Source organism: Haliotis rufescens, unplaced genomic scaffold (genome assembly GCF_023055435.1).
Source record: "Haliotis rufescens isolate VD_foot unplaced genomic scaffold, xgHalRufe1.0.p SCAF_8, whole genome shotgun sequence".
Lineage (NCBI taxonomy): Eukaryota > Metazoa > Mollusca > Gastropoda > Lepetellida > Haliotidae > Haliotis > Haliotis rufescens.
In genome coordinates, this window is record NW_025964372.1 from 50,081,575 (window position 1) to 50,153,663 (window position 72,089).

The window sequence follows — 72,089 nt, forward strand, 5'->3', positions numbered from 1 at the left end:
GGAGAAATCACATGGATCTAATTGAGTGAGTGAGTGAGTTGGGTTTTAACACAGCTTTTAACAGTATTCCAGTTATATCACGGCGTGTCAGCTTAATGTGGGAGGAAAGCCTAAAGTGATGCAGGTCTCAGACGTTTACCACTTCTGTGAAACCCACGAGCACTGGTATGGTGCTGAAAAACCTAGAAACATAGTCGGGGCGAACCTAGATTCGAACCCACAATCATAGGTTTCTGGTGTGCCCAAGGGAAGCAACCCTGCCCAGCGAATCGCGGGGCCTCAGACGACTGGGGCACCCGTGCCCCACACACGAACATAAACCAAACACACACGTTGAAGACAACAGTACATATGGCATCCTATATCACTTCCAGATAAAACAAAAGGATAAAATAAGAAAAATAATCAAAACACAAAATAAACAATCAATGCTACATTTAACCGATTTCGAGAATACATTTCATTACAAGTCCAGAAATGTTTTTGAAGTGAGCAATATATGAAATGAAGTCTTCATAAAATATCTTTGAATGATAAATCAGGTCAACACGTCATGTCAGAAGGCAGATAAGTGATGACTCACATTTAGACTATTCTAAAACTGTAACTCAGGCCTGGCTTTGCTGACACTTACACAACAAATGTTGACACTGGTTCTGCAAAGTTAAAGCACTGATATGTCTACAAAATATTGCAAAGCAATGCACCTATAGAAGACTACAGACACGTTGTCATTATATGTATACCACTTCACATTTAGAATAACCGAATAAAAATAATCTTGTTTGAAGCAATACACATAATATCACATGAAAGTTAATTTCAAATCGTTTCAAGTATATTTACATAAGCAATTTGTTACAAGAAAGAAAGAGTTTGGAAATCAGCTACACATAAAATGAGCCTTGATAAAATATCTTGAAATCAGTGATTACTCATGAAGACACAAAGATAGCAGGAAAACAGTGATAACTCTCATTTTGACTTTTCCAAGAGTAAACCTATTCAGGTCTGGTCTTTTTCTATACTATCATGTGGTCATTTCATATCTTTTCCAGTACCATCAATGTTAAACTGGTCAACGAACAACGGCAGTTATAATAACATAGCTGCCTGTCTACAAACTCCCTATCTTTGCCGATAATACTCGTGTATAATTCATTCTAATACAAATGAGGACATTGTTAAATACTGATATGTCTACAGGAATCAAATGTTCACTCAAAAAGAACAAAAGTCGCAAAATACTTTCTCCCAACTAACCAGCATGGTCTGCCTGTAATTTCGGAAGTCAGGTGCATGTTGGGGGCACCTGCTTCCTGTACACTCTAAAACTGCACTCGCTGAAGTGTTTGTGTGGGTATGTCATAGTCAGACGGAACTGTTATCATATATTTTCTTGGCTAGTAAATGGTAAATACTTCTACAGTCGTACATGTATTCGGAGTTGCTAACATTGGTACCTTATTTAAAAACGTTGATTAAAGTATGTCAGAATTTGAAATTTATTTACTTCATAGACAGAATCAATATAATAATTGTAAATGTATCAGTGAAAACATTTTTGCAGATATTCCACCGAAGTAAAAGCGCGTCCCCACTTAGTTCCACTGCAGTAACACCGCGTCCCCACTTCGTTCCACCGCAGGAACAGCGCGTCCCCACTTCGTTCCACCGCAGCAACAGCGCGTCTCCACTTCGTTTCACCGCAGCAACAGCGCGTCCCCACTTCGTTCCACTGCAGTAACACCGCGTCCCCATTTCGTTCCACCGCAGTAACAGCGCGTCCCCATTTCGTTCCACCGCAGTAACAGCGCGTCCCCACTTCGTTCCACAGCAGTAACAGCGCGTCCCCACTTCGTTCAACCGCAGCAACAGCGCGTCCCCACTTCGTTCCACCGCAGTAACACAACGTCCCCACTTCGTTCCGACGCAGTAACAGCGCGTCCCCACTTCGTTCCACCGCAGTAACAGCGCGTCCCCACTTCGTTCCACCGCAGTAACAGCGTGTCCCAACTTCGTTCCACCACAGTAACAGCAAGTCCCAACTTCGTTCCACCGCAGTAACAGCGCGTCCAATCTTCGTTCCACCGCAGTACCAGCGCGTCCCCACTTCGTTCCACCACAGTACCAGCGCGTCCCCACTTCGTTCCACCGCAGTAACAGCGCGTCCCAACTTTGTTCCACCACAGTAACAGCGCGTCCCCACTTCGTTCCATCGCAGTACCAGCGCGTCCCCAATTCGTTCCACCGCAGTAACAGCACGTCCCCACTTCGTTCCACCGCAGTAACAGCGCGTCCCCACTTCGTTCCACCGCAGTAACACCGCGTCCCCACTTCGTTCCACTGCAGTAACAGCGCGTCGCAACTTTGTTCCACCGCAGTAACAGCGCGTCCCAACTTCGTTCCACCGCAGTAACAGCGCGTCCCCACTTCGTTCCACCGCAGTAACAGCGCGTCCCCACTTCGTTCCACCGCAGCAACAGCGCGTCCCCACTTCGTTCCACCGCAGTAACACAACGTCCCCACTTCGTTCCGACGCAGTAACAGCGCGTCCCCACTTCGTTCCACCGCAGTAACAGCGCGTCCCCACTTCGTTCCACCGCAGTAACAGCGTGTCCCAACTTCGTTCCACCACAGTAACAGCAAGTCCCAACTTCGTTCCACCGCAGTAACAGCGCGTCCAATCTTCGTTCCACCGCAGTACCAGCGCGTCCCCACTTCGTTCCACCACAGTACCAGCGCGTCCCCACTTCGTTCCACCGCAGTAACAGCGCGTCCCAACTTTGTTCCACCACAGTAACAGCGCGTCCCCACTTCGTTCCATCGCAGTACCAGCGCGTCCCCAATTCGTTCCACCGCAGTAACAGCACGTCCCCACTTCGTTCCACCGCAGTAACAGCGCGTCCCCACTTCGTTCCACCGCAGTAACACCGCGTCCCCACTTCGTTCCACTGCAGTAACAGCGCGTCGCAACTTTGTTCCACCGCAGTAACAGCGCGTCCCAACTTCGTTCCACCGCAGTAACAGCGCGTCCCCACTTCGTTCCACCGCAGTAACAGCGCGTCCCCACTTCGTTCCACCGCAGTAACAGCGCGTCCCCACTTCGTTCCACCGCAGTAACAGCGGATGTGACCATGCTTAGCGAATAGATAACACTGCCAACGTTCAATATGTGCTACACCTGTAACAACATGCATCACTGCGCCAAATAATCGACTCTGGACAGGGTAAACCAGAGTTTTACACCACGACAATCGATATCGATCCACAAAATTATGATAGCAATACATGAAATCCCCCATTTATAAGCAACGCCCCACGCCATCGGGACGACCACCCGATCTATATGGCCGCCTCTTGAGACAAGCTCGACACTTAGTCCAACCCGGAATTTATGAGGTTTTTCTCTATTTACAAATGTAGGTATACTGGTGCAAATTTCATGACGTGTCTTAGGCTAAGGGGGTCCATGCTTATTTTTTGTGAAGCATTCATCTCATTAAACACACTATATACGTCAGGGAGAGTTAGCACTTTTATTGTTCAACCACACGAGAGAGTGAGTGAATGTTATTCATACTTGTTAAAATAGAGTCCACGTTAGATACCGTAGTTATTATGGGGCGGTCGGGTAGCCTAGTGGTTAAAGCGTTGGCTCGTCACGCCGAAGACCCGGGTTCGTTTCCCGGCATGGGTACAGTGTGTGAAGCCCATATCTGTTGTCCCCCGCCGCGATATTGCTGGAATATCGCTAAAAGCGGCGTAAAACCTTTCGCTCTCCCCCTCCCTCCGCTGTGATTGTAGCGAGTATTTCAAAACGGATCTAACGAGTGCGACCACATTTACTCTATTCTAAATGTATATACTACCGACACAAATTTAGGGAACTACTGATTGGAATGTCGCTATTGTTTGGGTGTACATTTATAATACCGGCAGTTCGCCTGAAAGCAAGGCGTCCTGTGAAGAGTGTGACCCAAAGAGCTTATCATAGGCAGCACAGATTAGTGAGTGAGTGAGTATGGTTTTACGCCGCTTTTAGCAATATTCCAGCAATATCACGGCGGGGGGCACCAGAAATGGGCTTTACACATTGTACCCATATCGGGAATCGAACCCGGGTCTTCGGCGTGATGAGCGAACGCTTTAACCACTAGGCTACCCGACCGCCCCCAGCACAGATTAAGTGAGCTAGGCACATACAGGAATGGCTGTGCGTGATGTATACAGACGAATCAAGGCTTTGCCTCAGATTCACAGATGGCAGAATGCGCTTTTGGCGACGTAGTGGTATGCCCCAGTAAACAACATGGGGCGTATAGTGTCATAACACTTGACAGGCGAACTGATTTGGCCATTGTAACCAAACATTTCACTGGCCAATGATACGTTGGCGAAATTTTGCGTCCTTTCGTTGTTCCATTCGCTGGAATCATCGGCAGAAATTTTGAACTGCAAGATGACAATGACAGACCACATCGTGCCCAACTAGTCAGCGATGTTCTCCGACGAGAAGGTATACGGACATTGGACTGGTCCGCTAAGTCCCCTTACATGTTCCCAATAGAGCACCTGTCGGGTTTGGGGGGCACGGGTGGCCCAGTCGTCTAAGGCGCCGCGATTCGCTATGCAGAGTTGCGTCCCTTGGGCACGCCAGAAACCTATGATTGTGGTTCGAATCCAGGTTCGCCCCGATTATGTTTCTAGGTTTGTCAGCACCATACCCGTGCTCGTGGGTTTCACCGACGTGGTAAACGTCTGAGACCTGCATCACTTCGGGCTTTCCTCCCACATTAAGCTGACACGCCGCGATATAACTGGAATATTGTTCAAAGCGGCGTTAAACCAAACTCACTCACTCACTCACTCACTCACTCACTCACTCACCTGTCGGGTGTTCTCGGGCGGAGAATGTACGCCAGAGACCTGGCACCAACCCACATGGTCCACATTGGGTAGCTCTTCAGGGAAATGGCGGGCAATACCACGGGCAGCCATACGAAAGTTAATCAACACTAGGTGGCGTCGCCTAACGGGGTGGACACACCAAGTATTGATCTACACACCCGATATTAATGGTACAGACATTAATCATCATTACACATTCAATATCATATCCTCAGCTACCTAATTATTTGTCGCTAGTTTATTTGTTCGCCAAACCTGCAATAGATCACTGGCAAGTAAATAATACAATGTTTAGTAGTGTGCCCATGCTTCTCTGATGTTTTTGGACAATTTGTAGTGTATATCGGGATTAGATCATGTAGACGTTGCAGAGAAAAATTGAACAGTGTAACTATAAATAAAAAGTATATGAACCTGGCCTGCCTCGTGTGATCTGCTAGCTGTTGATGGTAACCTTGATAACATGGAGATAAATGTAGGTAGCCTAGTGGTTAAAGCGTTCGCTCGTCACACCGAAGACCCGGGTTCGATTCCCGACATTGGTACAATGTGTGGAGCCCATTTCTGGTGCCCCCCGCCGTGATATTGCTGGAATATTGCTAAAAGCGGCGTAAAACAATACTCACTCACAAAACCTGGACAAGATATAGTGCACGACTACTGGTAGCATATTGTTTCTTCAACGAATTGTTGCACTTGTAACACATAAACCCCTTGGCGGTTCCAGGTTAGGATTACTCCCCTGCAACATGTGCATCTCGTGAAAGTAAGAGGCGATCCAGTTGATCGGACTCGGTGTCTCGGTTAAGGTGTGTCGTACTCGGCATTGGGAATAACGCGCCTTATTAATCACTGGTAAATCCATTGCTAAAACTATACTTTTATGATACTGTACATTTTAAAAATGATAGTAAGAGGTAAAAGTATACGATCATAAGCATTTTGAACTTCCAAGTATGGGGTGTACTGGTACTTGGGAATCAGGGCCTCAAAGTCGAGAAATCGTCATGAATATACGTTATTTATCTTTAGTATACATCTATTCTTATTGAATTTAATATGAAGCACAGTTATTTTCTTCTGACCATATAGATGATGCCAATCCTGATGGAGGATGTATCACAGAGCCTCATTTACAGGATATGGCATATACTCTTAATCAACAAAAGACGCGCATCTCGGCAACACAAACAATTGCAAATAAGAAATATATAGCTAGATATCTTTATTATTTGTCTTTAAGAAATACATATCCCAAAATCATGATCATAACAATGAAAAACAAGACAAAAATGAGCAGGTTTCACTTCCTAATTCCCCCGACTATACTACAACATATTTCAAAGTTCAAAACATGAAAGTTCTCAGAAAATATACTTATGAAATCCAAATTTTGCACTGCACTTCTCCATATTGGTATAGAAATGTACCCTAAATTGGAAAAGAATCCATGAAGTAGTTAAGGTCGCAAATATTTCTTTCAGAAAATACACATATCAAAAACAAACCTTGCAATGTACCTCTTCTACTAGAAGGGAAACTGTTCCCTAAATTTGAAAAGAATCCACTAAGTAGTTTTCAAGTTAAAGGTCGCACAAACAATTCATAGTAAAAAAATAAAAAGAGCTGTATTTTTTCAGAAAACCCAAATATTGAAAATAAACTTCGACCTGCAACTCTCCCATAGGTATAAAAAAGTTTTCATAAAATTTAAAAAGAATCTGTATAGTTATTTACAAGTTATAGGTTGCACCAAAATGTTTGCTTTAAGGCTGGGGTATATTATAAGGAGATCAGAAAGAACTCTTTCTCCTCCTAAATGTGTCCATTTTTTAACCCGATAAGGATATATTCAGTAATTACAGTACAGATTACATAAAACCCTAAAACCCTTATACAAACCCTCATAAACCTTTCACTTTATCATCTAAATGAATTAAACAGTGTCCCGTTGGCTCAATCCTTCAGTTAAAATATTAATGATTCAAAAGATTGTAATATCATCAATCATCTGATACGGTGGAAAAAGAGTCCTGGGCTGAAGGTTAGACCACTAATAATGTTGGTGACACTTTATTTGTACAAACTTTTTTTATGGAAATAAGGGGTAAAGCAACGTCCTTGCAACATGTATTAACATTTCATTCATAAACATAAAATATAAGTAATTAGATATGTGACTATGAAGAATGTGAGAAAGACACCGATTAGTTTTATCATCAAAAAGCAGAAATTCCACAATCAGAATTGATACACACTTTGATTAATAACAACTGAAAAGAAATTACCGACTGTAAACATCCCTTAAAACAGCAACAAAAAGTATGAAACATTGTATATACATTTACATATGGAACTGACAAAGAAGACATAACACACAAAATACACCAATCTAAATCTGAAGAATTAGAACCAAAAGAATGATTTCAAAAGTAGTCTATATTAAATTCTTTTGCAATGATAAAATAAATTTGGATGTATTGAAATATAATAGAAATAATACAGAATACAATCTCCAATGAACAGAGGAGAAATCACATGGATCTAATTGAGTGAGTGATTGAGTTGGGTTTTAACACAGCTTTTAACTGTATTCGAGTTATATCGCGGCCTGTCAGCTTAATGTGGGAGGAAAGCCTGAAGTGATGCAGGTCTCAGACGTTTACCACGTCGGTGAAACCCACGAGCACGGGTATGGTGCTGACAAACCTAGAAACATAATCGGGGCGAACCTGGATTCGAACCCACAATCATAGGTTTCTGGCGTGCCCAAGGGAAGCAACCCTGCCGAGCGAATCGCGGCGCCTCAGACGACTGGGGCACCCGTGCCCCCCACACGAACATAAACCAAACACACGTTGAAGACAACAGTACATATGGCATCCTATATCACTCCAGATAAAACAAAGATAAAATAAGAAAAATAATCAAAACACAAAATAAACCATCAATGCTACATTTAACCGATTTCGAGAATACATTTCATTACAAGTCCAGAAATGTTTTTGAAGTGAGCTATATATGAAATGAAGTCTTCATAAAATATCTTTGAATGATAAATCAGGTCAACACGTCATGTCAGAAGGCAGATCAGTGATGACTCACATTTTGACTATTCTAAAACTATTACTCAGGCCTGGCTTTGCTGACACTTACACTACGAATGTTGACACTGGTTCTGCACAGTTAAAGCACTGATATGTCTTCAAAAATATTGCAAAGCAATGCACCTATAGAAGACTACATACACGTTGTCATTATATGTATACCACTTCACATTTAGAATAACCGAATATAATAATCTTGTTTGAAGCAATACACATAATATCACATGAAAGTTAATTTCAAATCATTTCAAGTATATTTACATAAGCAATTTGTTACAAGAAAGAAAGAGTTTGGAAATCAGCTACACATAAAATGAAGCCCTGATAAAATATCTTGAAATCAGTGATTACTCATGAAGACACAAAGATAGCAGGAAAACAGTGATAACTCTCATTTTGACTTTTCCAAAAGTAAACCTATTCAGGTCTGGTCTTTTTCAATACTATCATGTGGTCATTTCATATCTTTTCCAGTACCATAAATGTTAAACTGGTCAACGAACAACGGCAGTTATAATAACATAGCTGCCTGTCTACAAACTCCCTATCTTTGCCGATAATACTCGTGTATAATTCATTCTAATACAAATGAGGACATTGTTAAATACTGATATGTCTACAGGAATCAAATGTTCACTCAAAAAGAACAAAAGTCGCAAAATACTTTCTCCCAACAAACCAGCATGGTCTGCCTGTAATTTCGGAAGTCAGGTGCATGTTGGGGGCACCTGCTTCCTGTACACTCTAAAACTGCACTCGCTGAAGTGTTTGTGTGGGTATGTCATAGTCAGACGGAATTGTTATCATATATTTTCTTGGCTAGTAAATGGTAAATACTTCTACAGTCGTACATGTATTCGGAGTTGCTAACATTGGTACCTTATTTAAAAACGTTGATTAAAGTATGTCAGAATTTTAAATATATTTACTTCATAGACAGAATCAATATAATAATTGTAAATGTATCAGTGAAAACATTTTTGCAGATATTCAGGCTACATATATACATATTAAATGGCATGCAAGAAAAATATATTTTACAAATCTTTAACAATGATCATTTACTGATGAAAGGCAAAAAAAACGTTACTTCACTAGGCTATAATGATATACAGAATATCACGTTTCAAAGATATATTGTTTTACACTAGATTTGTGCTTGTTTATCAGTGTATACATATAGTGATATAATGGTTCATAAACGTATAAGTATTCATAAACCTGTAGCGATTAATAAACACATGTTTATGCTTGGAATCATACTGTGGATTAAGGGTTGTCATAAGAAGCCTGCTTTATTATATTTGCAATATCCGGAAAGGGTAATATATAAATACATTTTTAGTGAATATGGTGAAAACATATAAAATTGCAACATCTTTTTACACAACACACACGCTCATTCAATTGCTGCTGGGGTACTATGACAATTGTCTTTTGGAGAAAGGTTTTTAATATAAGCATAATATTTTATCTATTAAATTCTAGGTTAAAATATGAAATGGCGATAAGAAGCGTGATTGCACTGGGAGGAGACGTTGACCTGTGACACCAAAGCCAAGTGATTCCGTTTCCCTTGGTGACAAGAAATAACTACTTTTGAGTAGCAGGAAGTTACCCAGACCTGGTCTTGTAATCTAAGTGCCAAAGAGCAAAGGAACCGATGGAATAAATGGTTAGTCAAGTACTGATTGATTTGAGTACTGATTAAGGGTCTTCTGGCGCCTTCCAGTCTGACATAGTATTTGTTCTCCATCCTATGTTCGATTAATTGCTGCATTTAGGAAGTTAAACGGGTATTTTAGATAAGAAGTGATGTTAGCGTGAACTGAATCCACCACTAGAGGGTATGGAAATTATGTATTATTGGGATTAGCATTATGACTCATTCCGTAAGACGTTAAACATTATTTCAGTAGGAGGAGCTCAAATTACAATTGAGCATATTTTGTCAGTTGTCTGAGAGAGGAGCAGGGATTTGGAGACTAACTCCGACCAGAGAACTTCTCTCTGTATATTGGAAGTCTAGACCAGAAAAAGTGAGAGAAAACACATCTGAGGACATATTGTTTGTAATATTCAAGACTTCCATCTACAATATATGGACTTGAGTGAGCTACATCATCCCTGGAACCAAGTGGAAAGACTATGTTGCTTAGGTAGAAGGTAATCACATTCCCGACATCTACGGTCACAGTACGATGACAACCAAAGTCACCGACATAGTCATCCATGCTGACACATTGTCACAGAAGTAGATGTTTTACACAAAGTCATCGGTAGTTTACACAAAAGAATATATCTCAGGCCATGGAAACACAAAGATGGACACACTACACATTGAAACCAGTCGATCATACTTTACATGGCTTACATATAAGTCACTCACATGTCCACATCAGGCATTTACTGTTGTCTTCCTTCGTGACATATCAGCTCCCTCCGATGCGAGAATATGTTTCACAATAGACATGTGTCCTTTCTAACAAGCCAGCAAGTCATTATTGTATTATTGTCAGAAAGTGACAAATCAGCCCCCCTCCAAGACAAGAAGGTTATACACATCATTACACCCCCTCGTATTGCCATCATGGCTGGTGCCTGCATGAAGGGATGTCTTTTTCTAATATGTTTTCAGGGATAGGACATCTTTCTTCCAGACAGCACTGTTCTCTTAATCCGTGAGTGACAGGTCAGCCCCCTCTGAGACAAGAAGGTTATACACATCATAATGTCCCCCTTCTGCAGCCAGCATGACTGGTGTCTGCATACCACTGCCTCCTTTTCGATTGATGTCAAATGTTTTCAGTGATAGCAGATGTTTCACAATAGACATCTTCCCTTCCTTGCATGCCAACATCAGACAGTCACTGTTGCCTTCATCAGTAAGTGACAGGTCAGCCCCCTCTGATACAAGAAGGTTATACACATCATAATGTCCTTCATCCACTGCCATCATGACTGGTGTCAGTTTACACTTGCCCCCTTTCCGATTGATGTCAAATGTTTTGAGTGATAGGAGATGTTTCACAATAGACATGTTTCTTCCCTTGCATGCCAACATCAGACAGTCACTGTTCTCTTCATCCGTGAGTGACAGATCAGCCCCCTCTGATACAAGAAGGTTATACATATAATAATGTCCCCCTTCTGCTGCCGTCATGACTGGTGTCTGCATACCACTGACTCCTTTTCTATTGATGTCAAATGTTTTAAGTGATAGCAGATGTTTCACAATAGACATGTTTCTTCCCTTGCATGCCAACATCAGACAGTCACTGTTGCCTTCATCAGTAAGTGACAGGTCAGCCCCCTCTGATACAAGAAGGTAAAACACATCATAATGTCCCTTTTTCACTGCCATCATGACTGGTGTCTGCATATCGCTGCCTCCTTTTCGATTGATGTCAAATGTTTTGAGTGACAGGAGATGTTTCACAATAGACATGTTTCCTCCCAAGCATGCCCACATCAGACAGTCACTGTTGCCTTCATCAGTAAGTGACAGGTCAGCCCCCTCTGATACAAGAAGGTTATACACATCATAATGTCCCTTTTCCACTGCCATCATGACTGGTGTCTGCATGAAGAAACCTCCTTTTCTATTGATGTCAAATGTTTTGAGTGATAGGAGATGTTTCACAATAGACATGTTTCCTCCCTCGCATGCCAACCTCAGACAGTCACTGTTGTCGTCATCAGTAAGTGACAGGTCAGCCCCCTCTGAGACAAGAAGGTTAAACACATCCTTATGTCCCCAAGCTGCTGCCATCATGACTGGTGTCTGCATATCACTGCCTCCTTTTCGATTGATGTCAAATGTTTTGAGTGATAGGAGATGTTTCACAATATACATGTTTCCTCCCTTAAATGCCAACATGAGGCAGTCACAGTTGTATTTGTCAGTAAGTGACAGATCAGCCCCCTCTGATACAAGAAGGTTATACAAATCATAATGTCCCCCAGCTGCTGCCATCATGACTGGTGTCTGTATGAAAGAGCCTCCTTTTCTATTGATGTCAAATGTTTTCATGGATAGGAAATGTTTCACAATAGACATGTTTCCTCCGAGACATGCCCACATTAAACAGTCACTGTTGTATTTATCAGTAAGAGACAGATCAGCCCCCTCTGATACAAGAAGGTTATACACATCATAATGTCCTCCAGCTGCTGCCATCATGACTGGTGTCTGCATTAAAGAGCCTCCTTTTCTATTGATGTCAAATGTTTTCAGTGATAGGAAATGTTTCACAATAGACATGTTTCCTCCGAGACATGCCCACATTAAACAGTCACTGTTGTATTTATCAGTAAGTGACAGATCAGCCCCCTCTGATACAAGAAAGTTATACACATCATAATGTCCTCCAGCTGCTGCCATCATGACTGGTGTCTGCACGAAAGAGCCTCCTTTTCTATTGACGTCAAATGTTTTCAGTGATAATAGATGTTTCACAATAAACATGTTTCCTCCCTGACATGCTAGCATCAGACATTCACTGTTGTATTTGTCAGTAAGTGACAGATCAGCCCCCTCTGAGACAAGAAGGTTATACACATCATGATGTCCTCCAGCTGCTGCCATCATGACTGGTGTCTGCACGAAAGAGCCTCCTTTTCTATTGATATCAAATATTTTCAGTGATAATAGATGTTTCACAATAGACATATTTCCCCCCAGACATGCCCACATCAGGCAGTCACCATTGCATTGGTCAGTAAGTGACAGATCAGCCCCCTCTGATACAAGAAGGTTATACACATCATAATGTCGTCCAGCTGCTGCATTCATGACTGGTGTCTGCATGAAAGAGCCTCCTTTTCTAGTCATGTCGAATGATTTCAGTGATATAAGATGTTTTACAATAGACATGTTTCCTCCCAGACATGCCAGCATCAGACAGTCATCGTTGTCTTTATCAGTAACTGATTGATCAGCCCCCTCTGATAAAAGAAGGTTATACACACCATAATGTCCTCCAGCTGCTGCCACCATGACTGGTGTCTTCATGAAAGAGCCTCCTTTTCTATTAATATCAAATGTTTTCAGTGATAGGAGATGTTTCACAATAGACATGTTTCCTCCCTGACATGCCAGCATCAGACAGTCATCGTTGTCTTCATCAGTAAGTGACAGATCAGCCCCCTCTGATACAAGAAGGTTATACACATTATAATGTCCTCCAGCTGCTGCCATCATGACTGGTGTCTGCACGAAAGAGCCTCCTTTTCTATTGATGTCAAATGTTTTCAGTGATAGGAGATGTTTCACAATAGACATGTTTCCTCCCTGACATGCCAGCATCAGACAGTCATCGTTGTCTTTATCAGTAACTGATTGATCAGCCCCCTCTGATACAAGAAGGAAATACACACCATACTGTCCTCTAGCTGCTGCCACCATGACTGGTGTCTGCATGAAAGAGCCTCCTTTTCTATTGATGTCGAATGTTTTCAGTGATAGGAGATGTTTCACAATAGACATGTTTCCTCCGAGACATGCCCACATTAAACAGTCACGGTTGTATTGGTCAGTAAGTGACAGATCAGCCCCCTCTGATACAAGAAGGTTATACACATCATAATGTCCTCTAGCTGCTGCCACCATGACTGGTGTCTGCATGAAAGAGCCTCCTTTTCTATTGATGTCGAATGTTTTCAGTGATAGGAGATGTTTCACAATAGACATGTTTCCTCCCTGACATGCCCACATTAAACAGTCACGGTTGTATTTGTCAGTAAGTGACAGAGCAGCCCCCTCTGATACAAGAAGGTTATACACATCATAATGTCCCCCAGCTGCTGCCATCATGACTGGTGTCTGTATGAAAGAGCCTCCTTTTCTATTGATGTCAAATGTTTTCAGTGATAGCAGATGTTTCACAATAGACATGTTTCCTTCACTGCATGCCAGCATCAGACAATCATCATTGTCTTCATCCGTAAGTGACAGATCAGCACCCTCTGATACAAGAAGGTTATACACACCATAATGTCCTCTAGCTGCTGCCACCATGACTGGTGTCTGCATGAAAGAGCCTCCTTTTCTATTGATGTCGAATGTTTTCAGTGACAGGAGATGTTTCACAATAGACATGTTTCCTCCGAGACATGCCCACATTAAACAGTCACGGTTGTATTGGTCAGTAAGTGACAGATCAGCCCCCTCTGATACAAGAAGGTTATACACATCATAATGTCCTCTAGCTGCTGCCACCATGACTGGTGTCTGCATGAAAGAGCCTCCTCTTCTATTGATGTCGAATGTTTTCAGTGATAGGAGATGTTTCACAATAGACATGTTTCCTCCGAGACATGCCCACATTAAACAGTCACGGTTGTAATGGTCAGTAAGAGACAGATCAGCCCCCTCTGATACAAGAAGGTTATACACATCATAATGTCCCCCAGCTGCTGCCACCATGACTGGTGTCTGCACGAAAAAGCCTCCTTTTCTATTGATGTCGAATGTTTTCAGTGATATAAGATGTTTCACAACAGACATGTTTCCTCCCTGACATGCCAGCATCAGACAGTCATCGTTGTTTTTATCAGTAACTGATTGATCAGCCCCCTCTGATACAAGAAGGTTATACACATCATAATGTCCTCCAGCTGCTGCCATCATGACTGGTGTCTGCATGAAAAAGCCTCCTTTTCTATTGATGTCGAATGTTTTCAGTGACAGGAGATGTTTCACAACAGACATGTTTCCTCCCTGACATGCCAGCATCAGACAGTTACTGTTGTCTTAATCAGTAAGTGACAGATCAGCCCCCTCTGATACAAGAAGGTTATACACATCATAATGTCCCCTTCCTGCTGCCATCATGACTGGTGTCTGCATGAAAGAGCCTCCTCTTCTATTGATGTCGAATGATTTCAGTGATAGGAAATGTTTCACAATAGACATGTTTCCTCCGAGACATGCCCACATTAAACAGTCACGGTTGTATTTGTCAGTAAGAGACAGATCAGCCCCCTCTGATACAAGAAGGTTATACACATCATAATGTCCCCCAGCTGCTGCCACCATGACTGGTGTCTGCACGAAAAAGCCTCCTTTTCTATTGATGTCGAATGTTTTCAGTGATATAAGATGTTTCACAACAGACATGTTTCCTCCCTGACATGCCAGCATCAGACAGTCATCGTTGTTTTTATCAGTAACTGATTGATCAGCCCCCTCTGATACAAGAAGGTTATACACATCATAATGTCCTCCAGCTGCTGCCATCATGACTGGTGTCTGCATGAAAGAGCCTCCTTTTCTATTCATGTCGAATGTTTTCAGTGACAGGAGATGTTTCACAACAGACATGTTTCCTCCCTGACATGCTAGCATCAGACAGTTACTGTTGTCTTTATCAGTAAGTGACAGATCAGCCCCCTCTGATACAAGAAGGTTATACACATCATAATGTCCACTTCCTGCTGCCATCATGACTGGTGTCTGTATGAAAGAGCCTCCTTTTCTATTGATGTCAAATGTTTTCAGTGATAGCAGATGTTTCACAATAGACATGTTTCCTTCACTGCATGCCAGCATCAGACAGTCATCGTTGTCTTCATCCGTAAGTGACAGATCAGCCCCCTCTGATACAAGAAGGTTATACACATCATAATGTCCCCTTCCTGCTGCCATCATGACTGGTGTCTGCATGAAAGAGCCTCCTTTTCTATTGATGTCGAATGCTTTCAGTGATAGGAGATGTTTCACAACAGACATGTTTCCTCCCTGACATGCTAGCATCAGACAGTTACTGTTGTCTTTATCAGTAAGTGACAGATCAGCCCCCTCTGATACAAGAAGGTTATACACATTATAATGCCCCCTTCCTGCTGCCATCATGACAGGTGTCTGCAAGAAAGAGCATCCTTTTCTATTGATGTCAAATGTTTTCAGTGATATCAGATGTTTCACAACAGACATGTTTCCTCCCTGACATGCCAGCATCAGACAGTCACTGTTGTCTTTATCAGTAAGTGACAGATCAGCCCCCTCTGATACAAGAAGGTTATACACATTATAATGCCCCCTTCCTGCTGCCATCATGACAGGTGTCTGCAAGAAAGAGCCTCCTTTTCTATTCATGTCAAATGTTTTCAGTGATATCAGATGTTTCACAACAGACATGTTTCCTCCCTGACATGCCAGCATCAGACAGTCACTGTTGTCTTTATCAGTAAGTGACAGATCAGCCCCCTCTGATACAAGAAGGTTATACACATTATAATGTCCCCTTCCTGCTGCCATCATGACTGGTGTCTTTCCAGACTTGCCTCCTTTTCTATTGATGTCGAATGCTTTCAGTGATAATAGATGTTTCACAACAGATATGTTTCCTCCTTGACATGCCAGCATCAGACAGTCACTGTCGTCTTTATCAGTAAGTGACAGATCAGCCCCCTCTGATACAATAAGGTTATACACACCATAATGTCCCCTTCCTGCTGCCATCATGACTGATGTTTGCAAGGAGCCTCCTTTTCTATTGATGTCAAATGTTTTCAGTGATAGCAGATGTTTCACAATAGACATGTTTCCTCCCTGACATGCCAGCATCAGACAGTCACTGTTGTCTTTATCAGTAAGTGACAGATCAGACCCCTCTGATACCAGAAGGTTGTACACATCATGATGTCCTTTTCGCAATGTCATCATGACTGGTGTCTGCAAGAAAGAGCCTCCTTTTCTATTCATGTCGAATGTTTTCAGTGATATCAGATGTTTCACAACAGACATGTTTCCTCCCTGACATGCCAGCATCAGACAGTCACTGTTGTCTTTATCAGTAAGTGACAGATCAGCCCCCTCTGATAGAAGAAGGTTATACACATTATAATGTCCCCTTCCTGCTGCCACCATGACTGGTGTCTTTCCAGACTTGCCCCCTTTTCTATTGATGTCGAATGCTTTCAGTGATAATAGATGTTTAACAATATACATGTTTCCCCCCCCCCACATGCTAACATCAGACAGTCACTGTTGTCTTTATCAGTAAGTGACAGATCAGCCCCCTCTGATAGAAGAAGGTTATACACATTATAATGTCCCCTTCCTGCTGCCATCATGACTGGTGTCTTTTCAAACTGGTCTCCTTTTCTATTGATGTCGAATGTTTTCAATGATAGCAGATGTTTCACAATAGACATGTTTCCACCCTGACATGCAAGCATCAGGCAGTCACTGTTGTCTTTATCAGTAAGTGATAGGTCAGCCCCCTCTGATACAAGAAGGTTATACACATCATAATGTCCTTTTCGCACTGTCATCATGACTGGTGTCTGCATGAAAGAGCCTCCTTTTCTATTGATGTCAAATGTTTTCAGAGATATAAGATGTTTCACAATAGACATGTTTCCTCTCTGACATGCCAGCATCAGACAGTCACTGTTGTCTTTATCAGTAAGTGACAGATCAGCCCCCTCTGATACAAGAAGGTTATACACACCACAATGTCCCCTTCCTGCTGCCATCATGACTGGTGTCTTTCCAGACTTGTCTCCTTTTCTATTGATGTCGAATGTTTTCAGTGATATAAGATGTTTCACAATAGACATGTTTCCTCCCTGACATGCCAGCATCAGACAGTCACTGTCGTCTTTATCAGTAAGTGACAGATCAGCCCCCTCTGATACAAGAACGTTATACACATTATAATGTCCCCTTCCTGCTGCCATCATGACTGGTGTCTGCATGAAAGAGCCTCCTTTTCTATTGATGTCAAATGTTTTCAGTGATATCAGATGTTTCACAATAGACATGTTTCGTCCCTGACATGCCAGCATCAGACAGTCACTGTCGTCTCTATTAGTAAGTGACAGATCAGCCCCCTCTGATACAAGAAGGTTATACACACCATAATGTCCCCTTCCTGCTGCCATCATGACTGATGTTTGCAAGGAGCCTCCTTTTCTATTGATGTCAAATGTTTTCAGTGATATAAGATGTTTCACAATAGACATGTTTCCTCCCTGACATGCCAGCATCAGACAGTCACTGTTGTCTTTATCAGTAAGTGACAGATCAGCCCCCTCTGATACAAGAAGGTTATACACACCATAATGTCCTTTTCGCATTGCCATCATGACTGATGTCTGGATGAAGGAGCCTCCTTTTCGATTGATCTCAAATGTTTTCAGTGATAGGAGATGTTTCACAATAGACATGTTTCCTCCGAGACATGCCAGCATCAGACAGTCACTGTTGTCTTTATCAGTAAGTGACAGATCAGCCCCCTCTGATACAAGAAGGTTATACACATCATAATGCCCCCTTCGTGCAGCCATCATGACTAGTGTGTGCAAGAAAAAGCCTCCTTTTCTATTCATGTCAAATGATTTGAGTGATAATAGATGTTTCACAATAGACATGTTTCCTCCCTGACACGCCAGCATCAGACAGTCACTGTTGTCTTTATCAGTAAGTGACAGATCAGCCCCCTCTGATACAAGAAGGTTATACACACCATAATGTCCCCTTCCTGCTGCCATCATGACTGGTGTCTTCATGAAAGAGCCTCCTTTTCTATTGATGTCGAATGTTTTCAGTGATAGGAGATGTTTCACTATAGACATGTTTCCTCCCTCACATGCCAGCATCAGACAGTCATCGGTATCTTCATCTGTGAGTGACAGATCAGTCCCCTCTGATACAAGAAGGTTATACACATTATAATGTCCTCCAGCTGCTGCCACCATGACTGGTGTCTGCATTAAAGAGCCTCCTTTTCTATTGATGTCAAATGTTTTCAGTGATAGCAGATGTTTCACAATAGAGATGTTTCCTTCACTGCATGCTAGCATCAGACAGTCATCGTTGTCTTCATCCGTAAGTGATAGATCAGCCCCCTCTGATACAAGAAGGTTATACACATTATAATGTCCCCTTCCTGCTGCCATCATGACAGGTGTCTTTCCAGACTTGCCTCCTTTTCTATTGATGTCGAATGTTTTGAGTGATATAAGATGTGTCACAACAGACACGTTTCCTCCCTGACATGCCAGCATCAGACAGTCACTGTCGTCTTTGTCAGTAAGTGACAGATCAGCCCCCTCTGATACAAGAAGGTTATACACATTATAATGTCCCCTTCCTGCTGCCATCATGACTGGTGTCTGCATGAAAGAGCCTCCTTTTCTATTGACGTCAAATATTTTCAGTGATAATAGATGTTTCACAACAGACACGTTTCCTCCCCAACATGCTAACATCAGACAGTCACTGTCGTCTTTATCAGTAAGTGACAGATCAGCCTCCTCTGATACAAGAAGGTTATACACATTATAATGTCCCCTTCCTGCTGCCATCATGACAGGTGTCTTTTCAAACTTGTCACCTTTTCTATTGATGTCAAATGTTTTCAGTGATAGCAGATGTTTCCCAATAGACACGTTTCCTCCCTGACATGCCAGCATCAGACAGTCACTGTTGTCTTTATCAGTAAGTGACAGATCAGCCCCCTCTGATACAAGAAGGTTATACACATTATAATGTCCTCTTCCTGCTGCCATCATGACTGGTGTCTGCATGAAAGAGCCTCCTTTTCTATTGACGTCAAATATTTTGAGTGACAGGAGATGTTTCACAACAGACACGTTTCCTCCCCAACATGCTAACATCAGGCAGTCACGGTTGTCTTTATCAGTAAATGACAGATCAGCCTCCTCTGATACAAGAAGGTTATACACATTATAATGTCCCCTTCCTGCTGCCATCATGACTGGTGTCTTTTCAAACTTCTCACCTTTTCTGTTGATGTCAAATGTTTTCAGTGATAGGAGATGTTTCACAATAGACATGTTTCCTCCCTGACATGCAAGCATCAGACAGTCACTGTTGTCTTTATCAGTAAGTGACAGATCAGCCCCCTCTGATACAAGAAGGTTATACACATTATAATGTCCCCTTCCTGCTGCCATCATGACTGGTGTCTTCATGAAAGAGCCTCCTTTTCTATTGACGTCAAATAGTTTCAGTGACAGGAGATGTTTCACAACAGACATGTTTCCTCCCTGACATGCTAACATCAGACAGTCACTGTTGTCTTTATCAGTAAGTGATAGATCAGCCCCCTCTGATACAAGAAGGTTATACACACCATAATGTCCCCTTCCTGCTGCCATCATGACTGATGTTTGCAAGGAGCCTCCTTTTCTATTGATGTCAAATGTTTTCAGTGATAGGAGATGTTTCACAATAGACATGTTTCCTCCCTGACATGCCAGCATCAGACAGTCATCGTTGTCTTTATCAGTAAGTGACAGATCAGCCCCCTCTGATACAAGAAGGTTATACACACCATAATGTCCCCAACCTGCTGCCATTATGACTGATGTTTGCAAGGAGCCTCCTTTTCTATTGATTTCAAATGTTTTCAGTGATATCAGATGTTTCACAATAGACATGTTTCCTCCCTGACATGCCAGCATCAGACAGTCACTATTGTCTTTATCAGTAAGTGACAGATCAGCCTCCTCTGATACAAGAAGATTATACACATCATAATGTCCCCTTCGTGTAGCCATCATGACTAGTGTGTGCATGAAAGAGCCTCCTTTTCTATTGATGTCAAATGTTTTGAGTGATAATAGATGTTTCACAATAGACATGTTTCCTCCCTGACATGCCAGCATCAGACAGTCACTGTTGTCTTTATCAGTAAGTGACAAATCAGCCCCCTCTGATACAAGAAGGTTATACACATTATAATGTCCCCTTCCTGCTGCCATCATGACTGGTGTCTGCACGAAAGAGCCTCCTTTTCTATTGACGTCAAATATTTTGAGTGACAGGAGATGTTTCACAACAGACACGTTTCCTCCCCAACATGCTAACATCAGACAGTCACTGTTGTCTTTATCAGTAAGTGACAGATCAGCCTCCTCTGATACAAGAAGGTTATACACATTATAATGTCCCCTTCCTGCTGCCATCATGACTGGTGTCTTTTCAAACTTGTCACCTTTTCTATTGATGTCAAATGTTTTCAGTGATAATAGATGTTTCCCAATAGACACGTTTCCTCCCTGACATGCCAGCATCAGACAGTCACTGTTGTCTTTATCAGTAAGTGACAGATCAGCCCCCTCTGATACAAGAAGGTTATACACATTATAATGTCCTCTTCCTGCTGCCATCATGACTGGTGTCTGCATGAAAGAGCCTCCTTTTCTATTGACGTCAAATATTTTGAGTGACAGGAGATGTTTCACAACAGACACGTTTCCTCCCCAACATGCTAACATCAGGCAGTCACGGTTGTCTTTATCAGTAAATGACAGATCAGCCTCCTCTGATACAAGAAGGTTATACACATTATAATGTCCCCTTCCTGCTGCCATCATGACTGGTGTCTTTTCAAACTTGTCACCTTTTCTATTGATGTCAAATGTTTTCAGTGATATAAGATGTTTCACAATAGACATGTTTCCTCCCTGACATGCAAGCATCAGACAGTCACTGTTGTCTGTATCAGTAAGTGACAGATCAGCCCCCTCTGATACAAGAAGGTTATACACATTATAATGTCCCCTTCCTGCTGCCATCATGACTGGTGTCTTCATGAAAGAGCCTCCTTTTCTATTGACGTCAAATAGTTTCAGTGACAGGAGATGTTTCACAACAGACATGTTTCCTCCCTGACATGCAAGCATCAGACAGTCACTGTTGTCTGTATCAGTAAGTGACAGATCAGCCCCCTCTGATACAAGAAGGTTATACACACCATAATGTCCCCTTCCTGCTGCCATCATGACTGATGTTTGCAAGGAGCCTCCTTTTCTATTGATGTCAAATGTTTTGAGTGATATAAGATGTTTCACAATAGACATGTTTCCTCCCTGACATGCCAGCATCAGACAGTCACTATTGTCTTTATCAGTAAGTGACAGATCAGCCCCCTCTGATACAAGAAGATTATACACATCATAATGTCCCCTTCGTGTAGCCATCATGACTTGTGTGTGCATGAAAGAGCCTCCTTTTTTATTGATGTCAAATGTTTTGAGTGATAATAGATGTTTCACAATAGACATGTTTCCTCCCTGACATGCCAGCATCAGACAGTCACTGTTGTCTTTATCAGTAAGTGACAGATCAGCCCCCTCTGATACAAGAAGGTTATACACATTATAATGTCCCCTTCCTGCTGCCATCATGACTGGTGTCTGCATGAAAGAGCCTCCTTTTCTATTGACGTCAAATATTTTGAGTGACAGGAGATGTTTCACAACAGACACGTTTCCTCCCCAACATGCTAACATCAGACAGTCACTGTTGTCTTTATCAGTAAGTGACAGATCAGTCCCCTCTGATACAAGAAGGTTATAAACACCATAATGCCCTCTTCGCACTGCCAGCATGACTGATGTCTGCATGAAGGAGCCTCCTTTTCTATTGATGTCAAATGTTTTCAGTGATAGCAGATGTTTCACAATAGACATGTTTCCTCCCTGACATGCAAGCATCAGACAGTCACTGTTGTCTTTATCAGTAAGTGACAGATCAGCCCCCTCTGATACAAGAAGGTTATACACATTATAATGTCCCCTTCCTGCTGCCATCATGACTGGTGTCTTCATGAAAGAGCCTCCTTTTCTATTGACGCCAAATAGTTTCAGTGACAGGAGATGTTTCACAACAGACACGTTTCCTCCCCAACATGCTAACATCAGACAGTCACTGTTGTCTTTATCAGTAAGTGACAGATCAGCCCCCTCTGATACAAGAAGGTTATACACATTATAATGTCCCCTTCCTGCTGCCATCATGACTGATGTTTGCAAGGAGCCTCCTTTTCTATTGATGTCAAATGTTTTGAGTGATATAAGATGTTTCACAATAGACATGTTTCCTCCCTGACATGCCAGCATCAGACAGTCATCGTTGTCTTTATCAGTAAGTGACAGATCAGCCCCCTCTGATACAAGAAGGTTATACACACCATAATGTCCCCTTCCTGCTGCCATTATGACTGATGTTTGCAAGGAGCCTCCTTTTCTATTGATTTCAAATGTTTTCAGTGATATCAGATGTTTCACAATAGACATGTTTCCTCCCTGACATGCCAGCATCAGACAGTCACTGTTGTCTTTATCAGTAAATGACAGATCAGCCCCCTCTGATACAAGAAGGTTATACACATCATAATGCCCTCTTCGCACTGCCATCATGACTGATGTCTGCATGAAGGAGCCTCCTTTTCTATTCATGTCAAATGTTTTCAGTGATATCAGATGTTTCACAATAGACATGTTTCCTCCCTGACATGCAAGCATCAGACAGTCACTGTCGTCTTTATCAGTTAGTGACAGATCAGCCCCCTCTGATACAAGAAGGTTATACACATTATAATGTCCCCTTCCTGCTGCCATCATGACTGATGTTTGCAAGGAGCCTCCTTTTCTATTGATTTCAAATGTTTTCAGTGAGATCAGATGTTTCACAATAGACATGTTTCCTCCCTGACATGCCAGCATCAGACAGTCACTGTTGTCTTTATCAGTAAGTGACAGATCAGCCCCCTCTGATATAAGAAGGTTATACATCTCATAATGTCCCCTTCCTGCTGCCAGCATGACTGGTGTCTTCATGAAAGAGCCTCCTTTTCTATTGATGTCGAATGTTTTCAGTGATAGGAGATGTTTCACAATAGACATGTTTCCTCCCTCACATGCCAGCATCAGACAGTCATCGGTATCTTGATCTGTGAGTGACAGATCAGCCCCCTCTGATACAAGAAGGTTATACACATTATAATGTCCTCCAGCTGCTGCCACCATGACTGGTGTCTGCATTAAAGAGCCTCCTTTTCTATTGATGTCAAATGTTTTCTGTGATAGCAGATGTTTCACAATAGACATGTTTCCTTCACTGCATGCCAGCATCAGACAGTCATCGTTGTCTTCATCCGTAAGTGATAGATCAGCCCCGTCTGATACAAGAAGGTTATACACATTATAATGTCCTCCAGCTGCTGCCATCATGACTGGTGTCTGCATGATAGAGCCTCCTTTTCTATTGATGTCAAATGTTTTCAGTGATATCAGATGTTTCACAATAGACATGTTTCCTCCCTGACATGCTAGCATCAGACAGTCACTGTCGTCTTTATCAGTAAGTGACAGATCAGCCCCCTCTGATACAAGAAGGTTATACACATCATAATGTCCCCTTCCTGCTGCCATCATGACTGATGTTTGCAAGGAGCCTCCTTTTCTATTGATGTCAAATGATTTGAGTGATATAAGATGTTTCACAATAGACATGTTTCCTCCCTGACATGCCAGCATCAGACAGTCATCGTTGTCTTTATCAGTAAGTGACAGATCAGCCCCCTCTGATACAAGAAGGTTATACACACCACAATGTCCCCTTCCTGCTGCCATTATCACTGAAGTTTGCAAGGAGCCTCCTTTTCTATTGATTTCAAATGTTTTGAGTGATAATAGATGTTTCACAATAGACATGTTTCCTCCCTGACATGCCAGCATCAGACAGTCACTGTTGTCTTTATCAGTAAGTGACAGATCAGCCCCCTCTGATACAAGAAGGTTATACATCTCATGATGTCCCCTTCCTGCTGCCATCATGACTGGTGTCTGCATGAAGGAGCCTCCTTTTCTATTGACGTCAAATATTTTGAGTGATAGGAGATGTTTCACAACAGACATGTTTCCTCCCTGACATGCAAGCACCAGGCAGTCACTGTTGTCTTTATCAGTAAGTGACAGATCAGCCCCCTCTGATACAAGAAGGTTATACACATTATAATGTCCCCTTCCTGCTGCCATCATGACTGGTGTCTTTCCAGACGTGTCACCTTTTCTATTGATGTCGAATGTTTTCAGTGACAGGAGATGTTTCACAATAGACATGTTTCCTCCCTCACATGCCAGCATCAGACAGTCATCGGTATCTTGATCTGTGAGTGACAGATCAGTCCCTTCTGATACAAGAAGGTTATACACATTATAATGTCCTCCAGCTGCTGCCACCATGACTGGTGTCTGCATTAAAGAGCCTCCTTTTCTATTGATGTCAAATGTTTTCTGTGATAGCAGATGTTTCACAATAGACATGTTTCCTTCACTGCATGCCAGCATCAGACAGTCATCGTTGTCTTCATCCGTAAGTGATAGATCAGCCCCGTCTGATACAAGAAGGTTATACACATTATAATGTCCTCCAGCTGCTGCCATCATGACTGGTGTCTGCATAAAAGAGCCTCCTTTTCTATTGATGTTAAATGTTTTCAGTGACAGGAGATGTTTCACAATAGACATGTTTCCTCCCTGACATGCCAGCATCAGACAGTCACTGCTGTCTTCATCCGTGAGTGACAGATCAGCCCCCTCTGATACAAGAAGGTTATACAAATCATAATGTCCCCTTCCTGCTGCCATCATGACTGGTGTCTGCATTAAAGAGCCTCCTTTTCTATTGACGTCAAATGTTTTGACTGATAGTATATGTTTCACAACAGACACGTTTCCTCCCTGTCATGCCAGCATCAGGCAGTCATCGTTGTCTTCATCCGTAAGTGACAGATCAGCCCCCTCTGATACAAGAAGGTTATACACATCATAATGTCCCCCAGCTGCTGTCACCATGACTGGTGTCTGCATGAGAGAGCCTCCTTTTCTATTGACGTCAAATGTTTTCAGTGATAGGAGATGTTTCACAATAGACATGTTTCCTCCCTGACATGCCAGCACCAGGTAGTCACTGTTGTCTTTGTCAGTAAGTGACAGATCAGCCCCCTCTGATACAAGAAGGTTACACACATCATAATGTCCTCCAGCTGCTGACATCATGACTGGTGTCTGCATGAAAGAGCCTCCTTTTCTATTGATGTCAAATGTTTTGAGTGATAGGAGATGTTTCACAATAGACATGTTTCCTTCACTACAGGCAAGCATCAGACAGTCATCGTTGTCTTTATCCGTCAGTGACAGATCAGCCTCCTCTGATACAAGAAGGTTATACACATCATAATGTCCTCCAGCTGCTGCCATCATGACTGGTGTCTGCATGAAGGAGCCTCCTTTTCTATTGACGTCAAATGTTTTCAGTGATAGGAGATGTTTCACAATAGACATGTTTCCTCCCTGACATGCCAGCATCAGACAGTCACTGTTGTATTTGTCAGTAAGTGACAGATCAGCCCCCTCTGATAAAAGAAGGTTATACACATCATAATGTCCCCTTTCTGCTGCCATCATGACTGGTGTCTGCATTAAAGAGCCTCCTTTTCTATTGATGTCGAATGTTTTCAGTGATAGGATATCTTTCACAATAGACATGTTTCCTCCCTGACATGCCAGCAACAAACAGTCATGATTGTCTTGATCTGTGAGTGATAGATTAGCCCCCTCTGATACAAGAAGGTTATACACATTATAATGTCCTCCAGCTGCTGCCATCATGACTGGTGTCTGCATGATAGAGCCTCCTTTTCTATTGATGTCAAATGTTTTCAGTGATAGGAGATGTTTCACAATATACATGTTTCCTCCCAGACATGCCAGCATCAGACAGTCATCGTTGTCTTGATCTGTGAGTGACAGATCAGTCCCCTCTGATACAAGAAGGTTATACACATCATAATGTCCCAATGCTGCTGTCATCATGACTGGTGTCTGCATGAAAGATCCTTCTTTTCTATTGATGTTAAATGTTTTCAGTGATAATAGATGTTTCACAATAGACATGTTTCCTCCGAGACATGCCAGCATCAGACAGTCATCGTTGTCTTTATCAGTAAGTGACAGATCAGCCCCCTCTGATACAAGAAGGTTATACACATCATAATGCCCTCCAGCTGCTGCCATCATGACTGGTGTCTGCATGAAAGAGCCTCCTTTTCTATTGATGTCAAATGTTTTCAGTGATAGGAGATGTTTCACAACAGACATGTTTCCTCCCTGACATGCCAGCATCAGACAATCACTCTTGTCTTTATCAGTAAGTGACAGATAAGCCCCCTCTGATACAGGATGGTTATACACATCATAATGTCCCATTTCTGCTGCCATAATGACTGGTGTCTTCAACTTTCTACTTTTACAGTTGATATTAAATGTTTTGAGTGACATCAAATATTTGACTATAAATACCGACCCCATTTTACATGCCAAATGGAGGCAATTTATGCCACACTTGTCGGTGATACTAAGATCTGCCCCTCCCTTCACAAGGAGTTTTAAATCTTCATCTGCTCCTGACGAAATGCACAACATGGCTGGTGTACATCCGTCGTAGCCAGGCACATTTATCATACCTGGAACACGCTCTGCAATAACCCTGGTGAAGTCTGTGCTTCCTGATTTACAAGAATGATGAAGACACGTATAGCCTTTACTGTCAGTTAGTGTGATATCTGCTCCTTCCTCTAACAGGAATTGGAACACATCCAAATGGCCTGATTCTGCAGCAATCATGTGGAGGGATTTGTCTCCCTTTGTCATGTTCACATCAAATGCCTCACAAGCGTTGAGCACTGTTATGATCTGTTTGAGATAACTGAGCCTACCATGTTGCACACAGGCCACTATGCCAGAACGGAGATCAGTTATGGACCTATGTGAAAGTGCCATACCAATTTCCTTTTTTCCAAGCATTTCTAGTGATTGTTCAAACAGAGCATGATTATCTGACTGTAACACCCAATAAAAGAAACACTCTCCAAACTCTTTATCTTTCTGTTGAATTATCTGTGGCAAGTTATCAAAGAGATCGTTTGTAAAAGAACTGGATATGTCATTATTGAAAATAGGGTGTTTTAAAGTCCACTTGAAATATCCTTGTCGGATACCTTCCACCAGCCTCGACAACACCAAGGGGTACAGATCAGGACTGAGGTGGATCAGGTTTATGACATCATCAGTGATTGCTGGCTGTTGCTGGCCTCTCTTTTCCCGTTTTACTCTTTCGTATAAAAACTTCAATGAGCAATGTTGCAGCAACAAAATCGGATTGTAGTTTCCAAAGGCACAAGCTGTTGCATCATAAATGGATGGATGTGAGAAGAAAGCCATGTTTTTCTCCACTGTACAGTAGGTTCCAGTTAAATTGCCGATCTCGTTACCAATCTCTGTAGGAGTGCAAGATGGAACCACTTCCTTCACAACTTGAAACATATCTGTTTCTCCTTTACCAAGCTGGAACGAAACAAGGTCCAGTTTCCCATCACACAGAAGGAGAAGAATAAGAGCTGCAGACCTGCTGCTGCGTTCACGGACAATAGTGTCGAGGTGGCCTCTCAAATATGTCACGGGATTCTGGAAAAAGTCTTGAGGCGATAGCACATGTAAGTCTGGGTTAGATGTGTATAGGCTACAGATCAGAGGATATCCAAACATTTTAGTCTGTAAATGAGCGATAGTCTTCACATCTTCCTCAGAGATGTCACACATTGGGTATCTTCGCATGTGGGACCTGAGAATAGTCTCCTTTTCGTCTTCTGTGAGACATTTCTTACTTAAATCAATGACACGATGCAGGTTCAATAGGTTGACTTTGAACTGATGGAGTCTTGCACGTCCCTCATTCCAGTTGTAGGTTCGGGATGTGAAAAGGAAGCGGAGTTTGAATGTCTGTTGTGATTCCTTCTCACTTGGCTGTGATTTATCCTGGCCTGGTTCCGCTTGTCTCCTACCCTGGTTGGATCTGGTCTTACATTCCTTCTCCAGAATGTCAATCTGTAAAGCTTCTTCCAAGGCACTGAACACTTTCTGTGTGTTTTCTAAATTAGTTGGAAATGTAACGGAGCCGAAAATGTCATCAAAGACAATTAACATGTGATTGTGCCGTTTGATGATCACATTCGCACCAAGCTGTTCAATATGTTCTATGAAGAATACCTCATAATGTTTCTTGAGATATTTCTTACAGAGCATTAGTGCAATGCTAGTTTTCCCGTCTCCTGGGGCTCCACAGATAGCAGCATGGCCATACCTTTCCAGAAGATCCTCTGCTGTCACTAGTTGGTGGATTTGGACAAAAGTCTTTTTCAGATTGTCTATTCTTGTGATGACACTTTCTGAAGAAGAAGAAAACATGATCCACATTAACAATGACACTTTTCTCCTCTCATTTTGGAATTATTCGCACGTTGAACAAGAGTCAGACATTATCATCCCAGTCTGGGGCAATTCGGAGATGGAATTTGACTACCTACACCCCACTTTTTGTTCATTGCCATTGGATACCTTCACTTCAGTGAAGGCAAAATGATGCTGTTTGAAGCCAACTGGGCGCAAATGACTGACATCAGATCCGTACAGAGTGGAGGGGTGTCGAATTGCAGCTTTATGATTGGTCGATGTTTTAATTAGTTGGGAGAAACACTTCAACAGCGAGAACAGTAAACAAATAGAGAGCTGCTTTCTGACTGTGAAATGCCATGCCTAAGGGTTAAAACTTACGGTTTCCTAATGTAAAAGTCTGTGTATGAGGGTTCAAAGTTACAGTTTCCTAGTGTGAAAGGCCAAGTCTGAATGATCAACGTTACAGCTTACTACTGTAAAAGGCCGTGTCTGAGGGGTCAAAGTTACAGTTACCTGGTGTGAAAGGCCTTGTCTAAGGGGCCAAAGTTAAGATTTAATGGTATGAGATATTCTTGCCTTGTGTGAGGCATCCCTGATTTCCCTTCTCCCCAAGGGAAACATGTCCCTTCTCCCCAAGGCCAACATTAGAGGCGTTAGAGATGTTGGTCTGTGACATGGGGCACTGATCTGGAACAGTGAAAAAGCATTACCAGAAACCTTTAGTCTTACATAAAATGAGATCAACACTGATTATATACTAGTACTTTCTTTAAGAACTATTGGAAGAACTTTGATTGGCAACTCATGAGTTAGTGAATGAGTTAAGGTTGATCGTCACATCAGCAATGTTTCAGCCATATTTGGCAACACATGAAGTAAAGTAAGATATTCAAATGTAACTCACAATAAACATGTTGTGTTGTAGATGTGGATGTGGGTTGTCTCCCCTGTTCCAGCTCTCTATGTACTTCAGCTCTGATCTCAGGAGGATTCTGGCGATCATCGGCTTCAACAGGGTTGCGGTACAAAAGGTTTCCCATGGTCCTCGCTGACGACCGTCAAGGGGACATAACTCTGATACGATGATCACTGAAGGTAATATATGAAATAAACATATTTATTTCCATTAAGTTTAGGAATTGGCAAACAAGCAAATTTTGCTTATCTGAATGCCTCTGCCACAGAGGAGAAGGTAATATATGAATGTACGGCTTTATCCGTTCTATTAGACCTTTCTAACCTTGTGTCGGACTTTGTCAAAACACAATTAAATTAACAGCTCGAAATTTACAGAACATTTATTAAAAGGATGACACACACAATCCTGTTAATTCCACCCAGTGATTTTTCAAAGAGATTGAAGGATAGGATAGGATTCGGATAGGATTTTTTTGTTTGAAAATATTCAACAAAGGATATGTGACAAAGGATGACTGTACATTGGTTAGGCGAGTATATCTGAGTAATATTCATTACTAATCTCACGGACCGCCGTCACATTGCTTGAATATTGCTAAGTGTGGCGTTAAACAAAAAAATATAAAAGTTAAAACTAATCTTACTTCAAACTGTAATGGGTGTAATAACAAGCGTCATCAGCAGAAGACAAATCCCCGCATCCCCAAATTCGAAAACCCCCAAATCAAATGACTGTTACTTTAAGGCATACTTGATGAGAGAATTTCTTTCTAATTTGTCTGTCCATATACAAGAATAGTTTTTAACTTCAATTTTTTTGCCAAACTTGAATGAAAAATGTTTTTTAGTTCTGCTCCGTCAATGACACATGACACCGTTGTTTCAGGTAAATCAAACTTGTTTCTATTGAAACAGGATAAAATCTTATTTTAAATCCCTAATTCGCGAAAGGCACCAGTTAACAACCTGGTCTTTGTGTGTGCAAATTTTTCTTGAAAGAATACCTATTTGTTTTAGAGATATGGTGCGAACAAACACACAACTATAAACACTATGAACACTAAAACTATGAGTCAATGTCAAACCTCTTGCCATGGAAACAGGAACAAATATATAACATTAAAATGCCTTAATAGCAAAAGGCGCCGCTTCAACTTATGATTAATACCAAGTTTGGATAAAAAATGTTGAATAGTATTTTAGTTCTGCCCTGGATACGAGTCTAAATTATTTTCAAGAAAACAAGGAAAAATCAAATTGTTAAAAAAACCTAAATAGCAAAAGGCACCTTTACAGCCCTTGATTAATACATGTACCAGGTTTGGATGAAAGGTCTTTCAACTCGTGAACAGAAAAACACACCAACAATTGGTGAAACGATCCTGATATGCTTGTCGGACGTGTCAGTATGAGATCAGGGAATTGGGAACGTGTTTCCATGTATGACATCTTTACATGAACGGCCGGATATGTGTAAAGAAAGAAGCGATACAGCGTACAACTTATAATTTATCCTGAAGGGGGCTCCAGTCTCTACAAGACAGGTCACAATACTATCATTATACTATCACAGACAACAGCATGTGACTGCTCGATATCTCTTTTGACGCTTCGTCAAGGCTATCAATCACAACCATGGAAAACAAGTATTTGTCACAAAGTGACGAAATGTCCCCCGCCGCGATATGTGTTTTTTACCCCAAATATTTTATTCCTTTTGAATAATATTATTTTTTGTGTTTCCTCCTCCATGGAACTATTTGTCGTACCATTAGAAATAATTACCAAAATTCCTGCAAATCAAATCGGCTCATGGCTGCTCATATAGAGACATGTCTGTCATATTTGCATAACAACATGACACAGAAAAAAAGAAAGGCAGATATATCGAGGCAACACCCGTTTTCCAACCCGTTAGCCAAAATCATCAAACATGAAGGAATCTAGAAATTAGTTCTTGAGATATCGCAGCAACACTGTTTTCCATCTCGAATAACAGATTTCCCTGCTGTTACCTTGAAAATTAAGTTAAGGTCACCAAAATCTACTTGTGTCCTGCGGAGTCTTTATATACACCATAGTACCAAATATGAAGACAATCCAGCGATTAGTTCTTGAGATAGTGCGGCAACACCGTTTTCCAACTCCAAAAGCAGATTTGCCTGCTGTGACCTTGAAAATGGGGTCAAGGTCACCAAAACCGACTGGTGTCTGCGGTGTCTGTATATACACCATAGTTCCAAATATGAAGACAATCCAGTGTTTAGTTCTTGAGATATCGCGGCAACAAACAGGTGGGACGTACGGACGGTCGTGATTACTATGTTCCCCGCTCCGCGCTTTCGCGCGGCGGGGGCAAAAAAAGGAAGAGATGAGTGAAATAAAGGTTCGGGACACTGTGCACAACAGTCATGACTTGCGACAAGTTCATTTTCTAAGACCGAAGTATCTACATACAAGAGAATCCACCCTCCAATCAGGAAATCGGACTGGGAAACCTTAACAATGAAAAAACAATAAACACTGATCTATTTAGTATATTCACGAGCACAAGTAAAAGAGTGGGTACACACGTAGGTTATGAGCGTGTAAGGCCATGGTGGAGGTGACAGCTCGAGTTTTTTTCTGGGACTGCAGAGGTGGACTTGCAGCTGCTAAAGGAAAAGTGGAGCACTCTCGCTGGACATAAGGAGAGGTAATCCATGCACAAGATAGAGGTGAGTGATAGGATTGTGAAACGCTGATCAAGGCTGTCCCGGAAGGTGGTTCTTTGCAAAATATTCCAGCAAAGGCCCAGAAAAACCTTCCTGTTCAAGGACCGTTCAAACTGCACCAAGTTGACATCCAGACTGTGGATCTCACTAATACGTGCTACAGTCACAAGAGCTAGTAAAAAACGGTTTTGAAAGTGTTCAACATTAAAACTATAGCAGCAAGCTATTCGTAGTTAGCCAAAGATAAATGGCGATTATTAAAGATTCCAAGCAGGAGGCCCAAACCGGGATAACTTGTCCACCAATTAGTAGGACCGATTGAGAGATTGACATTTAGCAATGGTAGAATCGTTTGATCCCGTGGTAGTGGCAATGACAGTTGATAGCAGCGAGATACATGGCCAGAGTAGACTCCCTGAGCTTCCGTCTGTATCAGAGGTGTTGAAGATAATCAGCGATATGTTGTGGTGAAGCAGTAGTGGGAGAGGAAATGTCATGAGCCCGCCAATAAGACTGAAAAAACGTATTTGCAATGTCGTAAAGGCGTTTGGTTGAGTGGTGAGCCTCGGAAATTGTCTTTGCCACCCTATTGGGATAAACTTTCGTGACATGAGATTTCTGCAAATGTGTCAAACGCGATGGGACTGCCTCCGCGGTCTAGTGGTAGAGCGTCCGCCTGGACAACGGAAAGTCAAGGGTTCGATCCCCAGCCGTGTCATACCAAAAGACATTACAAGATAGTACTTGTTACCCTGTCTGGCGCTCGGGCGAAAACAAGGACTGGACGGCTCGGAGTCAGTACACTGTGTCTGAGTTGGCTATTCATGGTATCTCAGTGAGCTAGCAGTATAAATCGGCATCAGTCCGGACTTGTTCAAACAGGAACACACACACGTGCATGCACGTCGCTATATAAGTGCAATAATCTTTGACATAACGTTAAACCCAATTTCATCCCTGCTCACCCCATACGCAATGGCACAATTGGAAGTAATGCTGCAGAAGAAAACAACTCGAACTGAAAGGCATGGGGAACCAATTGCACGTTGAACGAACGGGCGCGACCAAAAGCAGATACCAAAACCTTTTGAAAGACCCTAGGAAGAATGTCGGTTGAGGTCCTACCAGGAGACCCTCAGGGCATCGTGGTCTCAAGCCATAGGATCGGGGATTGGAGACAATAACTGGGAGAGCTAAACATTGAATCTACTTGCAAACAGATCAACGTCTTAGACGTACAATTGGCAGATCCACCAAAAGATCGACGGGTGAAGTGACCATTCCATTGGGGACATCGTGTCAGGTGGGGACAGGGAGTTGGTTATCATATTGAGACACCGAGAAAGTAGAGTGCAGTAACTGGATGTTGAGGGAGTCGATCAACTACAAGAAGTTGATTACGAGCGACAGGAGCGACATTGGCTTGGTTGATCCCATCTTGCTGATGTATCAAACTACCATGGATCATGAGGTGAGAGGAACAGAGGAACCCCGAACAATGAGATATTGCCAGTATCACAGCCTTGAACTCGAGGTTGTCCTTATGTAGGCAATGCTTGTCGGCTCACCAAAGCCCTGCCAGTTGTAGATTTTGAAAATGCGGCCCCCAGCTTCAAACATTCGTCTCTATTAGCCACAACTTGAGGTGCGGACGCCAATGGATTGATAAGGAGAATGGTGTCTAGTAATCTCCGCTCTGGATGAAGGGTGTGAGGAAACACTGGATCGACCAAGGTGAAGTTGGGTTCACAAAGTGAGGGCATGCGCCGACGTCAACAAGCGATTTGGTTGCCCAGATGGGTGTCGAAAAGATCAGCGATAAACCGTAATACAATGTTTTAAAGCCTAAAAACTTGCTCATAAGCTTGTATTGTCAACTGCAAAATGAATTCCATTGATTGTAGATTTTAAAGGCGTTTCCCATTTCCGGTCATTGTGATATGAGTAACAATATAGCAAATATCTTTTAAAATTAGCAATATTGACCTACTGCATTCAGATATGGCTGACAAGTTTGAATTTGTATTTATTATTAATTTATTGCATTAATTGTAGATTTAACGGCGTTTTTTCATATCTAGTTAAAGGGATATGAATACTAATATGGTAATATGGCAGCTGCAGTTAACCGAAATGTGTGTGTGTGTGTGTGTGTGTGTGTGTGTGTGTGTGTGTGTGTGTGTGTGTGTGTGTGTGTGTGTGTGTGTGTGTGTGTGTGTGTGTGTGTGTGTGTGTGTCTGCTTGTATTAGTCTCGCCTGATACCGATTTATAGTGCAAGTCCACTGAGATACCATGCCGCAGTTTCACATTAATATCCCCGTCAGACAGTATACTGACTCCGAGCTGACCAGTTCTTGTTTTAGCCGCTTAATGCCAGACGGCGTAACAACAATTACTATCTTTAAACGCCTTTTGGTATGACGCTCTACCACTAAGACAACGGAGGCTAAGACACAAAGTGACGTTACTTACGGAGCCTGAAGTTAATCCCGTGTGCTTCCCGAGAGAGCCATAGAGTAAGTGGCGGTTGTATTCTGCGTAGCATGCTTATATCCCATCATGTACTCCAGTGTGCACGTGCTATACAGGCTGAAGTACTAGTATCCGGTCTGGAGGAGCTTTCTGCTGACAGTAACAGACTGGTTACAATGTGCATCTTGTCAAAGGACGAGGAAGTGAAATGCCTTGTTCACTGACACATTGTACCATTTGTTTACAAGCAAGAAAATTATTTTCTCCTGGAATTTAATTAGGTGCTTTTGACAGACAAAGACACCCGGTCCATGTTAAGTTTTGAAAACTTATATCATGAGAAATAAAGACACAATTTTGGTTTCTTTATTGAATATGAGAAATCCAGATTGTTCCATCAACATGATTTGTACCGATACATATATTTTATCTTGGCTTGATTACCAAATGAAGTTGAATCCTTTTCATCTTTTGTTATTTTATCTGTACTCATATCTGGTCAAGACATTTTCAAACTATTCAGGATAGATGTATTAGCAGCTTCCTTTTGATAAACAATTACCTATCATCATACAGGATTAGGTTTCCTTTGAACTTATTTTAAACATATTTCACACATTATTGCTTTTGTCGTGCACGGTGCATTCTCAATTGTTAATAATCGGTTAAATAAGTGATGTTTGAAGAACAAGTAAAGTTTCATCTGTCAATAATTTTTTAATTTGAAGTTTACACGATATACGGCTTTTCCATTGGACGAGAGGTCGGTCACATGACCGCGAAATTGACGTTCTTAAGTGTATGAACGACACAATTTGTCGTTCATACGTTTTTCATGAGACCGTGTTCTTGAAAAGACGTACACACTAACGGACTACTTCCACATTCCTGGGGAAACCCCTGGGAATTCCTTAGCACGAAAACATACATACACAATATTTCTGATCATTAAGAATCTTTAATCTTGGTCTCAGAATTTTAGTATACATTGAGAAACGTAAGATAGCTTGACTGCATTATTGTTCACGAATTTCCTTGCTACGGCCCATCCTAATGAACAAACGAATAAAATGCACACCCAAACTATCGTCAGTATCAACTCGATCTGTGTTTAGGCTGACAGTGATTGTTTCCAGCAATCTACGAATTTACCTTGGTGTTTGTTTGACGCATCCATACGCTCATGTCACCTCTCTTTTTCTTTTTTTCTTTTTTTTTTTTGCTGGGGGGGGGGGGGGGGGGGGGAGCGGTCGGGTAGCCTAGTGGTTAAAGCGTTCGCTCGTCACGCCGAAGGCCCCGGGTTCGATTCCCGACATGGGTACAATGTGTGAAGCCCATTTCTGGTGTCCTCCCGCCGTGATATTGCTGGAATATTGCTAAAAGCGGCGTAAAACCATACTCACTCACTCTCTTTTGGGGGAACTATTTTATTCTGCGATATAGCTGGTTGTTGTTTGGCTGCCAGTGTAAACATGAAGTCGCCTGTACTAAAAAATAAAATTGTGTTTAGATCTTGGCCTACATCCTTTGAGGTAAGAAATTGTGATAAAAAATTATAAGAATTGACCTGCACTTTGTGTGAGTTCATTGGAGTATGAATCTTCATAGGGTGAGGGCCAAACATTGTATGAACGTCGTCGCAAGCTCCGACGTTCATACAGTTTGGCCCTCACTCTATGAAGGTTCATACTCCAATGAACTCACACAAGGTGAAGGTCAATTCTTAATTGTACACACTGAATAGAGTTATCGCCCCTTCTGAATATATATTTTGACACACGAGTTATTTTGTGAACTAATTTCATTTACATCGTAATATGTTTAGATGAAAATCATAGCAGAAAAAGTGTTTTTTGTCAACTGCACTCATGGCAAAACGACAGTGCGTTGTGCAGCAACCACCACTATGAAACGTGAAATGAACATGATCTACGATCTCGAGTTCGCCAAGCCGCGCATTACTGAGCAAATTTGCAAAAGTACACTGACCTGTTACATGTTATGCGGTTCATTTACGATACAAAACTTCTTTCATTGAATGTACTGTCATATTGTACCTATATGCCGACGAGGTTATGATGAATATAATATCTGTTTCTCGAAATGCACCTTTCGATTCACTTCCGGGATCCTGACAGCAACATGTTATTGCCAGTGTATTACAGGCATATTTTAGTTGGACCTTAGGATTAAATGGGAAATATCTTCTGTATTAGATACAGAGGATACCATTTTTTGTTTGTTTGAAATGTCCATCAGTGAAATGCACAACATTCTGTCTGTTCCCTATCAGCTGATGCGACTCACATTACATGGAGCTTTGCTCTCCAAGCCTTGTTTTCGATCCAAGATGGCGAAAGTGTGAAAGAGGTCAATAGACCTAAATGAAGCAAGTCTAGACTGTTCACAGGTTCAGGACAGTCTCATCTCACTGGGTCTCTATCTATCAAAATTATATTATTATTAGCAGAGACTAAGCGTTAATAGTATGTTACCCTAGCTGTGCTTGATATTTCTCAAAATTACGAGTTGTTTATGGAAGTTTAACATACAAACTAGTGTTCCCACTGCTGGCAGATTTCCGCGCTTGCCTCCTTATCTGCACATCGTTCTTTTACGTTTACCTCTGTAAACGATAACACATATTTATGTTAATTCTTACGAATAAAAGTTAACAATAACCACTTCATTGATAGCTTATGTAATCATTAATACAAAAAGACCACAGACAACAGTAGCAAGTCTGTGACATAGCACAATAGTGCAACATGTACCCTGCCCACTCTGTTTTCAGGCACTCTGATAATGTTGATGGCTTATTTCGTTTCCGGTTTGTGGAGAGATAAACACAAACAAACGCCTTGGTTAGCCAATCAAATGCCACGAAATCAATTGCAATTTATTCATAGTTTTGTAAACAGACATGCGGCAGAACAACCAATTAACGAATAGGAGTTAATTACCTAAATTATATTCCTTGGTGAGAATTATTGAATGAATGAGTGAGTTTTACGCCGCTTTTAGCAATATTCCAGCAATATTACGGCGGGAGACACCAGAAATGTGCTTCACACATTGTACCCATGTCGGGAATCGAACCCGGGTCTTCGGCGTGACGAGCGAACGCGAGAATTACTGAAAGATAATCCTCATGGAATAATAGTTATTAATATCAAAGCATGGATATTGCCGTAAAAGGACAGCAAAACGACCATGTGTGTTGGGTATTATGGACACTTCATATCCCATAAGTAGTAGTATGCATCGGTACCAGCGGGTCTTTTTCCAAGATGGCGACATACAGGAACCGGAAGTGCCGCCATCATGGAAAAGACGCCGTTAGAAAGGTGGTAAAGTACTGTTTTTTCGATCTCAGATTTTAAATAAATGCAGTTAATATACAAAATATATAAATATACAAACAACTCAATTAGTACTATTTGGGCCTTGGCACAAATACAGCGTATCAAAGGTTTATATGTCTTTTTACACGTAAAAGTGTGTAAAAATATGAAAAAAACCAGGCTATTGTGAAACTGAGCATAACCAGGTATTAGTAGATCAAAGGGAATGTCCATGACCTATGACACCTTGACGACAGGTGAAAACAGGTGCTTGAAACCCACGTGCATGTGATTTGTCAGTGGTTAGTGATTTATGAGTAGCATTGTGGGATAGTGAAGAATCGTCAAAATATCAGAACGTAAAAGTAACATATTCCCTTCTCAAACAACAACTTACAGGTCATGATTATTATGTACATAAACATAGCTGTTATTTTTATTGTTGTTTTGATAACATTTTTCCAGGCTAATTAGCATAACGCCTATAGCCTGTTTCTGCCATGTCAATTTGGACTTAGTTTTACTTTTGAATGTTGAAAGTGCCTACAAATTACCTCCTGTAAAGTACATTTTGTATTGAGCACTGAGATAAAACTAGCAAATCCAGACCAGTACTTTTCCAGTTGTTTTGTTATTTCATATAAAAAGGGAATGTCCATGACCTATGACACCTTGACGACAGGTGAAAACAGGTGCTTGAAACCCACGTGCATGTGATTTGTCAGTGGTTAGTGATTTATGAGTAGCATTGTGGGATAGTGAAGTATCGTCAAAATATCAGAACGTAAAAGTAACATATTCCCTTCTCAAACAACAACTTACAGGTCATGATTATTATGTACATAAACATAGCTGTTATTTTTATTGTTGTTTTGATAACATTTTTCCAGGCTAATTAGCATAACGCCTATAGCCTGTTTCTGCCATGTCAATTTGGACTTAGTTTTACTTTTGAATGTTGAAAGTGCCTACAAATTACCTCCTGTAAAGTACATTTTGTATTGAGCTCTGAGATAAAACTAGCAAATCCAGACCAGTACTTTTCCAGTTGTTTTGTTATTTCATATAAAAAGGGAATGTCCATGACCTATGACACCTTGACGACAGGTGAAAACAGGTGCTTGAAACCCACGTGCATGTGATTTGTCAGTGGTTAGTGATTTGTGAGTGGCATTGTGGGATAGTGAAGTATCGTCAAAATATCAGAACGTAAAAGTAAAAAAAAATATCATGATTATTATGTACATAAACATATCTGTTATTTTTATTGTTGTTTTGATAACGTTTTTCCAGCCTAATTAGCATAACGCCTATAGCCTGTTTCTGCCATGTCAATTTGGACTTAGTTTTACTTTTGAATGTTGAAAGTGCCTACAAATTACCTCATGTAAAGTACATTTTGTATTGAGCACTGAGATAAACCTAGCAAATCCAGACCAGTACTTTTCCAGTTGTTTTGTTATTTGGTATTTACATCTACGTAATGCTTTGTTAAATCCAGCAAAACAGGTTTTTTTCATTTCCATGAGTACTTTTGTATTTTACAGACAACTGCAAACAAGATCCATCACATGGCTGACATTTATGCTGCTTGATCCGTATCAGGTACATCTCGGCCCAACAACCCCAAGTGGTTGGCGGTTCTTCTTCGGATAATAGTGACTGACGTGGGTTTCTCATTCACTTCTCCATCAAGACAGAAAATCAGTGAATCTTTGAAGATGAGACGTCACACGACCACCTGTAAGATGTGTAAGATGTGTTATCCTCTAGGTTCACCAGGGGCAACTTGCACAAAGCGATCTTAGCGCTACGACTATTGTAAGCCTATGTTAAAGTATGGGAGTTATGATCATCTTAGAGCTAAGATCGGTTTGTGCAAGTGGGCCCAGATATTGGTGCAGATACAGTAGTGGCATGTCCATCAAGACCACGGTAGTTGTGGGCAGTCACCAAGATGTCATCGTCAAGCAGATCTTCTAGTTCTTCTTCATTCTTTGATGGTTTGGCATAATCGTGATCTTGATATGGTTGCTTGCGTGCCATGCCTGACTGCAAGAGTGCCTTGCATTCCTTCTTTGGTTTCTCCTTTTTTTCTGCCAGTCATCAGCCAATCACCATGTCATTCAGTGAAGGCCCTACAAACATTTTGACACGGCTTGGCCCTTTCCTTTCCTTGTGCCAATAACAGTCCCCACACAATTGGCCAGAGGCCTCTGTAATACAGTTTCCACATCCCAGATGCACCGCACACAAGTTGGGAACATTTGTACCTTGGTTTTGGGTGCACTCAAAGTCATAGAAGACAAAATGGCGGTGCTGGTGTAACACTGGTGGTTAGGGCCCACGGGATCATTATTTTCAGGTTTACTTTGGCACAGCATCGACAACAGGTGTGAATAATGGAACAGGTGCTGGGATGCTTGTCACAGACTGTCAAGTGGCACAGGAGGGTCCCGAAACCAATACCAACACTTGAGGCAGGAGAGACTATCATTCACAACATCTCCACACGATCCAGGACGTTGACACCAATCAGGGCAAAACTCTGGTGTACAGGACTGATGTTCAGCCTTGTCATAAATGTCACAAGTTTGTACTGGCCATGGCAATACGGCAATGATATGACTGTTAACTAAATACACAGTGATTCTTGCATGTGGTATGACTTTGTGTCTATTGGAAGATAACCCCCTGTCGCTGGTGTTACACGAAAGGGAGGAGCTCTAGCTTCAAGACTACATCTGGGTTCTCAGATTCCCCTGTAGGATGCCAAAGAGGTCTTCCGTTCTCCAAAAAATGGCTTCCTAGAAACACGACAATATCGGCGCAATTGGGATGGTCGACTTGGACACATGCTGCGATGTGTCATTCGTCTCTACAGTAGACCCTAACTCTACCTTATCATAAAACAGGTTGAACCGACATTCGTCACGGAACAGGATTCGTCTCCAGTTATAACGTTGCCAAAAGTGTCCAGTCATCACTTAGCTAAGACAATTCATCCGGTGTTGCCGGGTCAGAGCAGCCTGCGCTTTGAGCGGAAACATGTCAGTTCATGGAGTACGAGTAGGTACCGTGGATGCGTGTTCTAGTTTCTGTGAAGGTCAGTGGTCTGGGATTGTTGAAACATCTTAGTAACCTTATTATGGTCTGCCTTGTACATCCAAATGTAGGCGCTCGCTGAACAGCTGACAACCTTGGCATTTTACTGTTGTGCTTTTGATAATTCTGACCGCTGACAAACTCAGCCGACTGACTTTCAAACTGTTTATGACAAATGAGCAATGACAGACATTACAACATAACGATGGGCACTCTGGTGAGGTTTCGTTCTGTTCAGTATACGTACCTTTTTGAATAGTTTTTGCCTTATTGTTAAACCGTTGTCAGCAGTGGGAGTGGCAATGTTACGAGTGCGACAATAAGCATGAAAAGACATCCACTTGTGTTGAGGCGTTTGGTAAAGAAGTGAACCTCTGTAATGCTACCCCCTTGGCATAGCTTTTTTAGGTCTCTGCAAATGCGTCAAATGCAAAGATGGAGCATAACTTATGGATGGATGCAGAAGAATGGCATCTCAAAGTTTAAAAGACGTGGGGAGCCAATTGCACGTTAACCGAGAGAGCCAAGCGCTGAATCTGCTTGCAAACAGAACACGTCTGGGAGCAGACATAGTTGACAGATCCCCCGACAGGTGAAGGGACCATTGGAGATGGATTGTGCGGTCAGGACAGGGAGTGGGCGAACCTGGGTGTTGAAGGTGTTGATCACCTAGAAGAAGTCGATTGAGAGCGACAGGAGCGGCATCGACTTGGTGGATCCCATCTTGTTGATGTACCAAACGACCGCGACGTTCAACTGGATCCTAAGGTGGCAGTGTTCGAAATGGACATTGGCCCGTAGGCCCAAGGCCGACAGGGTGATAGTTTCGAATTACAGCAGGCCTTACGGCCTGCAGTTTATCTTAAGCTGTAAACAGGGTAAATACTGAGATTGATTGGTGAAACAGGGTCCACACCATAGCAACATCTAAATAATATAATGAACAACAAAAGTTCATATGACATTGACTAAGATTTAGTTTAAGTTATGTTTTTTTACCAAGTCTGAAACAATTTCGGTTTACAACAGATAAAAGACTCATGTGTGTGTTCAAATGGTTTAATTTGCCATACTGACTTCAGAAAAGTGTGATTTCATAAAAAAAAACATGAACATGCCAAAATGTCAATTTACAAACCAATAGCGTGTGTCCACCTCTGGTTGTGATGCAAGCAACACATCTTTGTCTCATGGAATTGACCAGACGTCACACAAAGGCCTGTGGGATATCTGTCCATATCTGCTGGAGCATGTTTCGAAGTTCCTGGAGTGTCTGTCGAACACGTGGTTGACGTCGATCCATCTCATCCCACATGTGCTCGATAGTGAGAGATCAGGGGAGCGACATTCACGTTGTTGTTTTTAAGAGAATCCTGAACAAGTCGAGCAATATGAGGCAGGGCGTTGTCATGTTGAAAGGCAATGCCTTGGCCACGACGACGCAAAAAAGGTAGAACAACAGGGCCGATGATCTCCATTGAGATTTCCCTTTACCACTATCGAACGGCTCCTCTGTCTTGCTGTAATCCCGTCCTATACCATAACGCTGCCGCCCCCAAACCGATCTGCTCCCATGACACAATCCCTGCACATCTGAGGCGGCGACATACGGTTTGTGAAGATATTCGTCGAAGGCCAGGAATGCTTCTTGCAGTCACTGTTGCTGGCTGGAATCGATTTCGTAGGTGTGTTGTTCGAATCCAGTTGTCTTGTCGATTAATGGTAACACGTGGCCTGCCACTCCGAGGATGGTCTCTGACTGCATTTGTCTGTTGCCAACGTTGCCATAAACACCAAATGGTGCCTCGCAGACGCTCATTTTCGGACAGGCGTGGCATTTCGTAATGTTGAATAATTGCGTAATTGTTTTGTTTTTCTGAGTGGTTGTTGTCAGCACGATGCTAAACAATGCATATGCAATCCCGTTAACGCACATGTTTTTATACCCATTCTTGGGTAGTGACCTCAAAGCTGTGGTTTGGGCGCGACATTGAAAACCCTGGCTACAGCTGATCGGGATTCCCCTGCTTGCAAGCAGCCTATGACGTTGTTTCTTTGCACTTCTGTTGGCATGTTGTTGGACTATCACTGTTCGATTGACGCATATGCCAGGCAATCCAAAACCCTGCACTTTAATACCGTTCATACTGCTGCTGCACGAACTCTCCATGGCCCTTTTGTTAATGCACTGAGTGCGTTTTTCCGAATCGTACGTGTTTCCCGACTAATGGTTTGCATGTCTTTGTTGTGATCATTTTGATCCGGGAAATTTGTCTCTGACACTATAACACATTATTAGGAGTTCGGTCTTGACTGCCGTCGAGTTGAGACGTATTTTGCTTCTCGGCAACTTGTCTAGTGTTATACTACACACTTGACTGTTTAGGATACTTCCTCTTTGGTTCTTTTGGCTTTTGATTTCTCCTGTGTTGGAGTGCATTCAACCTTTTCATTTCTATTTGGTGTTTGCTGATTGTTACAGCCAGTTGTTGGGGATTGTCCTCGGCAATGGCTGACAGCAGAATGGAATGTGAGGAGGGATTTAAAGTGGTGACTTGGAGGAAGCGAATCGGCCGTATTCCAGATGGTGCTTCTAAAAAAGCCTGTGTTGCCAAGCAACCAAATACTGTTCCTCCTACTGCAAGGTCTGATCTTACTTTTGTCTTTGATGAGCCAGCGCGGGTCAAATCAACCACTGTTATCTTCAAAGCCGATGTAGATGAATATGATGATTGTTCCACGACACTCTGTCAACTTATGACACAGCGTGCTTTGGCTAGAGCCTTGGTTAAGATCACTACAGAAATAGTCAGTGTTAAGCGGATGGCCAGGGGAGATGTTAGTGTCACTGCAAAAACCGTTGAGGCTGCCAAAACACTTTTGCAAGTCACAGAACTTGATGGACGTTTTGTCACCCCTCATGAGCCTGAATCCTTAATGAGAACACGTGGAGTCATCTATGGTATTGATCTGAATATTGAGATGAATGAAATTGAGGACGAGTTGAAACCTTTGTTCCCTCTAATGTGCTCTGCTGTGCGTATGACTCGTGGGCCTGATAAAGTTCCCACCAAATCTGTTCTTCTTACATTTACTGGCCAGTCTTTACCGGATCATGTTGTCATTTTCTTCCAGAGATTTCCAATCCGGATGTATGTTCCTCCTGCTCTGCAATGCTTCAAGTGTCAGTCCTTTGGGCATGTCTCTGCTAAGTGTAGGAGCACTCATCATGTGTGCGCTAAATGTGGAGGGAAGCACAAATACGAGGAGTGCACTGAATGTTCCCTTAAATGTAAGAACTGTGGTGGTGCACACTCTGCGGCATATAAAGGTTGCATTAAATACCAGGAAGCTGTCCAGGTTCAGAAAGTCCGAGTGGAGGGTAAGTTGTCTTATTCTCAGGCTGTTCGACAGGTACATGGAGATTTAGATGTCGCTCAGGTTCCAGCAGTCCCTAAACCACCTCCTGCAGCTTGTTACAATTTCAGATGTTGTGTCTTCTCCAGTCATGGTGACTGCTAGTACTAAGACTGATACTTTGGAAGTTGAATGTCAGACTGATCCTGTTGTTGACATCATGCCTGAATCATCTTGCAAACCTCTATTTAACAATGTCTCTCCTGTTGATTTTCTCAACTTTGTTATTTGTATAGTTGCTCATCTTGGCACCACTCGTGCATTCAAGTCTCATGGTCTCCAGACGATAGCGTCAGCTGCCCAGTCCTTCTTTGGGTTAAAATTGTCCCCTGATGATCTGACGAGCATGGTTAAGGGTCAACAATGGAAGCCTTAATCCATCCTTCTTATGGATCTCTTGATGCTAGATCACTCAGTGCTAACGGTCCAGGATTTAAAGTTTGTATTAACAGTCTTGACCCAAAGCCAGATGTTTTGTCTTCAGCAGACATTCTTAACTCCTAACCAGCAACTCCGTTGGGAAGGTTATGTCTGCCTACGTAAAGATCGTCAGTTAGGTTTTACAGGTGGTAGTACTAAACTCACTCACTCACTGTCGTTTGGTGAAATTACCTTCCATCACCCCCATTACAAGGGAATGAAGTCATTATTCATTTGAAGGATAAAAAAAATCAGTCTCCATTTTAAATGTCTATAATAATGCTATTTCTATCTATGATTACCATAGGTCTCTGTTGAATATGTCAGCCAATCTTAAAGTAGTGTGTGGTGCTTTTAAAGCGTGTGTCAGTTTCACTACTCGATGAACTACCTAGGTTATTAGCAAACTTTTATTATGGGCAAGGTGTAAATGGGCCTAGTTGCCCGAACACCTATAAAAAAATCTAAAAATCAATCAATCAATCAATTATAACACATTAAGCCTCTTCATTGTGCACCTCTTGGTCCGCTAATTTTGCTTTTATGGCCAAAAATATCCGTTTTGCGTTTCTTTTTTTTAAGAGTATATAAGTTAATAATAGTAATATTGTTACATGTTTATATTTAGTACACATGATCACTTGGTGGATGTCGAATGTACGTGTGGCAGTGATCTGTTGTATATATGCGTAATATCTGTATTGACCTTTTTGTATAGGGTAAAAGTAAATAAAAACAATTTGGTTGTGTTCATTGTATTTCAGGCATTCTGACTGGCTGGAATGATCTCGTGATTATTGCATGCATTTCCCAATGAATTATTACAAAGTAATCTCTGCTGAAAGCAGAATCGATTTAACGATTTTGACAGTTCACCTGTTTTCCTTGTTGAATTTAACTAAGAGGATTGACGTGTATGCCTACAGTTTGCTCATCAATTTTTCGATTCACGCGTAAATGAACCGAAAAAAGACACGGTCTGCCCTTAATAAACATGTACAGCGCAGCCTACAACATACTTATTAATTTCTGAAACATTATTTTTAAGCCTTAGCTTCAACTATTATCATCCTTCACTCTCTCTTTATTCCTAAAAAGTCCTCATTGGATAAACTACATATAATAAATGTATAGCAAGATTGCATTAGACAATTAAATTGGTTACTAGTACTGCAGTTTGTTTGTTTGTTTGATGTTTAACGCCACACTCAGCAATATTATAGCTTTATGACGGCGGCCTAAAAATAATCGAGTCTGGTCCAGACAATCCAGTGATTGACAACTTGAGCATTAATCTGCGCAGATAGGATACGATGACATGCATCAACCAAGTCAGTGAGACCTATTCTCTACCCTGACGTTCACAGGTCTAATGAATTATGTAATTTAAGGATACAATAAATTCATATAAAAAGGAAAAAATAACATGTTTCGTTGCAGATCAAATTTCAAGTGTAGAGTAAAAGGTATATACTGCTTGTAGACGAAATACATTATAACATCCTCGACAGTACGTCAACTACTTGTTTTTGTTTTTTACGAACCTCAAATATCAACATATCTTGACTAAATTTTTTTTGGGGGGGTCACTATCTTCAGTTTTTGGTAAACTGCTTTTTCTCAAATTTATTTCCACAACAGAAGTTTTCGAACAGAATTTGTAAACCAACAATTTTAAATGAACTATTTTACATCATAAATTGCGGAGTCAAGCGTTGCGATCGTTGCATAACTCTTCAGAGTTTTGGATAACGTCGATAGTACAAGTGGGTAAAAACTAGAAGGCCACAATACCTAGCAGAAGAAAGTGCAAATTTCAAAAATAACTAAGTCAGTTTCATCCCTGTGTTTTACAATACAGCTCAAATTACTCCGTTTTCGATACATAACTGCTGACTTTATTTATTGACACTCTTAAACGTATATATATAGATATAGATATATAGAGAGAGAGATATATATATATATATATACATATATATATATACATATATCCAAAGTCGACCCCGATCATGTAAAATATATATATATATATATATATATATATATATATATATATATATATATATATATATATATATATCCAAAGTCGACCCCGATCATGTAAAATGGACAACTTCTGATAAGACATCGGGTTAACATGACCTTATCGAAACTCCGGTGATACTGATATTGACATTAGAGGTCAAAACTTTAGAGAGACACAAGTTTTGTTTTGGGCTGCAGCCCAACGTTCAAAAGGTCCTTTATTTATATTTCAACGTATATTGAATATAGGCGATCACTGCAGCTATAAAACACACGTAGAGACGCTCGCGGATGTCGTATTTACAGTTAAATAAAATCAATCCCACTTTAACGTAACCATAAAATTACATAATACTGCTTTTATACTGACAGACGACTCTAGTTATGTATTGTTATTGAACGTAGGTGACATATGTGTTAGATCATGTGATACTAACAGACGATTTTAGAAATATACTGATATTGAACGAATGTGACGTCTGTGTTAGATCATGTGATACTAACAGACGATTTTAGAATTGTATTGTTATTTAACTAAGGTGACTTCTGTGTAAGATCATGTGATACTAACAGACGATTTTAGAATTGTATTGTTATTGAACGTATGTGACGTCTGTGTTAGATCATGTGATACTAACAGACGATTTTAGAATTGTACTGTTATTGAACATAGATGACTTCTGTGTAAGATGTTGTTATACTGTTATGCGACTCTAGTATTGTATTGCTACCGAACGTAGGTGAGTTCTGTGTTAGATGCTGTAATACTGACAGACGACTTTAGAATTATGTTACTGTTGACCGTATCTGACTTCTTTGTAAGGTGTTTTCATACTGACGGGCGACTCGAGCTCTAGTAATGAATTGCCATTGAACGTCCACTATGTGACTTCTGTGTTAGATACATTCATAAATACGATGGGGTGTATTCCGTTTGAATCATCGATGAAAGGAACATAGTTCTTAGCCAAAAATACACTTACTTGTTAAATTCCATTACTTCCCCAATATGTCAGGATACCAGGAACACGGCCACTGTAGTCTGTCAACCACTCCGACGATCTGCGCAGTACACTGTAGCAAGGCACACCTTGACCCAGTACATAACACTGACGTCATGCTTAGGTAATGTGAACAGATCAAAGTCCCCGACCTATAAACTCACACCCTGACAACTGTTCTAGCTATTGGGGGGAAAACCACCTCGTGATATATGACCTACATGTACTTGTCTAATGTGCGCTGATATTCTGTGCAGGAGCGTCTGATAAGACATCGGGTTAACATGACCTTATCGAAACTCCGGTGATACTGATGTGGCCGATGTAGTTTTTGTATATATTTGTTTTAATTTCATTTTAGGTTTTTACGTATATTTATTATATATAACTAGTTGTCCGTTACAGTCAGCTATAACAAAGTGTATCTGACCTGTCTTACCTACTAACTGCCCCATGGCCAGAAGCTTCATTTGCTGATTGGCCAAGCTAACACCTATTGTTAAACTGCATGCTTTGATTATACTGCATACTCTCTCAGCACATAAACTGACAGAACTGCTCAGACCAGCAAAGTGTAAAGAGACAATATTAAATCAGGTGAGTTAAATGGTTATAATCTCTATCTTGTGTTGTATTTAAATAATACAGTATGTTCAAAGTGTTATATGAAGTAAACTAAATGTATGTAATCTAACATAAATGTTGATTTATGTCTAAATATTTAAATCTGCATGAGATAAGCTAAACACCCATACTTTATCACTAAAATGTATTCTATCACTTCAATGAAATATGTGTGAAAGTGTTTTACCTCAAGAGTGTTTTAATAAGCTTTGAAATGTAGAGATTCAGATGTGATACAATGCAAATCATTGTAAATAAAATGTGTGTATTACTTTGTTCAATATATTAAATGTTAAATAGTGTTTTAGTCTATGTATTGTTTATTCAGATAATCAATGGTGTTGCCATACGTGTGGCAGTTGGGATCCACACCCTTGTATCACCCACAGGGTATGCATTGTGTTATTTATATTTGTCTAAGACATACAATGTAATCTAATTGTGATGACCACATTTAATGTAAGCTCATATCATTAATTTCTGTCTTAAAGTATTGTATATGTTTATGCAGAATGTGTAAGCGTTATGCATTTATATTATGTATATATATTGTGTATATATTATAGTCAAATGAAAGTCAAGGAGTTATCTCCCTTGAATGTCGGTATTGTTGATCATGTACATACTGTATATGTTCTAGTATAATCGTTTAAGGTTCAGTCTATCTTGTGTTTAATGGATGACTAATATATGTAAATAATTACTTGTAATAAGCCTATGCTATGTATCTAGAATAATGATAATGTTTTACTTAGTATTTATTGTGTTATTATGTGTTTCAGGGTGTATGATATATAGATCCTTGATCACACTCAACGCATCGCAATAAAGACCTCAACCCCGTAGCATGTGTTTGTTCGCTCTAAAAAGACCTTCACTAAACTGGAGCCCCCAGTGAGGATCTTGCGGAAGGATGCTTGTGTGAGCCACTACGTGGGATGTGCACCTATTCATTCTTGGAGGGTCCGGGTCTGTCAGTTCGTCCACTCATCATGTGCTCCACGGTATTTGAGAGTTACTTGTGTAATGACTTGATGTTCAGTCATGACCATGTGTCATATGCTGTATCACATACTGTGACAGTTTGTCTACATAAACTGAATTCTAAAGACATTTGAAGTTTGATAAATTCTGATTAATTATATATTACTCATATCTATATGATGTAATTTTTCATCTTTGACTTGTTTGATATTTGTCATCGATATTTTGCTGTATTGACACAGCATTTAAAGCTAATGATAAGCTGTGTTTACTGATTTGATATCAGTCATGTAGGACATGTACATTGTTCTTTCTGTTGTACTTTCAATATATTAGGTCTTGAGTTTAAATATTTTCTTGCTTGCGTCATACATGTAGTTGTAATATATTTTGCTCCAGCCACGTTGGTACCAACTCTTTCAACACTTGTGTAATTTAGCTTTAGTAGCTGTGTATTGTTATTGCATATTTTTATATTTTCTGGCCAGATAAATTAGCTATCATGTAGTCTTTGACAATTATTTATTTTATCTTATTCCTTGGTGATCACCATTAGTTATCCTTAGCGTTTCAAATCCGGATTACCCCTTTTATGTTTCTAGGTTTGTCAGCACCATGTCCCTGTGTCAATGGGTTTCACCAAAGTGGTAACTCTCTGAGACCTGCATCACTTGTGGTTATTCCCCCACATTAAGCTGATACGCTGTGATATAACTTGAATACTGTTGATAACGGCGTTGAACCCAAGTCAGTCACTCTTTAGTTACTCTTAGTTACTTTAGTTTTCTTAGTTCATGTGTTCATTGCTGTTTGTGTATCACTATAAGTACATCTACATACCCTGAGTAGTGTAATACTGCATTAGTTTAGTGAGTTGAAGTTCCCAGTCATCATAATGTGAGTATGAGCGTGTGATTTATTGCTTTCATTTTTTCAGTTAAATAAACCTTTAAATAATAAAGCATAAATAGGTATTTATTAAAATGTAATCATGTAAGTGTTCATGTTCTGACACCCTGACGACAGACTCAGTAAGCACTACTTTACTGCACTGTTACTAACACATTCCCTATACCTATGTCGTATTGTGTTGTCTTGTATTTCTGTTTTGTTTCTACATTTAGCCAACATGAATTAGTCCTATTTGGTAAGTAAGTCTAACTCGTCAGTTATCCAACTGCAACCGTTTTCTTTCCATGTGTATTGTTATTACCCATAATAACAACTGCATTTATCTCGCCCTAGCTATATCTTCGTTCGGGTGTTATATCACGTGGTCATAACTACATAAGTAATCATGTGACTATAGTAGATACAGTTTTGTTCGTTTGACGGCTTACACATCAGACTTGTGTTATCTTTCACACGATTTGACGGTTTACACATTTGATTTGTGTCTTCTTTCATAAGATCCATTCATTTGTTTTTGTGTATATGATATACTCATGGTCTTCCCGGAGAACTCTCACTGATTTATTTCTTTAACAATGGAACTCGGAGAGGAAGAATTGAAGAGCTTACTTACAGTCTTTGCCAAGATGGGGATGTCTCTTAAGGTTGACACCCCTGAGGACCTTAAGACTTGGATTTCAGGTGTCGCACAACAGGAAGGTCCACTTGTGTTAGAGTCTGGAGCGGCTGCACAGACTGATTTCAAGCCTAATACCATGCCAGGGATTGGAGACACACACAAGCGAAAGACCAATTACTTGTGGAGATCATAGACCACTTGCGGAATGGGACGAGACCAGACAGAACTCAGTTTCTACGGGACCAAGAGATGACTACTCTGCTTAAAAGCTACAAACAGTTCAAGCTCAAAAGAGGAGTTTTATACAGAGTCACCAATGTCAATGGAGCTGATCACGACCAGTTGGTTCTTCCATCTAGATGTCGCACTGCGGCTATGAGGAGTTTACACGACAATGTTGGACATCCTGGCAGAGACAGGACAATGTCACTATTGAGAGATAGATTCTACTGGCCAGGAATGTCTCGTGATTTGGAAACTCACCTGCACCAACCAACATCAGAGCCCCATTGATAAGTATTGAGACAACAGAACCTTTGGAACTTGTTTGCATGGATTTTCTTACCTTAGAACCATCAAAAGGAGGAGTAGAACATGTTTTGGTTGTGACCGACCACTTTACTCGTTATGCACAAGCATACCCAACCAAGAACATGACTGCTAAGACAACAGCTGAGACTTTCTTTTCGAACTTCATAGTTCATTACGTTCTACCAAAGAGAATTCACTCGGATCAGGGAGCTAACTTCACCAGCAAGATAATGCAAGAGTTATGCCAGTTACTGAACATCGACAAGTCCCGCACAACACCTTACCATCCAATGGGCAACGGGATGTGTGAGCGATTTAATCGCACCCTATGCGACATGCTTGGCACTCTTGATCAGGACAGGAAGAAGAATTGGAAGGCTCATGTTGGACCACTCGTCCATGCCTACAACTGTACCCGCCACGAATCAACATCAACAGCTCCATTCTATTTGATGTTCAGGAGACACCCTAGACTACCTGTGGATTTAGCTTTTGGCTTGGACATAGAGACACAAGGTACCAAGTCCACCACCGAGTACACCAAGTCATTGAAAGATCGCCTCAGACAAGCTTATGAGCTAACTACTACAGCAGCAATGAAATCACAATCCAAGCAGAAGATTGGCTATGATCACAGAGCCAGAGCAGCCATGTTAGAGCCAGGAGACCGGGTCTTAGTGAAGATCGTTGCCTTTGAAGGTAGACATAAGTTAGCTGACAAGTGGGAGGAAGATGTTTATGTCGTGCTACGCCGACCCAACCCATCCATACCAGTCTTTGAAGTTGGTAAGGAAAATGGTGAGGGGCGGAAGAGAATTTTGCATCGTAACCTCCTGCTGCCAGTTGGTTCTATGCCTAGCCTTGGTGTGCCAATACCCAAACCAAGACGACAGAGGACACTGCCAGTAGCACCAGTTGCTAGGACAACAGAAAGCAACGACGATGTTTCATCGGACGAGGATACTGTTGTTGAGTATGCCCACCCTCCACAAGCTTCAGTGTCCACTGATATACCAGTGGATGGGCCAACTGAAGAGGAACCATCAGAGACTGTATCTGAAGGAGATGGAACTCCTATTGCAGAGGGGGAGGAAGAGCCAACCGAGGATGCTGTTCAGCATGTTGAGCAGATTCGTGAAGAAGATGACGCTACTGGGACAGATCATGATGATGACAATGACAATGAAGAAAGAGAGCAACATCCAACTCCAGAGACAACCACTCCTGTTCCACGTCCACGGCAGTCTACTCGGACCCGGACACAGCCGAAATGGATGAAGAGTGGAGAGTTTGCTCTCTCTGCAGTTGCAGATCGGGACTGGCGTACGCGAGCCAACTATCTCAGCTCACTTCAAGCTGACGGATTGTTCCGAGAACAGCAGCACCGACTTTCTAATGCCATCTTGGATCTTGTCACTGGCACGGTAAAGTGACGTGGACGTCATTTTTCGATGGAGGAAAGTATGTGGCCGATGTATGTTTTGTATATATTTGTTTTAATTTCATTTTAGGTTTTTACGTATATTTATCATATATAACTAGTTGTCCGTTTCAGTCAGATATAACAAAGTGTATCTGACCTGTCTTACCTACTAACTGCCCCATGGCCAGAAGCTTCATTTGCTGATTGGCCAAGCTAACACCTATTGTTAAACTGCATGCTTTGATTACACTGCATACTCTCTCAGCAGATAAACTGACAGAACTGCTCAGACCAGCAAAGTGTAAAGAGACAATATTAAATCAGGTGAGTTGAATAGTTATAATCTCTATCTTGTGTTGTATTTAAATAATACAGTATGTTCAAAGTGTTATATGAAGTAAACTAAATGTATGTAATCTAACATAAATGTTGATTTATGTCTAAATATTTAAATCTGCATAAGATAAGCTAAACACCCATACTTTATCACTAAAATGTATTCTACCACTTCAATGAAATATGTGTGAAAGTGTTTTACCTCAAGAGTGTTTTAATAAGCTTTGTAATGTAGAGATTCAGATGTGATACAATGCAAATCATTGTAAATAAAATGTGTGTATTACTTTGTTCAATATATTAAATGTTAAATAGTGTTTTAGTCTATGTATCGTTTATTCAGATAATCTATGGTGTTGCCATACGTGTGGCAGTTGGGATCCACACCCTTGTATCACCCACAGGGTATGCATTGTGTTATTTATATTTGTCTAAGACTTACAATGTAATCTAATTGTGATGACCACATTTAATGTAAGCTCATATCATTAATTTCTGTCTTAAAGTATTGTATATGTTTATGCAGAATGTGTAAGTGTTATGCATTTATATTATGTATATATATTGTGTATATATTATAGTCAAATGAAAGTCAAGGAGTTATCTCCCTTGAATGTCGGTATTGTTGATCATGTACATCTTGTGTTTAATGGATGACTAATATATGTAAATACTTACTTGTAATAAGCCTATGCTATGTATCTAGCATTAATAATAATGTTTTGCTTAGTATTTATTGTGTTATTATGTGTTTCAGGGTGTATGATATATAGATCCTTGATCACACTCAACGCATCGCAATAAAGACCTCAACCCCGTAGCATGTGTTTGTTCGCTATAAAAAGACCTTCACTAAACTGCTACAAAGCACAAGCAGTGGTGGTAGGACCTTATGTTTAGGCACAAGCAGTGGTGGTAGGACCTTATGTTTAGACACAAGCAGTGGTGGTAGGACCTTATGTTTAGACACAAGCAGTGGTGGTAGGACGTTATGTTTAGACACAAGCAGTGGTGGTAGGACCTTATGTTTAGACACAAGCAGTGGTGGTAGGACCTTATGTTTAGACACAAGCAGTGGTGGTAGGACGTTATGTTTAGACACAAGCAGTGGTGGTAGGACCTTATGTTTAGACACAAGCAGTGGTGGTAGGACGTTATGTTTAGACACAAGCAGTGGTGGTAGGACGTAATGTTTAGACACAAGCAGTGGTGGTAGGACCTTATGTTTAGACACAAGCAGTGGTGGTAGGACGTTATGTTTAGACACAAGCAGTGGTGGTAGGACCTTATGTTTAGACACAAGCAGTGGTGGTAGGACGTTATGTTTAGACACAAGCAGTGGTGGTAGGACGTAATGTTTAGACACAAACAGTGGTGGTAGGACTTTATGTTTAGACACAAGCAGTGGTGGTAGGACGTTATGTTTAGACACAAGCAGTGGTGGTAGGACGTTATGTTTAGACACAAGCAGTGGTGGTAGGACGTTTTGTTTAGACACAAGCAGTGGTGGTAGGGCGTTATGTTTAGACACAAGCAGTGGTGGTAGGACCTTATGTTTAGGCACAAGCAGTGGTGGTAGGGCGTTATTTTTAGGCACAAGCAGTGGTGGTAGGACGTTATGTTTAGACACAAGCAGTGGTGGTAGGACGTTATGTTTAGACACAAGCAGTGGTGGTAGGGCGTTATATTTAGACACAAGCAGTGGTGGTAGGGCGTTATGTTTAGACACAAGCAGTGGTGGTAGGACGTTATGTTTAGACACAAGCAGTGGTGGTAGGGCGTTATGTTTAGACACAAGCAGTGGTGGTAGGGCGTTATGTTTAGACACAAGCAGTGGTGGTAGGACGTTATGTTTAGGCACAAGCAGTGGTGGTAGGACGTTATGTTTAGGCACAAGCAGTGGTGGTAGGACGTTATGTTTAGACACAAGCAGTGGTGGCAGGGCGTTATATTTAGACACAAGCAGTGGTGGTAGGGCGTTATGTTTAGACACAAGCAGTGGTGGTAGGACGTTATGTTTAGACACAAGCAGTGGTGGTAGGGCGTTATGTTTAGACACAAGCAGTGGTGGTAGGACGTTATGTTTAGACACAAGCAGTGGTGGTAGGACGTTATATTTAGACACAAGCAGTGGTGGTAGGGCGTTATGTTTAGACACAAGCAGTGGTGGTAGGACGTTATGTTTAGACACAAGCAGTGGTGGTAGGACCTTTTGTTTAGACACAAGCAGTGGTGGTAGGACCTTATGTTTAGACACAAGGAGTGCCGTTGGGACGTTATGTTTAGACACAAGCAGTGGTGGTAGGACGTTATGTTTAGACACAAGCAGTGGTGGAAGGACCTTTTGTTTAGACACAAGCAGTGGTGGTAGGACGTTATGTTTAGACACAAGCAGTGGTGGTAGGACGTTATGTTTAGACACAAGTAGTGGTGGTAGGACGTTATGTTTAGACACAAGCAGTGGTGGTAGGACCTTTTGTTTAGACACAAGCAGTGGTGGTAGGACGTTATGTTTAGACACAAGCAGTGGTGGTAGGACGTTATGTTTAGACACAAACAGTGCCGGTGGGACGTTATGTTTAGACACAAGCAGTGGTGGTAGGACCTTTTGTTTAGACACAAGCAGTGGTGGTAGGACGTAATGTTTAGACACAAGCAGTGGTGGTAGGACGTAATGTTTAGACACAAGCAGTGGTGGTAGGACCTTTTGTTTAGACACAAGCAGTGGTGGTAGGACGTTATGTTTAGACACAAGTAGTGGTGGTAGGACGTTATATTTAGACGCAAGCAGTGGTGGTAGGACGTTATGTTTAGACACAAGCAGTGGTGGTAGGACGTTATGTTTAGACACAAGCAGTGGTGGTAGGACCTTATGTTTAGACACAAGCAGTGGAGGTAGGACGTTATGTTTAGACACAAGCAGTGGTGGTAGGACGTTTTGTTTAGACACAAGCAGTGGTGGTAGGACTTTATGTTTAGACACAAGCAGTGGTGGTAGGACCTTTTGTTTAGACACAAGCAGTGGTGGTAGGGACGTTATGTTTAGACACAAGCAGTGGTGGTAGGACGTAATGTTTAGACACAAGCAGTGGTGGTAGGACGTTATGTTTAGACACAAGCAGTGGTGGTAGGACGTTATGTTTAGACACAAGCAGTGGTCGTAGGACGTTATGTTTAGACACAAGCAGTGGTGGTAGGACGTTATATTTAGACACAAGCAGTGGTGGTAGGACGTTATGTTTAGACACAAGCAGTGGTGGTAGGACCTTATGTTTAGACACAAGCAGTGGTGGTAGGGCGTTATGTTTAGACACAAGCAGTGGTGGTAGGACGTTATGTTTAGACACAAGCAGTGGTGGTAGGACCTTTTGTTTAGACACAAGCAGTGGTGGTAGGACGTTATGTTTAGACACAAGGAGTGCCGGTGGGACGTTATGTTTAGGCACAAGCAGTGGTGGTAGGACGTTATGTTTAGACACAAGCTTTGGTGGAAGGACCTTTTGTTTAGACACAAGCAGTGGTGGTAGGACCTTATGTTTAGACACAAGCAGTGGTGGAAGGACCTTATGTTTAGACACAAGCAGTGGAGGTAGGACGTTATGTTTAGACACAAGCAGTGGTGGTAGGACGTTATATTTAGACACAAGCAGTGGTGGTAGGACGTTATGTTTAGACACAAGCAGTGGTGGTAGGGCGTTATGTTTAGACACAAGCAGTGGTGGTAGGGCGTTATGTTTAGACACAAGCAGTGGTGGTAGGACCTTATGTTTAGACACAAGCAGTGGTGGTAGGACGTTATGTTTAGACACAAGCAGTGGTGGTAGGACGTTATGTTTAGACACAAGCAGTGGTGGTAGGACGTTATGTTTAGACACAAGCAGTGGTGGTAGGACGTTATGTTCAGACGAAAGCAGTGGTGTTAGGACGTTATGTTCAGACGAAAGCACTGGTTGTAGGATGTTATGCTCAGACACGAGCATTCGTGATTGGACGATATGTTTAGACACAAGCAGTGGTGGTAGGACGTTATGTTCAGACGAAGGCACTGGTTGTAGGACGCTATGTTCAGACACAAGCAATGGTGGTTGGACGATATGTTTAGAGAAAAGCATTGGTAGTTGGACGTTATGCTTAGACACACAGAATAGTGGTTGGACCTTATTTTCAGACACATGCAATGGTGGTTGGACGTTAAATAGCGATGCAAACAGACTAAGTCTACGTGAACAAATTATGAGGGAGGAGATGCTTAAACTGAGACTGAAATCGCGAATCCGGGATCGGGGATCTCGAACGAAGATCCACTGAGAAGTCATTAACAATTCCACATCCAGCTGGTGAATATTGCAGTATTCTTGTATTGACAAGCGTTCGGAGTCCGGTGTACAGGTCCCCACGTGGCATCATTCCCGACGGTGTAGGACGTCAAGGAATCACCGGATTGTCTGGTCCAGATTCATATTTTGCCAAGTATATGACAATATAAAAACGGGAATCTTCTAATCACATACACAGAAGCAGTCAGTTGCTGCTTGACAGCGTGATGATAAGTAAGATAACCAGAGATACATGCAGAGGGTCGTGTTTGTAGACATTTTACAGCAGCTTAACCTTGTTGCGTTTGACCGCCTCCGTGGTCTAATGGTGGAGCGTCCGCCCGAAGAGCGGAAGGCCCGGCGTTCGATCCCCGGCCGCGTCATACCAAGAGACGTTAAAAGATGGTTCTTGTTGTTACCCTGTCTGGCGCTCGGCATTAAGGGGCTAAAACAAGGACTGGTCGGCTCGGAGTCAGTAGACTGTGTCTGAGTGGGGTATTCATGTTAAACTGCGGCATGGTATCTCAATGTGCTAGCACTATAAATCGGCATCAGTCCGGACTAGTACAAGCAGCCACACACACACGTACACGTGCATGCACGTCGCCATATAAGTGCAATAATCTTGGTCGCGAAGTTAAACCCCATTTCACCTCATCTAACCTTGATGCGTTTGGTATTTTGAAACGTTAAGAAGGAAAAGAGCCTTGAGAGGTATGTTGAAATGACAGTACGAGGAACGTGTGTTCGTCAATAAGTAATCCTAATTTATTAATTTATCTGTCGTGTGACATTTTCAAATGCCACTTTCCGTCACAGCACAGTCGGAGAGAGACCAGTTTATTATCGTTTAAGGATCCATGTATGAGGTCTTAGACATGACTGAGAAGAAGACACATATTGCTTTGTATTATTATAATTTAATAATTGTATGTCGGCTTAACCCGGAATTACACGAGTGGTCAACGAAAGATGATCCCCATGAAAATTATGCCTACCTGCATCCATATCTATTTTTTATATTTTTTGTCTTCGTTGTTTTAAAGCCGCACTCAGCAATATTCCAGCTAAATGACAGCGGTCTGGAAATAATGAAGTCTGAACCAGACAAACCAGTGATTGGCATCACCAGCATCGATCACGCAATAGGGACACGATGACATGCATCAACCAAGTCAGTGAGCCGGATCATCCGATCCCGAAAGTCATGTTTTGAGGTAATTATAATCACAGGCCAGGAGACCCACGCTATCACAGACCATTGACATTCCATACGCTGCGTATTTGTTGACCGAGACAGACTGCAATTTGTAACGTAGGTATCCATGTAATGTAAAGGTTTGGTCCATATTGTGAGACCCGTGAAGATCCGGGGTAGAATAGGTCTTCAGCAATCCATCCTTGCCATAAAAGGCTACTATGCTTGCCGGAAGAGGCGACTAACGGTATAGGGTGGTCAGGTTCGCTCACGTGGTTGATGCATGTCATCGATACCAATTGCTTGGATCAATGCTCAAGATATCAATCACTGGATTGTCTGGTCCAGAGTCTGTTAGTTACCGCCGTCATATAGCTGGAGTATGGCTTAGTTCGGCGTTAAACAACAAACAAACAAACAAAATATGCTGGGAGGCTTTTGAAATGCAAAGCGTATGGGGCAACTCCACTTACAGAGAGATTTCTGAAGTTGAGAAAGGTGATATTTTCATTGCAGTGAACATGACACTTGATATTTCACTGCACTGAGCATAACACTTTGACGGAACTATTGTCATACAAGAGTTACCTCCCCTCAATTTGCCTCAAAGTATCTCCCTCAGTCATTCTGTTGACATTCTACGTTAGTTCCCACATTGGCAGGCAAAATAATGACAAATTATCATTTTGTAAGGTCTTCATGCCTACATATCACGCAACACAGAGGGAAATACAAGATGTTTACTCGACAAAGACAACAACGAAACTGATGACAATCGAAATCGGATCACGCGTCACAGTACAAGGCTTCACGTGCAGGCACACATTGCTGTTGGGGACCGTTGCGTTTGGGCGAAGCTGTCCATGACCGGGAACAACCTCACAATTTAAAGAGTTAATATCGCTTCTTGACGTTTGTCATAAACCCTTAATTTCTCATTTAACTCGTCAATCTTTTTGCAAAGCGCAATTATTATTGTTCCGTGGTCAGCGTGTATTCTTTCGCTTCCCACAAATGTCTCGTTCATTTCAAGAATATTTTTGGTTGAAGTTGATATTGTATATAATCATATCCCAATGCATAATAAAGAATGTTATTGACATATATAACATATTTTGTGTTACTTTTGTTTATAGATTTAGTGACAGGTAGGGAGAATGAACACTTCAATGTTTACATTTGAAATGAAATTATTTAAATTGTCGGTAGACTGCACAAAAAAGAATATCAAATAAATGGATATTTCAGGTGTCGAGTAAAAATATCCCCGTCACAGTTCAGTTCATTTTTATTTCTCTGAAAACCACCAAAGGTAATATTCAATGCAGATTAAGATTGTAACATGCCTTAATATGAAATGTAAACACTTTAACATAATAACGTGTTCAAATGTAAAATGAATCTGGACAGATGTTTCAAATGGATATAAACTGACGTCCAAAAGAAACTTTACCAGAGTTTGAAATCACTCTTGCTCAAAAACAACAAAACATACATGCATGAAGTAAAGTGTATTGAGAAGATCAATATATCAACATAATCAACACTGTAAATGGCAATCATACCGCGACCGAGAATGACGTCAGAGCCCCCGAAAGTTGGGTGTGGTACAAAACTCGAGCTTTCAGAATCATGGACAATAGGCAGAGTACATAAACAATCGCTCACGTTCAATAACAAGTCATTAGTAGCGTGTGTGACCACCAAATGCATCAATACACGCAAAAACCCTTCGACGCACAGAAAAAGTCAGTCGTCTGATGAGGTCACGTGGGATTTGACGCCATTCTTCTTGGAGGGCCAAGATCAGTTCTTGCCGGTTAGCTTGAGAGTGTGGTCGTTGTCGAACACGACGATCCATCGAGTCCCAGAGATGTTCTATGGGGGACATGTCGGGTGAGCGTGCAGGCCACGGCAGGCCACTGACGTTGTTGGCTGCGAGGAAGTTAGTGACAATTCTGGCTGTATGGGCTCTAGCGTTGTCATGCTGATAAATGACACCACGTGGCTGCTGTTGGAGAAATGGTAGGACAACTGGACGAAGAATGTTATCCATGTAACGCTTAGCTGTCAAGTTTCCGTCAACGATGACCAGCGGTGTCGTCTCCTGCCCACAGATCCCTCCCAACACCATGACAACACGCCGCCGTTCGTTCACCCCTTCGGCGGTAAACACGTTGTCTCCCATCAGCCCTAAACATACAGAATCGACTTTCGTCAGTGAAGACAACCCTCTGCCAGTTACGTCGTTGCCAACGTCGTACAATCCGGGCCTATCTCAATCGCAGACGACGATGTGGTGCTGTCAATAGATGTCCTCTGTATGGTCTAAAAGCCCTGAGTCTCCTGGCCACTGTCTGTCGACTAACCCTGTGACCTAAGGCATTTGTCGCCGATAACGACACTGTCAGGAAGCGATTTAGGAGGTGCAAGGTTGGCAAGTACCGGTCATCATGGGGCGTGGTCACCCTGGGTCTGCCTGTTCTTGGCCTGTCAGCGGTCCGCCCTGTCTGTCTGTAACGTTGCATCAAGTTGGTAACGGCAACACGGGAGCAACCGAAGGTTGGTACAATACGGGCTCCCATCTGTACCACACCCAAGGCTCGTTCACGTTGTTTGACTGTGAGTCGAACCATTTCTTTTGTGTGTTTTTTATCACTGTGGATTTCTGACTTGCCGTTGCAATCGTTTTGTACCCTTACCCGCACGTGCATTTGCAGCTGTCCGTGGTGCACGTGTTCTCCACTTTCTCGCGTGTTCTCTCGCAAACATGTAACAGACGATTAACATTTTCTGCATACACTATTGTTGTATTTAGGTTATGTGTTTTAGATAGACTTCATCGAGAAAAAAAAAATTACTTTGTCTGAAATTTATATTTTCAGTTGATAAAGTTTCTTTTGGACGTCACTTTATGTATTGGATGGAATGAACGTTTATGTCCATTTTACGACAGGTGGATTTTGGTATTTCCCGCATATTCTCACATTCCCTTTTCTCCTAATACCGATTATCGTATCTCTTCTACTTTTGGATGCATTCTTTCGGCGACTGCGTTTTCCTGCATAGACCATCTACATATATGGATCACAACTTACTATATTATCAGTTGGTAAAGTTTCTTTTTGACGTCAGTTTATGTTTAGGTGGTAAAATTTTACGCAGTTTACACATATTCGGTCAGAGGTAACAATGCCATGGTATTTTCACGAGACACCTGGAATATCATCTATCTATGATTATTAAAGTATATGGCTTGTGTGCTTGTATCTCCTGTCTGTTCTTGGTGCACACTTAATGTGATTATTGGCGCCAGATAGCGCGTGACACATCTCTTCTTAAGCAAATATTTAATCGAGAATTGGATCAATCTACGTCACACTTGTTGACAGTATAGAAATAATCCCTAATCATAATACGAATTTGATTCTTTTATATTTGCATCCATGTCACACTCACCAAGGTTGGAGTGGGGTGAGATGAAATTGGGGTTTAACGTCGCGTCCAAGATTATTGCACTTATATAGCGACGTGCATGCACGTGTGTGTGTGTGTGTGTGTGTGTGTGTGTGTGTGTGTGTGGCTGCTTGTACTAGTCCGGACTGATGCCGATTTATGGTGCTAGCCCACTGAGATACCATGCCGCAGTTTAACATGAATACCCCACTCAGACACAGTATACTGACTCCGAGCCGACCAGTCCTTGTTTTAGCCCCTTAATGCCGAGCGCCAGACAGGGTAACAACAAGTACCATCTTTTAACGTCTCTTGGTATGACGCGGCCGGGGATCGAACCCCGGACCTTCCGCTCTCCGGGCGAACTCTCTACCACTGGACAACGGAGGAGGTCCGTATTGTTTTCAAAATGCCTGTGTTTGGATAATTATGTTATTGTAAATTTTATGTGTTTGCCATATTAGTAAAGACATGATAATTTGTTGCTGCCGTGATGATATTCGTATCAACGTTTTCTCGTCTAGTTAAGTTTAGAGTTAAGTTAGGTTTGATACATGACAGTCAGTACCATAGTCTATTGGGCTCATTAAAACAACACACATTACATGGTCCCGAGGAACAGAATACATTTCACATTTAACGTTAACAGTGAGGCTGAACTACATAGTCTGAGCAAATCATGCCAGGATCACAGTTGCATGTTGGGAAATTTGGCTTGTGAAATGCAACCCTAGGGACGGATTAACGCATCATTTGTGGCATTCTGTTGGGTACCTCTCTTCAGAACATGTACTTCTACCTCCGCCAGATATTAGAATACCTGTACGTGCATGCGGCATGTTTATTCTGTTCACTAATGACCGTTATTCGCTTTAATATCTCAAGTTGGAGCCGATGAATTTGTCATTCCAAGTCGACATGAACCGTTATCCGTACATTAGCATTTGTCCGTTATTTTGAGTCAACTACAAAAGAAATGTTTGGGACGAGATATCACCCCCATATGTACTAAAATACATCGAGTAGGAGTTGTTTATCGTACAATAACACACTTTAGGGTGTGTCTTATGGTACGGACAACAAAGACCACGAGTCGTTAATTTCTACATGAGATATTAACATTTTGTAACAGCCTTTTGAAGAATGAAAATAAAATGTACAAGCTTGAAAAATATTTCCCCGTATTTTAATAATGATGAATCCCTAAGTAAAATCATACCAAGGCAATGTCGGACAAGTCCATTTTACGAACAAAGGAGTTGAGTGTGGTATTTCCCGGATATTCTCACAACTTTAACATCGATTATCTGTACTTTTTCTCACAATACCGATTGTCATATATCTCTCCCATGATGAGTGAGTGAGTGAGTGAGTTTGGTTTAATGCCGCTTTTAACAGTATTCCAGTTATATCACAGCGTGTCAGCTTAATGTGGGAGGAAAGCCCGAAGTGATGCAGGTCTTAGACGTTTACCACTTCGGTGAAACCCACGATCACGGGTATGGTGCTGACAAACCTAGGAACATAATCGGGGCGAACCGGGATTCGAACCCACAAGCATAGGTTTCTGGCGTGCCAAAGGGACGCAACTCTGCACAGCGAATCGCGGCGCCTTAGACGACTGGACCACCCGTGCCCCCTCCCATGATGAGGCGATCGTTCGGCCATTGGGTCTCCCTCCGCTGCCCAGCTACGTCCGTGGGGAACATCGCACTGGACACTTCCCTCTAAAAAACGTCGTCCAATTTACGACGTCATCAAGCTGCGAGGGAATGTTCAAATCTCCAGAAATGACGTCATGATAGAACAATGTTTCTTTGCCATTTATGGCGTAGCTGTCCTATATATACCAATAGAATGATGGGTAATACGAGGTAGATGCTACGTTCAATTAATAACCAAACTGGTGTGTTATACGTTATAGTTACAACACACCAAGACGAGTTGTTTGGGCAGTAAGAGCACGGTTTGGCTTGGCATTTGATTGACAGACAAAAGGACCGAGGGGGCGGAGCCCCGAGGTGATCCTTTTGTCTGTCAATCAAATGCCATGCCAATCCGTGCTCTTACTGCCCAAACAACGAGTAGGTGGGTGTGTTGTAAGTGACTTGAAGCACGGGTTGCGACGGTCATTCCAAAATTGCGCGAGTTTGTGTAAACTTTAGTGACGTATAATATGACGTTAAATATGACGTCACATGCTTTCTGCCTTCGAAACGTTTTTTGTTTTTAATCTAATTGTTAAATCAAGTGTAACCTTTGTAACTTTCAAAGGCACATTAGAAATTTCAACTATTAATTTTCCGAATTTAGCAAAATGCGTTCTGTGTCCAGTTGTTTTTATGTTTGACAGTTACATTGTAATCTTTTAATAAAGTTATAAACATTTCTATTGTTTTTTGTTGTTTATCTACGTTATTACTCTTGAACACTGTACAACACTAAATAAACATTGTCGTAAGTTTGAAATTTCTCAAGCCAGTAGGCGGGGCTTGCTGATCTTGGCATCAGCCAATGGTAATAATCTTTAACAAACCGTGCTCTTACTACCATGATACAGCACGGGTAAGATCAGAGGTACCGCTCGCAACCCGTGCTACAAATTGTAATACTTTGAAGGTAGGAGTGCCCGTTGATTGCATGTAGTTTTGTTTTGGTTTGGTTTGTTGTTTAACGCCGCAGTCAGCAATATTCCAGCTATATGACGGCGGTCTGTAAATAATCGAGTCTGGACCAGACAACCCAGTGATTGAAAACAGGCGCATCGAACCAGGCAATTGGGATACGATGACATTCATCCATCAACCAAGTCAGCGAGCCTGACCACCTGATTTCGTAGTCGCCCCTTGTTTTGTAGAACTTGACTTAAACTAAATACATGTTAACTTTTCAAATTCATCATATCATGTGGGGGCATGGGTTGGCACAGTCGTCTAAGGCGCCGCGATTCGCTGTGCAGAGTCGCGTCCCTTGGGCACGCCAGAAACCTATGATTGTGGGTTCGAATCCCGGGCTTTCCTCCCACATTAAGCTGACATGTCGCGATATAACTGGAATATTGTTAAAAGCGGCGTTAAACCCAACTCACTCACTCACTCATGATATCATGTGATTCAGGTCTGTCATCATTTTATTATGGAACCTGAAGATGCAGTGGATCATTCTGTTATCTGTCTTGCACCCTTCTTGGTTTCCCAACCGTCGGTGGGGTACCGTAAGGTAACATAGCGTTTTAAGCGTTAGCCCGTCATACATGACAATGAGTCATAACATCATCACTATCTCCATAGCAACCGTATATGAACAATGTTTTTTTTATCCCAGTTTACCAGCTATTGATAGTCGGAAATAACTGCCCTCTAGTGCTTTGTTTACCGGGAAATCCTGTAGTGCTGGGTGGCAACGATATTGATGTGTGGATACCTGTTTGTTCGATCTCGCTTGACGATCTATAAATCCGTACGAACCTGACAATAGTCAAAGGTTGAACAAACTGAGTTGAGGGTGTTTTTGTTCTATTCCATGTCAGGATACTGAAGATGAAAGACCCGAAGATAATCAAAGACGCGAGGATAATGAAAGACGCGATGTTTCAACTTGATGCCTCTCTTGACCTTAACCTCATCCACAATGGCCTTCAACAATAAGCCGCCTATAAAATGAGGTTCTTATATACTGAACACAAATGTCAGGGATCAATATTATTATTGTGGATATGTTCATGGAGTTATGTGCCCAGTCTTCTCTGCAAAGAAGTCCCCGAAATAATTTATGATCCCTCACGTTTTAGTTCAGTATATCAGAAATAAAATTTGCTCTACCCCCTGTATTGTACGAACTAATATAGTTAAAGCTATACCCCCTATGTATTGTACGAACTATCATAGTTAAAGCTATACCCCCTATGTATAGTACGGACTGTCATAGTTAAAGCTATACCCCCTATGTATAGTACGGACTATCATAGTTAAAGATATACCCGCTATGTATAGTACGGACTATCATAGTTAAAGCTATACCCCCTATGTATTGTACGAACTATCATAGTTAAAGCTATACCCCCTATGTATAGCACGGATTGTCATAGTTAAAGCTATACCCCCTACGTATGGTACGGACTATCATAGTTAAAGCTATACCCCCTATGTATTGTACGAATTATCATAGTTAAAGCTATACCCCCTATGTATTGTACGAACTATCATAGTTAAAGCTATACCCCCTATGTATAGTACGAACTATCATAGTTAAAGCTATAACCCCTATGTATAGTACGGATTATCATAGTTAAAGCTATACCCCCTATGTATAGTACGAACTATCATAGTTAAAGCTATACCCCCTATGTATAGCACGGATTGTCATAGTTAAAGCTATACCCCCTACGTATGGTACGGACTATCATAGTTAAAGCTATACCCCCTACGTATGGTACGGACTATCATAGTTAAAGCTATACCCCCTATGTATTGTACGAATTATCATAGTTAAAGCTATACCCCCTATGTATTGTACGGACTATCGTAGTTAAAGCTATACCCCCTATGTATTGTACGAACTATCATAGTTAAAGCTATACCCCCTATGTATAGTACGAACTATCATAGTAAATGTTATACCCCCTGTATAGTACGGACTATCATAGTTAAAGCACGAGGGCGTTTGCATTTAGTTTAGGGCAAAACTATACGTTACTGCCACATTAGGGTACAACAAGCTGTCCTACGTTTTTAAGAAGTCGAATTTAAGACCAATATTGTATTTATTGAAAAAAGGTTTCAAATACAATATGTAATGAACGGGCGCTGTATATTGAAAGTCCCGGAACAGGACAAGCTGACGAATGTTTCACCCTGTGGCCTGAACCCTTACGTTAAAACACAAAATCCGTTTTAAACATCAATTGGTAGTAATATTTTATCATTCGATCTGTATGATATAACCCAATATCCCCTACAGCAATAAGTGAGTGAAATTAATGTTATCACATACTCTTCAAAAACAAAAGAGAAAAAAACGCAAATACAGATTTGTGTTATAGTGGAAAATACATTTATACGAGGAACCGTACAAGGTATTGAGACCAAATTTGACGGAGAGAACACTTGGTGATTGTAGTCATCTCAGTTTTCGGTACATTGAAAAATTCTAAGGTGAAGGTCAGCTACCATCAATAACGCGCATGACCCCCGTTGGAATCGATAGCGATCTGACATCTCCAGCCCATGGAAGAGACGAGTATGCGAATCACATCATGGGGAATGGTAGCCCACTCGGCCTACAACACAAAAGCCAGTTGCTGCAACGTCTGGGGTTGTGGTTGACGTCGGCGTAGCCGTCTATCCAATTCATCCCACACGTGCTCTATCGGGTTCAAATCCGGGGGTCTGGAGGGCCAGAGGAGAACATCAACGTTGTTATTGTGTAGACAGGCTCTTGTGATCCGTGCTATATGCGGTCGAGCGTAGGAGAATTTCGTTGATGTATCGTTGAGCCGTGAGATTGTCCTGGATATGGACCAAATCTGTCCTGCCATGAACAGAGATACCCGCCCACATCATAACGCTACCCCTACCAAACCTGTCCACTTTCTGTACGCAGTTTCCGTTGCAACGTTCTTCCCGAAGTCTGTAGACCCGTGCTTTTGACAGTGGTATATAGCTAAGAGTGCTATGCTAAGCAGCAGGTGTACATACAGTAAACCACGCTTATAACGAACACGCTTATAACGAACTGACGGATATAACGAACTTACTTTTTTGTCCCTAAAATTTGCTGTAGATATGCTGTATATATGCTTATAACGAACTACGGTTATAACGAACTAAAATTAGTGGTCCCTTTGGGTTCGTTATAACCGTAGTTTACTGTATGTGTAGGAAACATTTCAAGTATTGCATATTCCTGAGGCCAGACTCAAAGGAACTGACTCAAAGGGTTGAATATGTTTGAGAAAACCCCGCGGTATTAAAGATAGCTGACATAGCTTGCCATATTTCCTCACCGGGAATAATAATCAATTATTCGACAAGTTCTAAGAAACTATATCACCGATCGATAATTGATGTGGATGCGCCACATTGATTGGCACGAACGGTAGAACAATGTTACCAAAGAAACGTGAGATTAAGGGGGTAGGGTAATATTGAACAGCGTCATGACGTCAGCCCATCATAACTCAAACAGTGTACTTTATGTCTGAATCGTTTTGATCGTCCAGAGAAGCACATCAGAATGATTAGAATTAATACCATAACAACAATCAGAGCATAACTATAACCATGAGTCTCGCCAACGACTTTCCATAAAATATTGCACTGTTCTTTGTTTTCTAATGAACAAAATGAATTTTTTAGGGACTGGTTATTTTTATTTTTATTTAATTTAATTTAATTTAATTTAATTTAATTTTATTTAATTTTATTTTATTTTATTTTATTTTATTTTATTTTATTTTATTTTATTTTATTTTATTTTATTTTATTTTTTATTTATTTATTTATTTATTTTCTATATTTTTTTATATTTTTTTTAATTATTATTTTATTATTATTATTTATTTTTTAGGGGGGGGGGGGGGGGGGGGGTGATGTCATGAAAAACTGTTGCATGTACTGGGAGGGGAGAGGCATGAATAATGTTACATGTATTTTAAACATTGATCAGTAAATTAAATGTCAGTCAAGACGTGATGATGTCATCTACCGCCGATGTGGTATTAGTATAGTCACATTTGGTTTACCCATAAATACTGTTACCATAACTCCGACGCGTAGGAACCTCCTAGATGTGTTCCTCTTAAACCTTTCTTGACACCATGTAGTTTCTAATCGCATGAGGTTTGTTTGTTTGTTTGTTGTGTAACGCCACAGTCAGCAATATTCCAGCAATATGACGGCGGACCAGACAATCCTGTGATTGATATCATGAGCATCAATCTACATAATTAGGATACGATGACATGCATCAACCATGTCAGCAGGCCTGACCTCCTGATCCCATTAGTCGCCTCTTACGACAAGCATAATTGCCTCTTACGGCAAGCATGGGTTGCTGAAGACCAATTCTAACCCGTATCTTCACGGGTCGCAAGAGATTTGTCGTATTAAGCAGTATTCATAGCTTCACAGGTGATATCTGAGCATTTTATTTTGGGAATTGTAGGAATATTTCATAGAGCGTCATTCGACTCTTGTTCGAAGCTTTTTTTATGAAGATTACAACATTCAAAGCCTCAGCAAAGTCATATGGAGGACATTTCCAAATCTGACACATGATGAAAATGATGTACAATGCAATTCCCTTGTTTGACTTTTATTATAATTTCCCGTGTATTTTTTTAGGTGAACAGTTGACTCCCCTTTGCATGTGTTTGTGTCGAGGGCCACCGGTGGAGCAGGATACGCTGACCTTTTCGCAATCACCTGGTATCATGACTAGTTGATAGTGATTTATAAACACATGCCCATCAATGATTTTTGAAAGAATTTTGTGGCTATTCACCATAGGGCGTCTCCATGGCTAAGTGGACAGAGCGTCTGCCCAGAGACCGGAAGTTCGGAGTTCGATCCCCGGCCGCGTCACACCAAGAGACGTTAAAAGACGATGGTACTCGGCATTAGGGTTGGTTGGTTGTTTTTTCGCAGCATTCGACAATATTCCAGCCGTATGACGGCGGTCTGTAGTGAGTGAGTGAGTGAGTTGGGTTAAACGCCGTTTTTAACAGTATTCCAGTTATATCACGGCGTGTCAGCTTAATGTGGGAGGAAAGCATAAGTGATGCAGGTCTCAGACGTTTACCACTTCGGTAAAACCCACGAGCACGGGTATGGTGCTGACAAACCTAGAAACATAATCGGGGCGAACAGGGATACGAACCCACAATCATAGGTTTCTGGCGTGCCCAAAGAATCGCGGCGCCTTAGACGACTGGGCCACCCGTGCTCCCTATGGCGGTCTGTAAATAATCGAGTCTGAACCAGACAATCCAGTGATTGACATCATAATCACCGATCTACGCAATTGGGATCGATAACATGCATCAACCAAGTCAGCAAGCCTGACCACCCGATCCCGTTAGTTGCCTTTTACGACACTCATAGTCGCCTTTTACGGCAAGAATGGGTTGCTGAATATCTATTATATCCCGGATTTTTCGGGTCTCGGCATTAGGTAGATAACCAAGGACTGGTCGGCACGGTGTAGGTATGTGTGTCTGGAGTATTCATGTTAAAAAGCGGTATGGTATGTCGGTGGGCTAGCACGATAAAACCGACATAAGTCCGGAATAGAACAGGCACGCACACGCACGCACTAACACTAACACAAACACACACTAACACTAACACACACTAACACACGCACGCACGCATTGATTCCAATAATCTTGAAAACGAAGTTGAACTTCACCGCACCTCAACGATTCATCCCGACTTAATAGTGGACCTTCAGCTGTCATGTGGATGTCATTATTTGACTTATTAGGTTCTTGAACAAAGACGTGTGAAATTTAATTAAATTACATTGTTGGCCTCCCACGTCCACACAACAAAATTACATTGCGAAACAGTGACTGACAAAGCCTCCCAGTCCCCGGTCCAGGCTTATCTTCAGTGTTCGTCGCTTAACGCTGCACTATTCCACCTGTGTGACGGCGACCTGTAAATAATCGACAATCCAGTGTTTGATATGACGAACGAACCACGGCGTCGTAGTGTGAGGACACACCATCAATCACACGGTCCATTAAATTGCCTCTTACGACAAGAATAAGTTGCCGAGTACCGGAATACCAAAGGGGTCGTTGTTAGGCTAAAATGACAAGGCAAATAACTTTGACCTCAAAGGTCTGTTTAGAGGGATGATAACACGCTGAAGGCATGCACGTCGCTTACCTCCATATCCGAGATCTGATTGGCTCACGTGATCTTGATAAAATAAACTAAGCGGCAAAAGAAAGTATAGGTTGGCAATTTGTAATTTTCCTACAAAATGGCGATAACTAGTGGAAAGTGGGTATTGGGAATATGACTGCCCAGGAACAGGTACCAAAAAACACCTTACCCACCTTTGACGGCGCTCGTGCGGTGACAAAAAAAATGGTGAAACAGGTTTCCCGCCTATGGCATAAACTGCACGTGCATGTTAGCTGTATAAATGCGTTCGTCTGCAGGGTATAACCACACGTGATGAAAG

At 41.6% G+C, this 72,089-nt stretch overlaps 1 protein-coding gene and 3 long non-coding RNA genes across 4 annotated transcripts; 2 read left to right on the forward strand and 2 right to left on the reverse strand.

The window, feature by feature from the left end:
* Positions 1–8,938: 8,938 nt before the first annotated feature.
* Positions 8,939–12,198, reverse strand: LOC125377049 (ankyrin repeat and KH domain-containing protein 1-like). The gene has a single exon (XM_048389855.1). The coding sequence runs from the start codon at positions 12,196–12,198 to the stop codon at positions 10,693–10,695; it is 1,506 nt and encodes a 501-aa protein (XP_048245812.1). The 3' UTR covers positions 8,939–10,692.
* Positions 12,199–29,674: 17,476 nt separating this feature from the next.
* On the reverse strand, positions 29,675–35,220 carry LOC125376839. The gene is made up of 3 exons (XR_007219333.1): positions 35,181–35,220; positions 29,980–30,164; positions 29,675–29,762 (listed from the first exon to the last, which is right to left on the reverse strand). It is a non-coding gene; the product is annotated as an uncharacterized LOC125376839 (long non-coding RNA).
* Positions 35,221–48,817: 13,597 nt separating this feature from the next.
* LOC125376838 lies at positions 48,818–49,964 on the forward strand. Its single transcript, XR_007219332.1, has 2 exons — positions 48,818–49,509; positions 49,902–49,964. It is a non-coding gene; the product is annotated as an uncharacterized LOC125376838 (long non-coding RNA).
* Positions 49,965–53,863: 3,899 nt separating this feature from the next.
* LOC125376837 lies at positions 53,864–54,744 on the forward strand. Its single transcript, XR_007219331.1, has 3 exons — positions 53,864–53,912; positions 54,268–54,329; positions 54,682–54,744. It is a non-coding gene; the product is annotated as an uncharacterized LOC125376837 (long non-coding RNA).
* The last annotated feature ends 17,345 nt before the right edge of the window (positions 54,745–72,089 follow it).

Excerpts from the sequence above, each read along its gene's own strand:
- LOC125377049 (XM_048389855.1), bottom strand. The coding sequence starts at position 12,198 with ATGGCAGCAGCTGGAGGACATTATGATGTGTATAACCTTCTTGTATCA.